Raw genomic sequence first — 72,089 nt, 5'->3', positions numbered from 1 at the left:
CACAATGGTTGAACTAGTTTACCATCCCACCAACAGTGGAAAAGTGTTCCTAATATAGGACCTCCCATTTCTTATTGCAAAGCTTCGTCCTCTTAGCTTATTTTCTGATCAGACTGTGGGTTCCTCAAGAGATGAATCTCTCTGTGACTATCACTGGGTTTAACTATCTTGCTTGGAAATGATTTGTTCATCTGACTGTATGTTCTACTTGCCTGCGGTCTTCTGGGAGGGTGAGAATACCTCTTACCCCTATTGGGCTCCTTATCCCAGGAATCCAGGACATGTCACAGAATGCCAAGTGGAACTCCTCTTCATGTCTCTGTTTGTCTAAGGAGCCAAAGCTGGAGCCAGTAGGTGACATATATATTTTTAAATTTCTAGTCTTATCCTGAAGATCAGTATGGTTGTTGGTAGTCAGTTTGCCCAACTCTTACTAAATCTTAAAGAAACGTGTGTAGCAGCCCTCATAACTCAGGATTTCCTATCACCTACTGGCTCCAGCTTTGGCTCCTTAGACAAACTGAGACATGAAGAAAAGTTCCACTTGGAATTCTGTGACATGGGCTGGATTCCTGGGATAAGGAGCCCAATAGGGGTAAGAGGTATTCTCACCCTCCCAGAAGACCGCAGGCAAGTAGAACATACAGTCAGATGAACAAATCATTTCCATGCAAGATAGTTAAACCCAGTGATAGTCACAGAGACATTCATCTCTTGAGGAACCCACAGTCTGATCAGAAAATAAACTAAGAAGATGAAGCTTTGCAATAAGAAATGGGAGGTCCTATATTAGAGAAAACGACAAGACAGAATGAAAGGGCAGAGGAGAAGCACACAGGACAGCCTCGAACTCCTCACCCATTACATTCATCCCTACTACTTTTAGTATTTGTTGTACATAATGTTCTCTGGTTGCTTTATTTAATTCCATGCCTTTGCAATTAGCTGGCTTTTCTTTATTTTTTTCAGGCAATCACCATTTGATATCTCCCTAGAAATTAGATATAAATATAGTTTTCTAAAATTCTTCATGTTTCTCCATCTGGGGGCTACAGAAATTTACTGGAGGCATGGTTGGCTTAAATAAAACGCTTAACATCAGTATTATATGCATTCAATATAGGCATTTATGTATATATCCATATTTATGTAGCTTTACACAATAAGTATAATTTGCCAGTGTAATTACCAGTTCTAAGGATATCTAACTGCCCATAAGTAATTGTAAAAACTAAATATTCCTACTTCTATATTTACCTAAGTTAAAGAATATAATTAGCAAGTTAAATGTAATTGAAGGTCTGTGACTTTAGTGTCAGATCTGTATGAAACTGAAATGAGTTAAATTCAACAATACTGGATTGCCAAGAAATATATTGTGTCTTGGATATTTCTGTTTCTCTATCTCCCTTCTTACTTGCCTTTCTCCCACCTCTCTCCAGATATGATATAAATATTAAGCAATTGAAATAATTCTCAACGAAAAAATATACATGTGACTTAGAAATGTTTTGTTTTGTTTGTTTGTTTGTTTGTTTTGAGATACAGTCTCCCTCTGTTGCCCAGGCTGGAGTGCAGTGGTGAGATCTTGGCTCACTACAACCTCTACCTCCTGGGTTCAAGTGGTTCTACCTCAGCCTTCCGAGTAGCTGGGATTACAGGTGCCTGCCACCACACCCAGATAATTTTTGTATTTTTAGGAGAGACAGAGTTTCATCATGTTGGACTTAGAATTTGATCAAATATCACTTCACTGCCATTCAGTAGTATCAGGTTTGCAAACCAATAATAAATGAGGTGATTTAAAAAGATAAAAAAGGAGTGAAAGAGAGAGAAATAAAATTCACTGGGCTAATGCCCATCTGAGTGTTTTTACCATAAGCTAATCCTGAATTAACAGGTGTGCTCTTGGATAAACAAATCACTTGGCTCACCTACACACATTTCGCATGTAGTCTGAAACAAAATTATTTTGCAACTCACACATTACTTAAAATTAAAAATATAAAAATGTATAAATTTGCTATTTCCTTTTAAGTGACAAATAGCTCAAAGGGACCAAAAAAAATGGCATGAAAAATAGTATTTTTCATCCTTCCCATTATATACCAGGTTCTATCCTAAAGAGTACATCTTAAAATAGTTTCATTTAACAAACACTTTGACAGTGCCTACTGTGTGTAGGACTCTGTTTTAAGCCATTTTATATATTAACTCATGTAATTATCATAACCGCCCTAAGAGTTGGATAATATTAGTCCCACTTTACCCGTAGGGAAACTGACAAACTACAAAGATGCAATGGAGCTGGGAATTAACCCCCAGGCCTTCTGGTTTCAGCAAGTTACTTTTATTCTGAAAGAAAGCAAAAGAAAGTTTGATTCAGTCACATGTCTTATGTTTGGCAGAGCTGTAATTTGAACTTTGTTATATTTGCTATCAGCATTTGTGATCTCTATTTTACAACAGTAGGTGTAGCAATTCAGATCAAACCAGTTAGCTACAAGCGAAGAGAGCACCTCTACAGTTTGGAGTTAGTAAAAATTGACATGTATCACACTCCAACTATGCATATGCTAGGTCTGAGGAGAAACTACAGCAAAGAAAAAGTTTTCACAATTTTTCCATCAGTGAACCTGATGATTTATACTTGTAGGTATACGGTAAATGTTTCTCGCATGAATAAATGTTTAATCGATTTAAAAATTACCTACCCTCGGAGGGGCGGAGCAAGATGGCTGAATAGGAACAGCTCCAGTCTCCAACTCCCAGCGCGAGCGACACAGAAGACCGGTGATTTCTGCATTTTCAACTGAGGTACTGGGGTCATCTCACTAGGGAGTGCCGGACAATCGGTGCTGGTCAGCTGCTGCAGCCTGACCAGCGAGAGCTGAAGCAGGGCGAGGCATCGCCTCACCTGGGAAGCACAAGGGGGAAGGGAATCCCTTTTCCTAGCCAGGGGAACTGAGACACACAACACCTGGAAAATCGGGAAACTCCCACCCCAATACTGCGCTTTAAGCAAAAGGGCACACCAGGAGAATATATCCCACACCTGGCCGGGAGGGTCCCACGCCCACGGAGCCTCCCTCATTGCTAACACAGCAGTCTGTGGCGATCTAACTGCAAGGCAGCAGCGAGACTGGGGGAGGGGCGCCCGCCATTGCTGAGGCTTAAGTAGGTAAACAAAGCCGCTGGGAAGCTCGAACTGGGTGGAGCTCACAGCAGCTCAAGGAAACCTGCCTGTCTCTGTAGACTCCACCTCTGGGGACAGGGCACAGCTAAAAAACAACCGGGGAAGCAGCAGAGGCCTGTGCAGATGCGAACAACTCTGTCTGACAGCTTTGAAGAGAGCAGTGGATCTCCCAACACGGAGGTTGAGATCTGAGAACGGACAGACTGCCTGCTCAAGTGGGTCCCTGACCCCTGAGTAGCCTAACTGGGAGACATCCCCCACTAGGGACAGTCTGACACCCCACACCTCACAGGGTGGAGTACACCCCTGAGAGGAAGTTTCCAAAGTAAGAATCAGACAGGTATACTCGCTGTTCAGCAATATTCTATCTTCTGCAACCTCTGCTGCTGATACGCAGGCAAACAGGGTCTGGAGTGGACCTCAAGCAATCTCCAACAGACCTATAGCTGAGGGTCCTGACTGTCAGAAGGAAAACTGTCAAACAGGAAGGACACCTATACCAAAACCCCATCAGTACGTCACCATCATCAAAGACCAGAGACAGATAAAACCACAAAGATGGGGAAAAAGCAGGGCAGAAAAGCTGGAAATTCAAAAAATAAGAGCACATCTCCCCCTGCAAAGGAGCGCAGCTCATCACCAGCAACGGATCAAAGCTGGTCAGAGAATGACTTTGACGAGATGAGAGAAGAAGGCTTCAGTCCATCAAACTTATCAGAGCTAAAGGAGGAATTACGTACCCAGCGCAAAGAAACTAAAAATCTTGAAAAAAGAGTGGAAGAATTGACAGCTAGACTAATTAATGCAGAGAAGGTCATAAACGAAATGACAGAGATGAAAACCATGACACGAGAAATACGTGACAAATGCACAAGCTTCAGTAACCGACTTGATCTACTGGAAGAAAGAGTATCAGCGATTGAGGATCAAATGAATGAAATGAAGCGAGAAGAGAAACCAAAAGAAAAAAGAAGAAAAAGAAATGAACAAAGCCTAGAAGAAGTATGGGATTATGTAAAAAGACCAAATCTACGTCTGATTGGGGTGCCTGAAAGTGAGGGGGAAAATGGAACCAAGTTGGAAAACACTCTTCAGGATATCATCCAGGAGAACTTCCCCAACCTAGTAGGGCAGGCCAACATTCAAATTCAGGACATACAGAGAACGCCACAAAGATACTCCTCCAGAAGAGCAACTCCAAGACACATAATTGCCAGAATCACCAAAGTTGAAATGAAGGAAAAAATCTTAAGGGCAGCCAGAGAGAAATGTCGGGTTACCACAAAGGGAAGCCCATCAGACTAACAGCAGATCTCTTGGCAGAAACTCTACAAGCCAGAAGAGAGTGGGGGCCAATATTCAACGTTCTTAAAGAAAAGAATTTTAAACCCAGAATTTCATATCCAGCCAAACTAAGTTTCATCAGTGAAGGAGAAATAAAATCCTTTACAGATAAGCAAATGCTTAGAGATTTTGTCACCACCAGGCCTGCCTTACAAGAGACCCTGAAGGAAGCCCTAAACATGGAAAGGAACGACAGGTACCAGCCATTGCAAAAACATGCCAAAATGTAAAGACCATCGAGGCTAGGAAGAAACTGCATCAACTAACGAGCAAAATAACCAGGTAATATCATAATGGCAGGATCAAGTTCACACATAACAATATTAACCTTAAATGTTAATGGACTAAATGCTCCAATTAAAAGACACAGACTGGCAAACTGGATAAAGAGTCAAGACCCATCAGTCTGCTGTATTCAGGAGACCCATCTCACATGCAGAGACATACATAGGCTCAAAATAAAGGGATGGAGGAAGATCTACCAAGCAAATGGAGAACAAAAAAAAGCAGGAGTTGCAATCCTACTCTCTGATAAAACAGACTTTAAACCATCAAAGATCAAAAGAGACAAAGAAGGCCATTACATAATGGTAAAGGGATCAATTCAACAGGAAGAGCTAACTCTCCTAAATATATATGCACCCAATACAGGAGCACCCACATTCATAAAGCAAGTCCTTAGAGACTTACAAAGAGACTTAGACTCCCATACAATAATAATGGGAGACTTCAACACTCCACTGTCAACATTAGACAGATCAACGAGACAGAAAGTTAACAAGGATATCCAGGAATTGAACTCATCTCTGCACCAAGCGGACCTAATAGACATCTAGAGAACTCTCCACCCCAAATCAACAGAATATACATTCTTCTCAGCACCACATCGCACTTATTCCAAAATTGACCACATAATTGGAAGTAAAGCACTCCTCAGCAAATGTACAAGAACAGAAATTATAACAAACTGTCTCTCAGACCACAGTGCAATCAAACTAGAACTCAGGACTAAGAAACTCAATCAAAACCGCTCAACTACATGGAAACTGAACAACCTGCTCCTGAATGACTACTGGGTACATAACGAAATGAAAGCAGAAATAAAGATGTTCTTTGAAACCAATGAGAACAAAGATACAACATACCAGAATCTCTGGGACACATTTAAAGCAGTGTGTAGAGGGAAATTTATAGCACTAAATGCCCACAAGAGAAAGCTGGAAAGATCTAAAATTGACACTCTAACATCACAATTAAAAGAACTAGAGAGGCAAGAGCAAACACATTCAAAAGCTAGCAGAAGACAAGAAATACCTAAGATCAGAGCAGAACTGAAGGAGATAGAGACACAAAAAACCCTCCAAAAAATCAATGAATCCAGGAGTTGGTTTTTTGAAAAGATCAACAAAATTGACAGACCGCTAGCAAGACTAATAAAGAAGAAAAGAGAGAGGAATCAAATAGATGCAATAAAAAATGATAAAGGGGATATCACCACCAACCCCACAGAAATACAAACTACCATCAGAGAATACTATAAACACCTCTACGCAAATCAACTAGAAAATCTAGAAGAAGTGGATAATTTCCTGGACACTTACACTCTCCCAAGACTAAACCAGGAAGAAGTTGAATCCCTGAATAGACCAATAGCAGGCTCTGAAATTGAGGCAATAATTAATAGCCTATCCACCAAAAAAAGTCCAGGACCAGATGGATTCACAGCTGAATTCTACCAGAGGTACAAGGAGGGGCTGGTACCATTCCTTCTGAAACTATTCCGATCAATAGAAAAAGAGGGAATCCTCCCTAACTCATTTTATGAGGCCAACATCATCCTGATACCAAAGCCTGGCAGAGACACAACAAAAAAAGAGAATTTTAGACCAATATCACTGATGAACATCGATGCAAAAATCCTCAATAAAATACTGGCAAACCAGATTCAGCAGCACATTCAAAAGCTTATCCACCATGATCAAGTGGGCTTCATCCCTGGGATGCAAGGCTGGTTCAACATTCGCAAATCAATAAACGTAATCCAGCATATAAACAGAACCAAAGACAAGAACCACGTGATTATCTCAATAGATGCAGAAAAGGCTTTTGACAAAATTCAACAGCCCTTCATGCTAAAAACGCTCAATAAATTCGGTATTGATGGAACGTACCTCAAAATAATAAGAGCTATTTATGACAAACCCACAGCTAATATCATACTGAATGGGCAAAAACTGGAAAAATTCCCTTTGAAAACTGGCACAAGACAGGGATGCCCTCTCTCACCACTCCTATTCAACATAGTGTTGGAAGTTCTGGCTAGGGCAATCAGGCAAGAGAAAGAAATCAAGGGTATTCAGTAAGGAAAAGAAGAAGTTAAATTGTCCCTGTTTGCAGATGACATAATTGTATATTTAGAAAACCCCATCATCTCAGCCCAAAATCTCCTTAAGCTGATAAGCAACTTCAGCAAAGTCTCAGGATACAAAATTAATGTGCAAAAATCACAAGCATTCTTATACACCAGTAACAGACAAGCAGAGAGCCAAATCAGGAATGAACTTCCATTCACAATTGCTTCAAAGAGAATAAAATACCTAGGAATCCAACTTACAAGGGATGTAAAGGACCTCTTCAAGGAGAACTACAAACCACTGCTCAGTGAAATAAAAGAGGACACAAACAAATGGAAGAACATACCATGCTCATGGATAGGAAGAATCAATATCGTGAAAATGGCCATACTGCCCAAGGTTATTTATAGATTCAATGCCATCCCCATCAAGCTACCAATGAGTTTCTTCACAGAATTGGAAAAAACTGCTTTAAAGTTCATATGGAACCAAAAAAGAGCCCGCATTGCCAAGACAATCCTAAGTCAAAAGGACAAAACTGGAGGCGTCACGCTACCTGACTTCAAACTATACTACAAGGCTACAGTAACCAAAACAGCATGGTACTGGTACCAAAACAGAGATATAGACCAATGGAACAGAACAGAGTCCTCAGAAGTACTACCACACATCTACAGCCATCTGATCTTTGACAAACCTGAGAGAAACAAGAAATGGGGAAAGGATTCCCTATTTAATAAATGGTGCTGGGAAAATTGGCTAGCCATAAGTAGAAAGCTGAAACTGGATCCTTTCCTTACTCCTTATACGAAGATTAATTCAAGATGGATTAGAGACTTAAATGTTAGACCTAATACCATAAAAACCCTAGAAGAAAATCTAGGTAGTACCATTCAGGACATAGGCATGGGCAAGGACTTCATGTCTAAAACACCAAAAGCAACGGCAGCAAAAGCCAAAATTGACAAATGGGATCTAATTAAACTAAAGAGCTTCTGCACAGCAAAAGAAACTACCATCAGAGTGAACAGGCAACCTACAGAATGGGAGAAAATTTTTGCAATCTACTCATCTGACAAAGGACTAATATCCAGAATCTACAAAGAACTCAAACAAATATACAAGAAAAAAACAAACAACCCCATCAAAAAGTGGGCAAAGGATATGAACAGACATTTCTCAGAAGAAGACATTCATACAGCCAACAGACACATGAAAAAATGCTCATCATCACTCGCCATCAGAGAAATGCAAATCAAAACCACAATGAGATACCATCTCACACCAGTTAGAATGGCAATCATTAAAAAATCAGGAAACAACAGGTGTTGGAGAGGATGTGGAGAGATAGGAACACTTTTACACTGTTGGTGGGATTGTAAACTAGTTCAACCATTATGGAAAACAGTATGGCAATTCCTCAAGGATCTAGAACTAGATGTACCATATGACCCAGCCATCCCACTACTGGGTATATACCCAAAGGATTATAAATTATTCTACTATAAAGACACATGCACACGTATGTTTATTGCGGCACTATTTACAATAGCAAAGACTTGAAATCAACCCAAATGTCCATCTGTGACAGACTGGATTAAGAAAATGTGGCACATATACACCATGGAATACTATGCAGCCATAAAAAAGGATGAGTTTGCATCCTTTGTAGGGACATGGATGCAGCTGGAAACCATCATTCTTAGCAAACTATCACAAGAAGAGAAAACCAAACACCGCATGTTCTCACTCATAGGAGGGAACTGAACATTGATATCACTTGGACTCGGGAAGGGGAACATCACACACTGGGGCCTATCATGGGGAATGGGGAGGGGGGAGGGATTGCATTGGGGAGTTATACATGATATAAATGATGAATTGATGGGTGCTGACGAGTTGATGTGTGCAGCACACCAACATGGCACAAGTATACATATGTAACACAGCTGTACGTTATGCACATGTACCCTAGAACTTAAAGTATAATAAAAATAAATAAACAAATAAATAAATAAATTACCTACCCTCAGTGAACTGAATTTGTGGGTGAAGAGCTTAAAAGAAAGATTGAGGATCTAATTTGTTCTAGGCAGGGGCAGAGGCAGATGCAGGAGAAACTTTCAGAGGGAGTAACAATTGATCTGAGATTCAAAGAATTAAAAAAAAAAAAAAAAAAGGCGAAAAAAGACACAAGAAACAGATGGCCATTCCAGCGTATGAAGTAGTGCGCTTCCGTTGTTGAATTATGCTAGATTCACTTGTCTATTCCTTCTTAACAAACATTTCCAAAATTAATGGTTTAAAACAATGGTTGATTACTACTGTCATGGTTCCTGAGGTGACAGGTGAGCTGGGAGGTTTTTCCTGCTCCAGGTGTTTTCAACTTGTTCATATTCAGCAGGTAGACAGGCAGGTCCAGTAGGTATAAACCATGCCTGGAACCTTTACAGGGATGCCCCCTAAATGCTGGACTCAGCTTAGAATGTTGAGCCAGGAGCCTACACCATGATGGTGTTGGTTCAAGGGGGGCACTTGTGAACTTCTTACATGGCAGTGCAAGAAACACTAGGAAAAGAATTCCAAAAGACCTGAGGGGAATCTGCCAGGCTTCTTACAACCTAAACTTGGAATGTCCAACCATTACTTCCTTCACATCCTATTAGTGGAACAAGTCACTTAGGCCAGCCCCAGGGGAGTGGAGTTAGACTGTTTCTCAAAGAACTTCTAGCTGTCTTTAATCTACCACACTCTGGTAGCATGTTGAACTTCAAATCACAATGCAGACATACATCCAAAAAATAGTAACTATGCTAATACTTCTGATGGATGCAGAAGACCTTAATGACCATCCTAACAACACCCATGTGATCTGAAGCCCAGCCTTAAACATAAGGGAAACAAATCCTATGGCTTCACTTTTATGGATCAAGCATTTGCTGTAGAATGTAATTAGCAAACAGTGAAAACAGTCAAAACAAAAAGGTAGATGATATATGTTGTTTTCCAGCAACCTGAAGTTAAGGTACCTCTGGATTTAGCCCTTACCACAGGTGGAAATGCAGAGACAGGAATCCCATCTGTGCAAGAAAGATTACTGGATTGGTGTTCCTCTCTTTTTGGTAAAACCAGCTGAAAGCCCATTAGTGGAAACGTGCAGTTCCCTTTACATGTGAGTGCTCTGAAATTTCCTCTCTCCCTTTATTCCCCATCCCTCCCCACCAATTCAAAATAAACCTCACTAAATTAAAGCCATATTTGTGGATCATAAAAGGAAATTTATCTTAGTAGCCAATAAATAGTAGTAGGTTTTGACTCTTGTACATGTGCAGTGTGCTGTCCTGAGCGGTTCACTTTATTTAGCATTGCTGGGAGATTGGTAATGGATTTCCCCGACAGATACATCTCTGGGTAGATCAGGTCAGCGAAATGAGCTCTTTTGGGGCACAGCCTTGTATGGAATTGTAACAGTATGTGTTCACCGACCCCAAGTTGAAGGAATGTTTCATTCCCCTCCCCTGAAATGGAAACCAATAGTCTCTGTTGTTTTCATTGCTTAAACTGCATATGATTATGAGGGACTTCATTTTAAACTAACTTGAGTGATAGCATAGCTTTTCACAAAAAGAAAAAAAAATAAATCAAATGCTTCATGTTTTGCTGGCAGCATATTGGTTAACTAAAAAAATGTCTTTATGCCTTTATAGAAAAGACAGCAAACTCCTGAATTTAAGGTGAACTAACAGTAGTATTTGTCTCTCTCTCTTTCTTTCTCTCTCTCTCTCATTTTTCTATGCACTTGAATAAGAGTAATACATTCTTTCACTCGCTTAAAAACTCTCTGGCCCAATGCCTTTGAAAAGAATCTCTGAAATCTTAGTTTGAACTGAGTCTGAGTTCATAACCGTCAAAGATGTCTGCCTGAAGTTGTGCTGTCTTCGAATTTTAGTTTCCCTTGGACACAGTATTTGCAACCAAAGCAATCTCTAGAATGGAAGACCAGAAACTGGCCAGCCTGCGTCTGACCTTTCTGGCAGATGTTTTTAAATGGAATGGATTGCCTTTCCCAGCCCGAAATGCGTAATCTTTGGTTAGGGTTGTTTTCCATTGCAAATACTTAGACAGACTGTGGTTTCTGCTGCTGGGCATTGGAAACGGGATATGCACAGAGCTCAGGTCACTGACTAAACCAGCTGGATCAGAAATGACCTTTTTAAATCTTAGGATGAAAGTTTGATACATTAGGGAAGTTAGTTGATCTGGTCAGCACTTTTTCTTCTTTTCTTTTCTTTTCTTTTCTTTTCTTTTCTTTTCTTTTCTTTCCTTTCCTTTTCTTTTCTTTTCTTTTCTTTTCTTTTCTTTTCTTTTCTTTTCTTTTCTTTTCTTTTCTTTTCTTTTCTTTTCTTGTGAAAGCCCAAATTATGATCCAGACAACTCATTGGCATGATGAACAGAAGAAATAGAGATATATCTTAATTCTGATTTGACCAAAAAGTTAATTGGCCAATGCAACTATAAATATGTCTCATCAAGTGATGTAATAAGATGAGGCTACATATGGTTGTTTAATGGCTGGTGATCAGCAGGTAGAAAGAAAGCATAGGAATGCTTCCCCCTGAATGCCTCTATTTGCACAAGGAATTCATGCAAGTGAAAAGATTGGGGAAACACAGTCTCATAGCAGTGTGTGAACCAGTGTTCAGGGAACGAAAGTCTTATGCTTATTTTATGGTAGTGGGGTTCCTGAAGGGTGTATTAGCCATTCTACTAAAAGTTAAAAATGATAACAAAGCTTATGACTGATGACTTACAGGTAGCTTCCTTTCTTTTTTTTTTTTGTTTGAGAGGGAGTTTTGCTCTTGTTGCCCAGGCTGCTGGAGTGCAATGGCATGATCTCAGCTCACCTCAACCTCCGCCTCCCGGGTTCAAGCGATTCTTCTGCCTCAGCCTCCTGAGTAGCAGGGATTACAGGCATGTGCCACCACACTCGACTAATTGTGTGTTTTTTTAGTAGAGATGTGGTTTCTCCGTGTTTTTCAGGCTGGTCTTGAACTCCTGGCCTCAGGTGATCTGCCCACCTCGGCCTCCCAAAGTTCTGGGATTACAGGCATGAGCCACCGTGCCCAGCCACAGATAGCTTCTTAAGAGGAAACACTGGAACGAACTGTGACTCCCCGGATGATGGACCAGGCAATTCATATTGCACTGGACTCCTCCAGAGAGGTGAAGGAAACCAATAATGAATGTGTCTCACAAGCAATAAGGGCCCTTTTGGGGGCAGAAAGTTTACTGCAATGAAAAGAGCAGAGTTTGAGTAGGTCAGCTGCCTGTATTAGATTTCTTTTCCGCGACTTTTGTTTGTCTGGCCTTGGGCAAGTCATTTAACCTGCCTGAGCTCATCTTGTAGGTAATACCTTGAGTTTTATAGTAAGGGTTAGTAAAACTGTATGTAAACCATGTAGCATTATGCCTGGTACATGGTAATGACTTATAAATTGCATTCTCTATGATCCTTCTTGTTTTACATGACAATATCATTTAGTGAATGAGACAGAACCAGGTCTGAATACCAGATTTAACCCCTTTGTAGCTGTATGAATATAAACAAATTTCTTTCCCTTGTTAAATTTCAGTTTCTTCATTTTATAATGGGGAAAACAAAAATTACCTTGTAGGAATGACTTAATCAGTAAATCAAGGCTCCTCTGATATAATAAAGTGCCTAAGAGAGTTTGTGATGTATAATAGTGTCCATTTGTGTCATTTTTGTACACACACTTCCACAGATTGCGGTGTAGATGAATAGGAAAACTTGTCAAGGGTCCTTGTTAAATCTGGGGGGAAGATAGAGCCAGATTTGAGCTCGCCCTTAAGACAGAACTATCACAGCAAAAAATGTGGCAATAAACTCTGAGGAATTTGTTACATTTGAAGGTGGTAGAGCACATCCATGGAGAAGAAGACACAGGGAAATCGGGATGAAATTAAAGTAGTCACAGAAATGACTCCTTACACAAACAGTGGGACTTGTAATTGAAAAAATAAAAATAAAAAGAGATTCAAAGGGGCTGAGAGATGTAACTAGTGCTTGATTTGCCATTAACGGGTAAACTTCAGTGGTTTTCGTTGGGATGATAACCAGTTACAGACTTGAAACTCCAGGCACACTTCTCTTTCTTTAATGTGCTTCAACTAAGTTTGAAGTGATTTACTCTTCCAATTTTATTTGATTTCAGCATTTTCCCATATTTTTCTCTTTTGGAACATTCCAGGTCTTTTTACATATTTCACTTTAAAGCTATAGAGCATGCCAGGAGTTTCAGGGAATGAAAGAACTGATATTTATGCTGCTGTGATACTTAAACGTTTCCCCCTGAACTCACACCCAAAAACTTGTCTGTAGGCCAATTTGCATTTTGGCCACATTTGGAGGAGTTGGCAGCAATAACCATGCTGCAAACTCACATCACATGTGGTACTAATTGGCGCAGTTGGCAGTTTAAGAAGAGAGGCTAGGGATTGAGTGGGCATGGAAACCTAACAATGCCTTCACACAATGGTTCTCAACAGGAGATAGAAATTAGAACTGTGAGGGAAATGACAGGCCTCTGTGGCAGGGCAATAAGATGAATTGCTCAGTGCTTTGCAAAAGCAACCAAAATCCAGAAAAACAAAACAGGGAAAAGGCTTGAAGTAGACACTGTATCTTTTTACCAAACTTCCAGAATAGACCAAGGAAAACTTGTTCAGGTAACATGTACAGTCAAGGAGCATAAATACACAGATGAAGGAACGATCTGGGGTCGAACAGGCACCTTGGACCATTTGGATATTCACCCATTGATTCCGGCCAGTAAACTTCCCCCAAGTCAATTTCTCCATCTGCAAAGCAAGCATGAGTCTTTCACAGTATTTGCATCCTACCAGCTGAAGAGAACAGGGGGCATATATGTAGTTTGTTAAAGTGCTTTGATTTTACAAACTTTAAACACAAACACAGGAATCTCTCATAACATCTTAGCTGTGGGTCTCAGTAGGCATGAGGAAAGCGGCAGTGGTGTTGGGGATAATTATTCTCCTAGACAGCTGTGTTAGAAACAGAATTTGCAAGAAACAGAATGGAGCCTCAGGGAATTGAGGTTAATTGTAAGGATACATGAGGGAGGATGGAAACACAGGAGCTGCCTCGGTAGCCACATCGAAAGGCTCATGGAACCGGACAGTTTTGCTTTTTTTAATTCAAGCTAAAACAGCAGCTTTGTATCCCCATGGCAATTATAATGGTCTGAACATTCAGTGTCTCTCTTTTCTTTCACTGTGCCTGTGTGTGCTCACTTCATATCAGAGCACAATAAAATCAAAGAGAGCTCCCTGATCTGACCCTATCAAGTTCTTTACAGAAGCTTCAGTTTTCCTTTCCCTAAAAATAGGAATGCAATTACAAGAACCTAAAACTACGAATGTGAGGATGGCACCTCTCTCTGTCTCTCTCTGACACACACACACACACACACACACACACACACACTTCTTTAAAGCTCATCTCTGAAATTTGCAGGACCTGAGGCAAGGATATGACTGTAGACCCTTATACTTCACCCCTTCTTTGCCCATCCCAGCTCTGTTCTCAGTATGAAGGGCTTTAACACACTTCTGTGTGAACACAGCCCGTAAGTCCAAGCTCCATTCATTCCCACATACCTGCTTTCCCACATACCCTGACAAATAGCCATTCTTCCGAGACTTCGAGAGGTCAACTGAGGAAGAAGACTATGCAAGAATAGAAGTGGATTCAGGAACACTGGGTCAGGGAATTCTAGTGCCTCAATCAACCTACTGTGGCCTAGAAAAGACGTCTTGTGCTAATGAACATCTTGTCCTATGGGACAGAGCTAAGTAGGACTAGGATGCAGAGTCATCTAAAGTGCACAACCCTGGGAAGGACCTTATATTACTTGGGTTTAAAGCAGGAGTATCTAATCTTTTAGATTCCTGGGCCACACGGGAAGAATAAGAATTGTATTGGGCCACACATGAAGTATGCTAACACTAATGATAGCTGATGAGATTTTTTAAAAATTATAAATGAATTTTTATGTTTTAAGAAAGCTTATGAATCTGTGTTGGGCTGCATTCAAAGCCATCCTGGGCCACATGTGGGCTGTGGGCCACAGGTTCAACAAGTTTGGTCTAAAGCAACTTATTTTAGTTTTCTTCGCTCTTCTCAATTCATATCTGTGTCTTTTGAAACAACTACTTCTAGGACTACACCTACTATCACCATCAGTATTATTACTACTGTATGAAGAACAAATGGAGAATTATATTTAAGGAATCTCCTTTAGAAAACATGAGGCAGATTATCCTTGCAGGCTGCCTTAGTTCAGGTTCCCATAACACATGCCATAGATTGGGTAGCTTAAACAGCAAACCTTTATTTCTTACAGTTCTGAAAGCTGGGAAGATCAAAATCAAGGCTCTAGCAGATCCAGTGTCTAGTGAAGGCTGCTCTGTGGCTTGTAGATGGTCTTCTTTCTGTATTCTCTCGATGGTGAAGAGAAAGGGACAGAAAGTAAGATTTCTGTAACTCTTCTCATAAAGGCACTTCTTCCATCAATAGTGCTACACCTTCATGACCTAATTACCTCCCAAATGCCCCATATCTAACTAACTCATCTAATGCATAAAGAATGCCATTTCTTCCCTTGGCCATCCTAATCACCTCACTGATTCCAGTTCTGAAGTTAGAATAGGTTCCCAATGTGTCAAAAGGGGTCAAATACAAAGTGTGTACTAGGAAGAAAAGGCTAAAACAACAAAAATGGCAATTGTTGTCATTTTTTATCAGCAGAAACCTGGTGAAAATGTGTAGTTAGAGTCAAAGGGAGCTATCCTAGGTAGAAATAATCATAAACAGATTGGGCCAAATTAGCCAATACTGGTACATGTACCAGAGCCTATATGCAATGAGCTGACCCGAGTAGCTCAGAGTGATTATAATTGTTTTGCTTTCTGGTTTGGTTGACTGAAATCCAGACTCAACAATGGCTCACACTAAATGAAGTTGAGATGCAAGAAATTCCTTGGCATATTGTGGAATCTGAAGCTTACGGTGTATATTAGTGAGTTTGAACTGCTGTAACTAAAATACCAAAGACTTGATGGCAAACAATAATAATAAACAATTACTTCTCACAGTTATGGAGGCTGTGAAGTTCAAAATCAAGGTGCCAGTAGATCTGGTGTCTGGTGAGGCTATTCTTCCTGGCTTATAAAAAACTGCATGCGTGTTTACAGCAGAACAATTTGCAATTGCAAAAATACGGAACCCACCCAAATGCCCATCAATCAATGAGTGGATAAAGAAAATGTGGTATACATATATATATATATATATACACCATGGAATACTACTCAGCCATAAAAAGGAATGAAATAATGGCATTCACAGCAAACTGAATGGAATTGGAGACGATTATCTTAGTGAAGTAACTCAGGAATGGAAAACTAAACATAGAATGTTCTCACTCATCTGTGGGAGCTAAGCTATGAGGACACACAGGCATAAGAACAACACATTGGACTTTGGGGACTCAGGGAAAAGGGTGGGGAGTGGTGAGGGTTAAAAACTACATATTGGGTACAGTGTACAGTGCTTAGGTGATGAGCGCACCAAAATTTCAGAAAGCACCACTAAAGAACTTGTTCATGTAACCAGCCACCACCTGTTCCCCAAAAACTATTGAAATTTTTAAAAATTTTTTAAAAAGTTATTAAAATTTGTTGTGAAAAAATCTGCCTCCAGAAAGTTCTCTCCTGTCTCTTCTTACTAAGGGCACAAATCCCATCATGAGGACTCCACCTTTATGACCTGATTTCCTCCCAAAAGCCCCATTTCAAAGTACTATCCCATTGAGGGTTAGGATTTCAACATACGAGCTTTGTGGAGACACAAACCATCAGTCCACAGCATAGGCTAAACCTATTCTAAAGAGCAGAAACAAAAAGTGGTCAAGCGTTGATGGTCCTCAGTACATTCAGCAGCAGCTTGGGATGAATGTTAACAACATCGGGGGAGCTGAAAAGGCACGGAATGAAATATATGCTAACACTGATGTCTGGGCCATTTCCAGGCCTGGTTGTTGGGTGCTCAAACTGGAATTCATTTTTGAGAATCCTCTTTAGAAACTGAGTTCCCAATTTCTAAGCATTTTCACTCAAGTCAGCGCTCAGGTTAAAGTTAGCCCTGAGCCAGGCAATATAGGTGATGCCAGGGCTGTCAACCATGCAGACCTCACTCTTCTTCTTTTTTATTGTTTTTAAAGAGAGACAAGGTCTCACTTTCTCACCCAGGCTGGAGTGCATTTGTTCACTGCAGCCTCAATCTCCTGGGCTCAGGCAATTCTCTTGCCTCAGCCTCCCAAGCAGCTAGGACTACAGGCACAGGTAACCACACCTGGCTAATTTTTAAATTGTTTTGTGGAGTTGGAGCCTCACTATGTTGCTCAGGCTGATCTTGAACTTTTCTGGCCTCAAGAGATCTTCCTGCCTTAGCCTCCCAAAACACTGGGATTACAGGTGTGAGCAACCGTGTCCAGCCTAGTCACTCTTTTTGTCCCTTTTCCTGCATCACACATGAGAGATGACCTTCATTTTTCAGAATTGAAAAGATTCAGTAAGTGGCTTAGGTCACAAAGTTAAAAAGTAGCAACATTGTGATCTGAATACATGTTTTTGACTCTTAAACCTACAAGGAGAGAGTTTCTCTACCAGCAACTTGCTCAGAAACATATTAATGCTAACCCAATACTTGCCTCCACAGCTTTCTCTTAATAAATGATCAAATAAGTAAATAAGTCAGTTAACAAATAAATAAGTAAATAGTGAAAGTGAAGGGAACCTATTTTAATAAATAGTATCTTACTTATGACAGAACAGTGGAACCAAAGAACCAAGGTTCCTAAAGAACCAAGGTTCCCAAAGCCTAAAGGAGTCAAGGCTTCACTTCTCTGAGACTCGTTTTTAATGCTAATTTCAGAGAAGAACAAAAGAAAGTGGAGAACTTGAGGAGGGCATTTTAAGAGATAACGTTTGGCTTTCAACCAAGCATTATTTTAGTGTAATCTATTCAAATGCTTATAGAATAGAAATGACTTCAAATCTAACAATATAAAACATTTAAGAATGTGCATGGTTATAGATAAATAATATTGAATCATTTTACTGTAGAAGAAAAAACAAAAACAAACAAAAATTGTACTAGATTGAACTAGAAGGTCAATGGCTTTTGTTGTTTCTCCAGACTGACATGGTGCTACAAAAGCTCGTTCTTAAATTCTTTTCTTGATACACATTTGTGTGTGTGTATGTGTGTGTGTGTGTATTTAAAGTGCTTCAAAGTATTTCCATAATGTTTTGTGCTCTTCCTCTTCAAGGCATAAAGTAGGAATGAATATTGCACGCCTTTTGATAGGTGGGACCATGTGACATTTTGGCCAGTGAAATGTGAGCGAAGTCACACATGTGATTTCTGTATAGAAACTGCAGGAGCCATGCGCATGAGTAGCCCTGTTCCCCTACTCCCGTGGTGGTGATCCCAGAGACACATTTTAGTTGAGAGCCTCAGTTATCCTGAGTTCTACAATGAACAGAGCCTACCTACTAGGTTGGTGCAAAAGTAATTGCGGTTTGGGACTGTGAATTTTAAATCTGTACAACTAAGCTCAAACACATCTTTATTCATTTGAATAAGAACCATTACAATGAACATATCATGGCAATGAGAAATAAGTTTATTTCCTGCAGCCTAAAAATCGGTGCTTGGGGGTTCGACAAACTCTTGGAAAGCATTTTCTGCAAGCTGTTGGTTGTGGAAGTGTTTTCCCTGCAAAAAGGTGTCAAGATGCTTGAAGAAGTGATAGTTGGTCAGTGAGGAGTCAGGTGAATACGGTGGATGAGGCAAAACCTCCTAGCCCAATTCGCTCAGTTTTTGAAGTGTTGATTGTGCAAGGTGCGGTCAAGAGTTGTTGTGAAGAATTGGGCCCCTTCTGTTGACCAATGCTGGCTGCAGGTCCTGCAGTTTTCAGTGCATCTCATCATTTTGCTGAGCATATTTCTCACATGTAATGGTTTCAACAGGAATCAGAAAGCGGTAGTGGATCAGAGCAGCAGCAGACCCACCAATCGGTGACCATGACCTTTTCTGGTGCAAGTTTGGCTTTGGGAAAAACTTTGGAGCTTCTTCTCAGTCCAACCATTGAGCTGGTCATTGCTGGTTGTTGTATAAAATCCACTTTTCATCACACATCACAATCCAATCAAGAAATTGCTCATTGTTCTTGCATAGAATAAGAGAAGACACTTCAAAATAATTTTTTTTTGATTTTCACTCAGCTCACGAGACACCCACTTACCGAGCTATCTCACCTTTCCAATTTGCTTCAAATGCCAAATGACCGTAGAATGGTAGATGTTGAGTTCTTCGGCAACTTCTCGTGTAGTTGTAGGAGGATCAGCTCTGATGGTTGCTCTCAACGGGTTGTTGTCAACTCCCGATGGCTGACCACTATGATCCTCATCTTCAAGGCTCTCATCTCCTTTGCAAAACTTCTCGAACCACCACTGCACTGTATGTTTGTTAGCAGTTCCTGGGTCAAGTGTATTGATGTTGTGAGTTGTCTTTGCTGCTTTATGATCCATTTTGAATTTGAATAAGAAAATTGCTCATATTTGCTTTTTGTCTAACATCATTTCCATAGCCTAAAATAAATATTAAATAAATATTAAGTAATAAATCATTAGCAAATAACATAAAATGAAAAATTCCCATTAGAATGATGTGTAACATAATCACAATTATTTAAGAATGTATTCCAATATCAGACAGCAAATTCCAACAACGTAAAAACTGCAATTACTTTTGCACCAAACTAGTACTGAGTCATGCTGCACCTCCAAAGTGAATGAGAAGTGATAGAGGAATTAAACTACTAAAATTTTATACTTGTTATGACAACATAGCCTAGCATTTCCTTAATAATACAGAAGACACTATCTGTGTTGACAGAGATAATGTGTTAAAATGAGAAGAAGAAATTGCATAAGGAGGTGAGAAACCCAGATCAAATCCTACCTCTGCCATTTCCAAAGTTCATGCACTTTACTTCCATTTCCTTTTCTCTAGAATACATGGATCAGAAAAGATAATAAAATTGAAGTTTCTGACAAGCTCTTTGAAAAAATTAGACATAGGAATGCATTTTTATACCCATCTTTTATTATAAATTCCTACCGATTATTTAGTAAAGAAAATCTGACAATTAGAGCATGTAGGAGAGTGGTTAAGTCATGGATTTGAATTTTGATAAATTGGCAATGTCTGCTCTATCCCTTATTCTGGGTACATATTAGGAAGTTAACAAATATGTGTTAAAGAAATTAAGTTGCATATATTCTGAATTTTGCTCTTTATCTAAAATATATTTACTTTAGAGCCACTACAAATGTTAAGTAAGATAACTCTTAGCAATATTTCTGGCAAATAGTATAGACTCAAAAATGGAGACTGTCATATTCATTTATTGTTATACAAAGACACAAAGCTTACTTTAATTGTGGGCAATAGGAGTTGTTGAAAGAGGAGAAATATGAAACACAAAGGGAGTTAGAGTTAAAAGACGAAACACACCAATATATGTAAAAGGCAAGGCAAGAAGGAATACTTAGATTCCATAAGGCAAGTAGGGATGCTAGAAAATGCAGAGATTCTGGAAATCATGGGATATGTCGGGAAAGAAGGGATGATACTAAAAACATGCTATGCCAAGCATATCACATAGAATCTTGTGAAACTGTTATTAACTCCCCTATTTTACAGATGAGGAAACCACGTCTCAAAGAACTTAAGAACATTGATCAAAATACCAAGCTTATCATTGGCAGAGTAAAAATTCAGGCCGTGGACTGTGATTTACATCCAGTATTCCTTCAACTGTATTGTGCTGTGTTCTGGAAGCTGTCACCCAACAGTTTTGTTCACTTACCCCTTAGACTAATACTGGTCTTGTTGATTTTTCAGGTAACACTAGGACCCATTTGTATGATGTTTTCTCCTACTGTATACCCAAAGAAATATCATAAGCTTGTGTGACAGAGTCAGAGGTAATTTGTCCTCTGTTGTGACACAAAGCATATCTGGCCATTTGTTTAAATGATCAACAATTGTTGATTTGTTCCACAATTGTTCAAATGATCTTGGACGTTGTTTCCAGTGTGTAAGGAGGACCTCACAACTCCAAGAAATATACGGGGATTATAGTTGCAAGTTAGCAGTTGCAAAGCATTTTACAAAAGAAATTTTAATATTGCCCTTCTATTTGAGGTCCATGTAGGAAATATTTTTCTTTGTGGATTTACATATAGAGCTATGAGACTTTTCATACCCTAGAAACTGATGAAAACAAAGGGTTTCTTTGTTCCTTGGCTATTTTGGTATAATACATTGCTATAGGGAGTCATGGTGCAGATCATTCAGCCTTAACCTAGACCTTGTGGATACAAAGATAAAGACACAGCTGTAAGCCACAAAAGATCTCAAACTACACTTGAACTGATGAAAAAATAAAGAAAACAATAGAGTGTGAAAAGTCCTGTATAGAGAGGTAGGAACCATCAGAGAGATCTTCATCCCAGGTGACTCAGAAAATGTTTTCTGGGAGAAGTAAAGAATAGACGGCATTGGCTAAGTATTAAAGACGACAAAGGAAACATTGAGGGAGAGGATTACAAGAGGAAAGATATACCATGAAAAGTAAAAAACATGTGCCAAGGAAAGGAGGCATAGAACTTCCAAACCAAAGTATCTTATATATTCACTATAGTCTCTTTTCCTTTGTTCTTGTTAAGCCACCAAGACTTTGGGAGAGTCGTTTGTTATTACAACATAATGCATCCTCAAAGTACACTGTTGTACTGAAAGTTGACCTGTCCTTTATAGCTTGGGGTGACTATGTGAGGTTGCTCAGGCCAGTAACCTAAGCAAGAATATACATGGTTGTGAGTAGGGGAGTGGCAATTCTGGGAAACCCATGGCTCTCTTAAAGAAAGAAGACAGATGTGGCAGACATGGTTTTATAAGGCTTCTTCCTCAAGCTTCTTCCGTTTTCCTGCTTTGAACTGAGACATGACTATAAAATGACAAGCATAGGATAAAATAAGACCTATTATGAATGAAGAAAATAATAAATAATAACAATAACAATAGATAATTAAAAGATAGGGAAGCCCTGATAGCATCATTGAAATATCTCTAGTAATCTCCTACCACTTAATTTCTTGTTATGTAGAAAAATACTTATTTTTTGAGTCACTTCAGTTGAGTACTTTGGATTGCATTCTCATCTATACTAATCCTATGTTCAAACCAACTATGTCTATCAAGCTGGAACCGTCATTGTCCCCTAACCACAACTTACTCCTCCATGTAACTTTGCTCCAGTCACTTCCCTAACATGAGATGGCTAACGCTTCTTTTTGACTTACTTAGATGTATATTATGTAAACACAGCCCATGCCCAACCTCCTCATGGGAGACAAGAAGTGGTTAGTTGTCCAGGTTTCAGAAATAAACATTGTGGGTCCAAATCCAGACTCTGTGTATTGCTAGCTGTATAACTATGAGCAGTTCACTTAAACTATATGGATCTTAGTATACTGATGTGTAAATGGGGATAATCAGCTAAATCTCACAGATTTCCTATGTGCACTGATATAATTTGGCTGTGTCCCCACCCAAATCTCAACTAGAATTGTAACTTCCAGAATTCCCACGTGTTGTGGGGGGGACACAGGGGCAGGTAATTGAATCATGGGGGCCAGTCTTTACCATACTGTTCTCATGATAATGAATAAGTCTCATAAGATCTGATGGGTTTATCAAGGGTTTCCACTTCTGCTTCTTCCTCATTTTTTCTCTTGCTGCCACCATGTAAGAAGTGCCTTTTACCTCCCACCATGATTCTGAGGCCTTCCAGCTATGTGGAACTGTAAGTCCAATTAAACCTCTTTTTGCTCCCAGTTTCAGGTCTGTCTTTCTCAGGGGCATGAAAACAAACTAATACATGCACTAAATGAGATATTTTGATGATAGCATCTTTATAAGGCCATGATTTCACATGTAGAAAATGCTCTTATAAATGTAAAGTTGATAATTAATTTATTGCAAAAGAGGCTCTTCATCTTTCTCATCCCTAAAATCCTGCTAGTTTCCTTAGCGGTTAATGCAATGCCACCAAATGCTTAGCTCTTTTCTTTATATCATTTTGTCTTTCAAATGGATTATCTTGTCTTCATCAAAATACTTCAGATTCCCCATGATCCAGAAACGTTTCTTCCTACTTGTAATACAGTACAAGTAGGAAATGGAATTTGCTGTACTGAATTCATAGCACATGTTCATCAATAATATCTTGGGCAGTGTTCTAAGTTATTTTTAGGTTTTGCCTCTTTAATCTTCTCAATCTGATGAACTAAATGTGATTTTTAATACTGGTGATTCCATGGAGTTATGCAGCACTGTGAACCTCATCTTTGGCCCAGGTTCACACAGTTAGCAAGTGAGGGGTTGAGACTCACACTCAGCCCATCTGCAACATCCTGGTCTCTCATCTATAATAATAATGCATGCATAGTCTGCCATATACTAAAGGGTAACCAACCAATACATGATCACTGAATATGATTAATTGCTGGTAGATGAGTCATCCTTTCTCATTTCCACATCAGTGTAAAAAGCAGAGCAATGTTTCTTATAAGGCCATTGGGCTTTCTTCATTTAGTCCCTATCAGAGTGTACCATCTATTTCCTGCATTAGCCGGTGAGTACCAAGTGCATCATATTTATCTTTGAATGCCCAGGAAAAAACAAAATTCCTGGAACACAAAATATCTCAAACGACTGTTAAATAAAATAGTATTGGAGATAAGAGTTTCGTTTTTTAAAAAGACAGCACAAAGATTGGAAGATATCAATTTACTTCCTGAAACAAATTGGTATTTCCAATATTGTAAGCCAGATAGAAAAGTCTAAAATTTATATTTTTGTGTGTTAATAATTTAACATAAATTCAACTTTGTATTTCCTAAGTCATATATTTAATAAAGGATGTTTCACCTATTTTTTAAAATTTAGGTTGCAATAAATCCCCTTTTATTTTCAGGTTGAATGAACTGTAAGGTATCAAACCATCTATTAGACACCTGTCATTGCACTTTGACTTGAAACATAATGCATTAGTTCATTTTTACACTGCTGATAAAGACATACACGAGACGGGGTAATTTATATAGAAAAAGAGGTTTAATGGACTCACAGTTCCACGTGGCTGGAGAGACCTCACAATCATGGTGGAAGGCAAAGGCAAGTCTTACATGGTGGCAGACAAGAGAGAACGAGAGCCAGGTGAAAGGGGTTTTCTCTTATAACACCAACAGATTTCGGGAGACTTTTTCACTACCCTGAGAACAGTATTGGGGGGAACCACCCTTATGATTCAGTTATCTCCCACCAAGTCCCTCCCACAGCACATGAGAATTATGGGAGCTACAATTCAAAATGAGATTTGGATGGGGACACAGACAAACTGTATCACATAAAACAAGAAGCTCCGATTTTCATTATAGAAATATTATTTTAAGGCAATGTCACAATAAAACCAATATTAAAAGCTAAATATGTAAATGTAGCTTCAACAAGGGAGAACTGTACTAAGAGAAAGCCACAGTCAAGAAATAAAGGAAGGATTTTTCCAAACTTGAGTATTTTCCTAGAGCTTTTGCCAAACTTCAGCAATTCCAGTTTAGAAACCCAAACTTGGAAGACCACGGGCAACTTCTTCTTACAAATGAAGAGCCTTTGCTCTCAGAAATGTGTAGACCACCCGCAGGCAGCTGGACCTGCTAAGAACAGGAAACAGTGGGAAACTGGTGCTTTTTCTCTGCTACAAAAATTCAAGCCGAAAATAAATGAATCTAGATGCACAGGAGTGCTTTCCTTTTCAATTGCCCAAGGTGACCTTCATCAGAAATAAAAACAAAAATGTTTTTTCCTCCTAAAGGAGATCATTTCTCCTTGAAATAACATATATGGAAGCACTTAAACACTCAAGTGTTCATTGCATTGCACAGTGTTACTCTTCATAGTGAGTCTGTGGTATTCGTCTGTAATGAGAAATGCCTGAATGAATAAAATTTTTAGAGATTAAAAGCACCTAATCCTGGAAGTCTAATGAGCAAAATATTCCTGTTCCACCCCTTTCGTATGCCTAAATGCTTTCTGCTATCACTTGATACTTAGAAGCAATTGTCCTAAAATCCCAGAACATACCCAGGTTACTTATGTAGAAGGCAGTCCCAAGAAAATGCAATTTTCACACAATGCAGTTGATCACTTACTCCATTCACCAGATGAAAGTATAAACATGCAAACCAAAAATGCAGTTGAGTAGTCAAGAATTTTCAGTTTTAAAATATGTATGCAAATGCCAGTGCTTAATACAGTATTTTTTATAAAAAAAGTTTACAACATGTTTTATCTTATGTCAGATAGTTAGACACCAAATATTTATACCAAAATAAATCAGAAAATTGGTTGCTCACTTATATCTTTTTCCCACCATGAGAAACCCTTTCTTCTGCTTCTTCCTTTTTCTAAATTACCACAGCCCCTGCATCACTATTTGGTAGATTTTATCACATTCACTTAAATTATTATTTGAGATAATAATTTCACAAATAAATATTACAAGAAATTCTCAAAATTATCTCTTAAATAAATCAATATGCATGTAAACACATAGTTGTATTTCTGAATACCAAGGACCAGATGCCACTATCTTGCCTGCCAGAGAAGAATTTTGCAAACTAGAACCAACAAGGGTGTCTCTGAACTGCCAAATGTAACCCCATCTTTCTTTCTTTCTTTTTTAATGTGTAATGTTGTTTTGTTATCATAGATTATTGTCAAAAAGACTGGACTTTTAAGAATAAAATATGGGCTGGGCACTGTGGCTCACGCCTGTAATCCCAGCACTTTGGGAGGCTAAGGCGAGTGGATCATGAGGTCAGCAGATCGAGACCATCCTGGCTAATGCAGTGAAAGCCCATCTCTACTAAAAATGCAAAAAAAAAAAAAAAAAATAGCTGGACATGGTGGTGGGCACCTGTAGCTCCAGCTACTCGGGAGGCTGAGGCAGGAGAATGATGTGAACCTAGGAGGCAGAGCTTGTAGTGAGCCGAGATCACGCCACTGCACTCCAGGCTAGGAGACAGAGTAAGACTCTGTCTCAAAAAAAAAAAAAAAAAAAGAATAAAATGTGGGGTGCAGTGAAAGAGAGAGAAAGAAATAAGAAGCTCTGTTTATGTTAAGCAAACTATAGATGTAATTTTAATTATTAAAGGTTAACATTTATAAAGCTTTTCAAATATATTAAACTCTGATGTATGGTAATAAATAGAAACATTCACATAGGCACAAGCTTAGACAGATTCTAAATCATATGATCATATCCCATATTGTTTTCTAACTAACAATTCCGGCTTCTTATCAGTATCTATAGCTTCAGGTAGTGTATCTACATAGTCCCCAAACATCCAAGTTAAAAGAAATTCAAATCAGTCAACCAACCAGAATGTTAGTTAATTCAACACTAAACATCTGTATGTTTGAAGCTCTCCAAATCATTATTTTTTTTTTGTAGTTTTTATCCAGATGGCAATGCATTTTACACTTGAGAGATAAATGTAATTGCATGGTCTAGTGGGTAAACAAAAGAAAAATAACAACACGGGTTCAGAGGATGAGAGCAGTGATTGAGATTTATATAAATGATATTATGAGCCAAATAAGGGGGCACATATAAAATGCCATCTAGCTCTTCAGATTATCAGGAACACTATGTCAATAATTTTATCAGAATTCTTCATTGGCTCCTCATTTATACATCTAATGCTTTGAATCCATGTTTTTACTCAGCAGCCATGTGTAACTTTCTATACCCTTGTATATATGTTTTCTACGCTGTGTAAGAAATTAGCACAAACTTAGCAGCTTAACACAACACATTTATTATTTTGAAGTTTTTGTAGGTTAGAAGTCTGGATGTATCTTACTTGGGTACTCTACTCAGGATCCCACAGGGTTGAAATCAAGATGTTGGTTCGATTGTGTTCTCATCTGAAAGCTTGATTAGGGAAGGATCTGCTTTCAAACTCAATCATTTTGTGGCAAAATTTATTTCCTTCCTTGTTGTTTTAGAATTCATGATAGGTTGCTTCTTCAAAGCCAACAATAAACAGAATCTCTAACTTAAGGGAAGAGCTTACATTATGAGGTCAGGCCCACCCAGAATAATCTGTCTTTTGACTAACACAAATTCAAATGATTAGAGATGTTAATCACATATAAAAGTATATTCCCTTCACCTTCTTCATTTTCAATAGGTTAGAGGAAAGTTGCAGGTTCCTCCCATCCTCAAGGGGAAGGAATTACATAAGTCATATATGGGGGAGAAACAGAGAACTTGGGATCATTTAAAAATACTGCCTATCACATTTTATCAATTAGGATATTTGCCACCTCATAATCATCACCAGCCACCTCCATATATACAGTAATAACAGTGGTAATAAATCAAAATTTAGATTTTTCAATTTAAAATTTTTAAATTTTCTTTTATCATGGTAAGAACACAACATAAAATCCACCATCTTAACACATTTTTAAGTGTGCAATATGGTACTGTTGACAGAAGAAGGTACAATATTGTACAGCAGATCTTTAAAACTTACTCATCTTGCTTAACTGAAACTTTATGGCCATTGATTAATAAATTCCCCTTTTCCCTTCCCCCCAGCCACTAGCAACTGTCAACCCACTTTTTTATTCTGTGAATTTGACTATTTTTGATACCTCAACAAGTGGAATCATGCAGAACTTGTCTTAGGTGACTGGCTTATATCACTTAGCTTAATGTCTTCAAGGTTTATCCATGTTATCACAGATTGCAGTTTCCCTCCTTTTTCAGACCAAATAGTATTCCATTACAGGTTCAATGTCACTAATCAAATGCAAATCAAAACCACAGTCAGAATCACCTCATATCAACTTTCAAGACAGCTGTTATAAAAAAAAAAAAAATCAGACGGCAAATGTCGGTGAGAATGTGGAGAAACTGGGACACTTGCATACTGCTGATGGGAATATAAAATTGTGCTGTTGCTATGGAAAGCAGTATGGGGTCGGTCTTAGTCCATTTGAGCTGATAAAACAAAATATCATAAACTCGATAACTTCTAAATGGCATAAATTAATTTCTCATCATTATGGAGGCTGGGAAGTCCAACATAAAGGCACTGGCAGATTTAGTGTCTGGTGAGTGCCTGCTTCCTGGTTCATAGAAGCCATTTTTTGCTGTGTTCACACATGTTGAGTATGATGGAAACTGGGTGCAGTGGCTCACGCCTGTAATCCCAGCACTTTGGGAGGCCAAGGTGGGCAGATTACTTGAGGTCAGGAGTTCGAGACCAGTGTGACCAACATGGTGAAACCGCATCTCCACTAAAAACACAAAAAGTAGCTGAGCATGGTGGTGAGCACCTGTAATCCCAGTTACTTGGGGAGGCTGAGGCAGGAGAATCGCTTGAACCCAGAGGGTGCAGGTTGCAATGAGCCGAGATCGTGCCAGTGCTCTCCAGCTTAGGCAAAAGAGTGAAACTCCATTAAAAGAAACAAAGAAAAAATAAATAAAAAAGTTATGACGAAGCTCTCTGGGGCCTCTTTTATCAGGGCATTAATCCCATTCATGAGGACCCCTAATCGCTTCCCAAAGGCCCCACCTATAAATACCATCACATTGGGAATTGGATTTCAGCATACGAATTTGGGGGAGATATAAGCATTCAGTCTATAAAAGAGGTTCTCCCCAACAATGAAAAATAGAACTACCATATATTCCAGCAATCCCATTTCTGAGTATTTCTCCAAAAGAATTAAAATCAGGATCTTAAAGAGATATTAACACTCCCAAGCTTATTACAGTACTATTCAGGAAAGCCAAGAGGTAGAAAATATAGATTTTTTTTTTAATGGGTCCTTTCTTTGAAGGTCTTGCCACAGATTATGCAGCTGAAGATGTACACACCCAGGAGGGTTCTTTGACAATGATGCTGTAGTATACTGTGGCAAACTTCTCACACTCAGTGTACAGGGAAAGCTACTCACTGGGGAGAACTTATTGTCAGATGGAAAACGGGTAGTGAAAGGAGACCCATGCCCATCGCCTTTCCAAGGACTGGATGCAGCTGCTATTATCCATCTTGTTGCTTCCACCAGTGTAGAAACAGTGTGTTTTATTTTCTATTTCCAAGCAAGAAAATATAAGAACAAGGTAAAATATCATGTAGTACCTTCCCCTTATAATCAACAAAAATTCAACTTCACATAACATTTTAATGGGGTTAATCCTCAAGATGCTTTATTTCTAAACATATGTGTGTATGTGTGTGTGCATCTCTTATATTCTAACATCAGGATTTTTATCATGGATTCAAAGGAGAATATTTATATGCTCCAGTTCATCGAGTGTGATGTGTTTCGGAAGTAAAAACGACCAAAATGAATTCAGTTTTTTATCTTAATTTTCTATCACGCTCAATCTACACCTTGGTGTTTTTCTAGCACTTTCTAAGCTGTTCAGATTCACTGTGACGCTAGTTAATTTTGTAGCTTGAGGAATTGGTTTGGCTGCCTGCAGCTGATCAAAACTTACTTGAGGAACTGCAGAAATGAAGGCAAAACCAGGGATACTGCAATTATTTTCAAAAGCTGTAAAGAAGGCAATCAGCTGAATGTGAACTTGCCATGTCTTCTTCCTTACACAACTATAAATGTATATGACAGTTTTTCAGGTATACTGAACCTTTCGTTCATGTTGAGAAAAATAGATTATAATATTCCTCTCTACCTTTTACACAATAAGTCTTTCCCTGGAGACAAGCAGTAGATTGATCTCATACCTCTTTATTCTCTTTTCATTATTATTGTAATGTTATAAACTGCACCCAGCTTCTCTCAGGACCATGTGGAAGCTATACACACTCTCTAAAAAAAATCATGAATACTTGGATTGTTCAGAAACAATATAAGCAAAGACAATCACTTGAAATCATACCTATATGTAAAGCATCAAATAATAATATTCTATTCAGCTTAATGATGCAATGACTCAGAAAATATTTATTGAGATCCTGTAACCACATGCTGATAGTGTTTTGAAAACCAGAATCATAGCAAGGACCAATAAAAAAGTTTATTACTTCCTTTCCTCAGGGAGCTTACATTCTAGTGTATAATATAATGTTAAGTGGTGATAAGGGCAGAGTAGAAGGGTAAAAAGGGAAAGAAAGACTATTGCTTAGGCTTCTCTTATGGAGGTGACCTCATGATACACATTCTCTTGTTTATTCATTGCCTTTACCCCAGTAAACTTTTCCCCCAGTAAACTATCAAGTCCAGTACACTGGACTTTTATTTTTTAGTTTTTCAAATTATGGAAGATATAGATAACACTAAAATTACCATTCTAACCATTTCAAAAATACAGTTCAGTGGCAATAAGTGTGTTCACATCGTTGAATAACCATAGCCACCATCCCTCTCCAGAGCTTTGTTATTGTTCCATACTGAAACTCCATACCCATTGAACAATATCTTCTCATTCCCTATTCTCCTCAGCCTTTGGTAACTATCATTCTATTTTCAGTCTCTATGAATTTGAGTACTTCAGTAATCTCTCATAAGTGGAATCCAATAACATATCTCCTTTTGTGAATGGCTGATTTCACTTACGATGATTTCTTTAAGATTCATCAGTGTTGTAATGTGTCAAATTTCCTTCCTGTTTAAGGCAGAATAATATTTCATTGTATGTATGTATTGCGTTTTGTTTACCATTCATCCATTCATGTCCTGCTGGGTGGATTCCACCTTTTAGAGATTATGAATAATGCAGCCACATAATGAGCATTCTTGTATAAACATCTGCTCTAATTCCTCTTTCCAACTCCTTGGGTAAATATCCAGAAGTGGAATTGTTGGATCACAGGTTAATTCTATGTTCAATCTCTTGAGGACCTGCCATATCATTTTCCAATGTAGTCACCATTTTACATTTCCTCTAAGAGTGTACAAGAGTTCCAATTTCTCCACATCATTATGCATGCTTGTTATTTTCCTTTTTTTTTTTTCTTTCTTTTTTTGAGACAGGGTCTCATTCTCTTTGCACAGTCTGGAGTGCAGAGGTACAATTATGGCTCACTGCAGCCTCAAACTCATGGGCTCAAGCAATCCTCCTGCTTCAGCCTCCTGTGTAGCTGTGGACACAGGCATGCCCCACTGTGCCTGGCTAATTTTTTTTAAAATAGGGTCTTGCTATATTGCCCAGGTTTGTCTCAAAGTCTTGGGCTCAAGTAATCCTCCTGCCTCAGCCATCTAATGTGTCGAGATTACAGGCATGAGCCATTACACTGGCTCTTCCACCTTTTTTTTTTTTATGGTTGACATCTCTATGGGAGTAAAGTGGTTTTTCACTGTAATTTTGATTTGCATTTCCTTAATGATTGACACTAAGTGTTTTGTTCACTGCTGCACACTCAATGCCTAGAAGAAGCCTGAATGACTAAATAAATTAGAAAGTGGTATCACAAATGGCAAAGAGAAATAGTTGAAGAAAGAAAGAATGCGTCCAAGAGTGTCAAATATTGCAACAAGCATCAGTCATACACACGCTGAATCATTTCTGTGTGAATTTAGCAATTTGGATGCTGACAGCAGCCTCTCTAAAGTGGTGCTGGGTGATAAGGGGTTAATGGGTAAATGGAGGATGAGGACAGGGATACAGCAGCAGATGCTGTTCACACAGGCCTTGAATGAAGCCATGAGACCACCCACAGAGATGGAGAAAGAACATTTCATACAGACAAAAGAGAAGATGCAAAGATGGAGAGGCAGAAGCATGAGCACTCATAAGGAGGCTGATACAAGTGAAGAGTAGTAGCACAATAAACAGAGGTCGGGATGAGGCTGGAGTTGGGAGCCTCATGCACCATGTAGGTGCTACAGACATGAAAGGTGTGAGAAAGTTTCACTCTAAGAGACATGAAAGGTGTGAGAAAGTTTTGAGCATTAGAGCGAAATGATCTGATTTATGTTTGTGGAGTCCAGATTCTAAACAAATACGAGTGGAAACAGGGAGATCTACTGGGAGTCAATTGCAACAGGCAATAGAGAGGCAGCTGCAGAGACAGTGAATATGATCAGGTTTGGCACAAATTTAAGGGTAGAGCCAAGAGCATTACTGGTGGACTGGAGTTAATAATAATGTCTTTGTTTAATGATATATGAAAAACCATGTGAGGAGAAGATTCAGGGTGGGAGAGTTCTCAGGGATTCTGTCTTGGATGTTTTAGGTTTGAGGTCTGCTAGCCTCTGAGCAGAAGTGGCAGGTGGACAGAAGGGTCTGTAGTTCACAGAGGTCAGAGGTGGAGCGAGAAAAACATGAGTCATCTGCAGAGAGATGGTCTTTGTGATGGTTAATACAGTATGGAATCTGGAGGGCAGGATGGGATCTCTAAGGATGAGAGAGAAGGGAGAAGGGCCCAGCATGGAGCTCAGGAAACTCCAACATTTAGAGATTGGAGGAAAAAAAAATGAAACAAAGATGGAAAAACTTTGAAAAATGGCTGTTGAGGGAGAAGGAAAAACAAGACATAGAGTAGAAGAGGAAAAAAAGGAGGAGAGAAGAGACTCCAGAGTAGCCCTCACCACAATCAGAATGCAGCCTTGTATCCCCCAGCAAATGGACATTTTAAGCTATAACTATGAGCAGGGATAATTACAAATGTGTACCTTCCTCAGATCAACTCTGAACTAAGTTGAAACCACGTCACTTTTATAATAAACCAATGGAACCACTTCCACAACACTCTGTCATCCTCTTTAATTTCAGCATGTGAAATTAATTCTCCAAACTCCATATGTCAAAATTATTAAACAAAGAATGTATTCCAGAGTTATAGGCAAAGTAGTTAACAACCAGTCTCATATTCTTCCAAAATACATAACTGTAGAACCACTGCAATTAGCCCTAGTACCTTCCAGCCAAGGAGACAGCTTTTAATTAACTGATTGTTTTTGCTTTTAATTAAATGGCCAGGCAACCTGAAAAATTATTATATTTATTTTTTCAGCACAACCTTATTTCTGAATTTCAGATCTATATCCCCAGATTCTGTTGGGTTGTCTCATCTAGACGACTGCTGGTCTGGCAGGACTTCGAGTCAACACTACTCAGGCAGAGTAAACTACCTTCCCCAACAACTTTGCCCCTCCTTCCTGTTCTCTCTCTCCCTGAGGTATTTTGAGATATTTTGCATATTTCATGTATGTCAGTGTATTTTATGATGTTGCTAAATCCTTTTCTCACCTGTATCCATCCATGACTGGACTCTGGAAAAAGTGGGGCAAGATGAATGTCACCCCAGAAATGAAGGGGATATAAGGAAATGTCCTCCTCAATTTTCATAGAACACAGAAAACCCCCTTGCCTCCTGAGAGTGTGAGAAGAGAGAAAATGGTGAGAGAAGAGTGCAAGGAAGCCTCTGTGTCGTGATACTCAGAGGTATGAAGACAAAGAGTTAAATATGAAGACGTTTCCTGGGGAAAGTCTGGGGTATGTTGTCAGCCTCCCAAAAGAGCTCCACGTTTGGTTGGAGCCTAGATCCAAGACAGCATGGGAGCAATTGTAAAGCATATATGGGAGAAGATGGCTGGATAGAGAGCTGAGACTTCACTGCTAGTTGTCCATAGTCAAGATAGGACGCGGAGTAATGGGAGTTACTTCCTCCCTTGCTGATAGAACCAAGAGATGCTGAGAGGTCAACTGGGCTAACAAGAGCCTGCATCAGAAAGGGGAGACAATCAGGAATAGAAATATTAATAACCATGGACAATGGTAGATAGCAGGGTGAGACAGAAGCTGTCACACCTCACTGGATTCAGCCCATCATCTCTGGCAATACCACTGACATTGAGAGACCTCTAATCATCTCTAATTCACCATACAACACCCCCCACCCCGCCCACTCCTCCTCAAATAGCAAAATGGTATCTTTTCAGAAGCAGATAGAGAGAAGAAAAATATATGAAATAATGAGCATTTGCCTGAAAAAGGTTGAGCTTGTTGACGTAGACTTCTTTTTTCCCCCTTGTAGCCTCATTACCATTAATTGGCAATTTAAAGTCCCAGCCATCCCTTACTACTTAGTGGAGTGAAGACTTATGAGGAAAGTTAGAGCAATTATAGAATTGATATGTAGTTATATCAATTATAGAATAAATAACTGTATTTTCTTGCATAGCTGAGTGGTAGTGAGTAAATTTTTCCTGCTACACCATCAAAAAGAAACTTAACTCTTCAAACTAAAATGTTTTACTACATCACTCATGGCCCGAACTTTTCCTAATTTCCAATCTGTCACAAATAATTTCCAATTAGACATCTGGCTCTTAAATCTGCCCCTTCCCTCTATTTTTCTAGGCCACTGAAGTATTCTTTGCACTGGTCTTCTGATTTCTTCCCACTCTGAACAGTCTTCTAATATTGATTGAAGTACTATGATTTTCATTACATTAGTTACTTGATTTAAAATTTATCTTCGTCCTTTATTACATGAACAGAAATTTTTACCTGTGGATACTGAGGCAGTGGTTCTCAAAGTGTCATCCCTGTATTGGTACTAGCAGCATCAACATTCCCTTGAAACTTCTTAGAAATGAGAAAAAAAATTGTAAGAAATGGGGTCTGGTCTCGAACTCCTGGCCTCAAGTAATCCTCCTGCCTCAGTCTCCTGAGTAGCTGAGATTACAAGTATGGGCCACCATGTCTGGCTCCCAAAATGAAAATTTCAGGTTCCTACCATAAACCTGCTGAGAATGGGAAACTCTGGGGATAAATCCCAGCCATTTGTCTTCTAATGAATCTTCCAGGTGATACTGATGAAAGCTCACTTTCGAAAACTACTTTCCTGGAAGAACCATAGAAGAAACTCAGAGGTCACAATGGCTGATAAATGAGTCCTAGATGGAATTTCTGAGGAAGAAATGAGCAGGAAATGAAAGACTGTAAGCTTGTTAGCTCTGTTTCAGATAAGGACTGTCCATTCCTATTGTTTTGTACAAACTTCCACCTAATATATCACTTGTGACATCTGTGAGGTTTAGCTTCCACATAATACACCATTTGTAAAAGATGTCAGATTATTTCCTCCTTCCTTCCTTCCTTCCATCCTTCCTTCCTTCCTTCCTTCCTTCCTTCCCTTTTCCTTTCTTTTGCCTATGGATGTTCAGTTGTCCCATTGCCATTTGTTGAAAGGTCTACCTTTCCCTCACTGAATTGTGATATAGTTTGGAGGTTTGTCCCCTCGAAGTTTTACATTGCAATGTGATTCCCAGTGTTGGAGTTGAGGCCTGGTAGGTGTTTGGGTCATAGGGGTGGATTCCTCATGAGTGCCTTGGAGCTGTCCTTGTGATAATGAATGAGTTCTTTCTCTATGAGCCCATGCAAGATCTGGTTGTTTGGAAGAGCATGGCACCTCCTCCCTTGCTCTCTCTTGCTCCCTCTCTCACCATGTGATATGCTTGCACTCCTTTCAACTTCCACTATGATTGGAAACTTCCTGAGGCTTCACCAGGAACACACGCTCGTGCCATGCTTGTGCAGCCTGCAGAACCATAAGCCAAATCAACTTCTTTTCTTTATAAATGACCTCACCTTAGGTATTCCTTTATAGCAATGCAAAAAGACAAATACAAAATGGTTTTGTATATATGTCAAAAATTAGTTGGCTTTTCACATATGGGTCTATTTCTGGGTTCCTTATTCAGTCTGTTGGTCTAAGTGTGTCTCCCTACTAAGGGCACACTGTCTTGATTACTGTAGTTATATAGCAGGATGTAAATTTGGGTAGAGTGATTCCTTCCACTTTATTCTTCTTTATCAGTATTGTTTTAGGTGGTCTAGGACTTGTGCCTTTCCAAATAAATTTTAGAATAACTTTGACAATGTCTACAAAAAACCTTGCTAGAGTTTTGTTAGGAAATTCACTAAAGCCATATAAACAATTTGGAAAGCAATGAGCATCTTCATTACGTTGAGTTTTTTGATCCATAAATATAGTATGTTTATCCATTTAACATAGTTCTTCTTTTAGGTCTTTTATCAGTATTTTGTAGTTTTGAGTGTATAGATCTCATAAATGTTTTGTTAAGTTTATGCTTACGTATGTTATTTCTTTGGAGTTGTTGTAAGTGTTTTTAATTTTGGTTTTTAAATTTTAAATTTCTCAATTTTGTTTTTAAGTTTGTTTTTTTAAATTTGGTTTTTAATTTTGGTCTTTAATGTTCATTTTTAGCAGGTAGAAATGTGATATTTATTTATTTATTTGATCTGGTATCCTGCAACCTTGCTGCACTCACTTATTAATTCTTGGAGGTTGTTTTTGTAGATTCCTTGGCCTAATATATTATCAGAAAGAATAATTTTGCATTCCTCAGCACAAAACACTCAAGTCCTATAAAAACACAACTTCCATTTACCTTTCCAGACTCATTCCCAATCTTTGTTCTCAGTGGAAATCCTTTCCCAGTGTTTTGTGAAATTGTGGTTGAGGACCTCCTGCACCGTCACTTGAGGTGGCTTAAAAATGGAGGCTCCCAGAGTCAGTCGAAAGTCTATAAGGGCAGCCTGAAAACCTGCACTTTTAACATGATACCCTGGATGATTCTTATACATCCTGAGGTTTGAGACAACTTAGGTCTCAGCTTAAACCAAAAAGACATTCTCATTTTCCCTGAACTTACCACTCACTTCTCAGTTATCAAATCTGCTCCTTGCGTCCTTTGTTTTATGTTTACCGCAGACCTCCTTATTTAAGATCATTACTTCCAAGCTGGAAATTCATTACTTCCAAACTTATATAGTAACACCTCTCTACCCTTTGCATATAGTCTGCAATTTTATTCAAACTGAAATTCTTCGTGTCTGCATCAAACTACTCCGTTTTGTTTGTTTGTTTGTTGTTGTTGTTTTTTGAGACGGAGTCTCGCTCTGTCGCCCAGGCTGGAGTGCAGTGGCCGGATCTCAGCTCACTGCAAGCTCCGCCTCCCGGGTTTACGCCATTCTCCTGCCTCAGCCTCCCGAGTAGCTGGGACTACAGGCGCCCGCCACCTCGCCCGGCTAGCTTTTTGTATTTTTTAGTAGAGACGGGGTTTCACCGTGTTAGCCAGGATGGTCTCGATCTCCTTACCTCGTGATCCGCCCATCTCGGCCTCCCAAAGTGGTGGGATTACAGGCTTGAGCCATCGCACCCGGCACAAACTACTCCATTTTTAAAAAATTTCTTCATCTATGAGAAAAATTACTCAGCCCTTAATAAAAATTATGATATTTGACCTGAGGTGAGCCCTGAACATGGCACAGACAGCCTGTTGCATGCACTTGGTCAAGTGCTTTTCCACATTCACAAGTAGTTGCTACAAATATGCATTCATTTATTCTAAGTCTCCTCCCCATCACCACATCACAATACATGACCTAGTTTCCAAATTTATGGAACTAAAAAGTTATCTCACTCCTTCATTTAAAAGTTTGCTTTTATTCATAGTTCAAAGTACTTCATCCATAGTTCAATGGTTCAAAGACTATCCTATTAACATCACCTTTATTTCCTAATATCTATAACTCATCTTGATTAGAAACAACTTCGACCCCCTACTCCTTTCTCAAGGAGGCTTCTTTACTGCCTTCCACTGGATCATTCCCCTAAGAATACACAAGTACTATAATACAAAAATAAAATATTCAATAACCCTTTATTGTATGTATTGTATAATGTGTTGTATCCTCTTTGGCTATTGCCCTATCACATTTTCTTTTATCATTCCTCAGCTTATCAAAACAGAGCTCAATACATGGTATCTCCCCTTTTTCACTTCTTAAATTGCTGAAAATTTGCTGTGTCCCCTTGAAAACGACATGAAGAAGTCATCAAGCATTCCTAATCTTTAAATCTAATGGGGAATATTCCATTGTTATCTTACTGGCCAGTGATACTGTTGACCACTTTCTCCTTTCTCAACTTTCACTACACTACACTCCCCTGAAACCTCCTTCTTAGTGTTTAGGAGGTTTTTTGTTGTTTTTTTTCAATTGTTTGTTTTTTGTGTTTTGTTTTTGAGACGGGGTTTCACTCCACAACCCAGGCTGGAGTACAGTGGCATAAACTTGGCTCACTGTAATCTCCGCCTCCCAAGCTCAAGTAATCCTCCCACTTCAGGCTTCCAAGTAGCTGCAGCCACAGGCATGTGTTACCACACCCAGGTATTTTTTTTTTTCTTTCGCATCTTCTTGTAGAGACAGGGTTTCCCCATGTTGCCCAGGTGGGTGTCGAGCTCCTAAGCTCAAGTAGTATGCCCACCTTGGCTTCCCAAAGTGCTGGGATTACCGGCATGAGCCACTGAGCCTGACCCCTTCTTAGTGTTTTTGTTTGTTTGTTTTTAACTGGATCATACACTTCTTTTTGCTTCTTGTGTATTAAGAGTTTTCTGTGTTTGTAGAGTTTTACAGATCTTTTTCTCTCCATAATCTCCCTCTGGAGTCTCCATTTTATGCCACCTTTTCAATTACCTCTATTGCTTCCCCGTTTTGAAACAACACTTTCCTACTCTCTGGAGCCCTCACTGCTGTCTCTTAAGCTCCTCATCTTTTCTTCCAAATTCCAAGTTGACAACTCAGCATGAAAGTTCTGAGTGTACCTCAAACTCATTCTCTCCTAAAAAATAAAAAAATAAAAATCTCATTATTCTGTTTCTACCAGCCTTTCCTCCCGTTTTCCCTGATTTGGTAAATGAAATGCCCTCTTCTCTAGTTGCCGTAGCCAAAACCAGAGAGAGATTTCAACCTTCTTTCTCTCTCATTCCTGCAGTCAATAAGCCACTAAATTCCAACATTTCTACTGGCTGTTCCTCTCTATCCTCAAATCTGCCTACTCCTCTCCAAGTTTGAGGTCGCTGTCACAGTTCATTAGTTAATCATGCCTCACTGGAACCACAGAAGTAATGATCTACTTTCACTTCCTTTCCCAAGCCTAGTATACTCCAAGCCATCAAGACACTCTCCACACCACAGCCTGGGCAGTGTTTCAGAGATGCAAATCACTGGTCATCTTAGTGTTTTTCCAGATGTTTCCTATCCCTTATAGTCTTAGTAGGGCATAAAATGCTCTTGTATGACCTGACTTCTACTGTGTTAACTCTACAAGTACTCTGCACCTAACACTACTGAATTGTTTGCACCCATTCCACAGTCTAATTCTCATATATTTGAGTATCTTCTAAGAGTCTTTTCTCATTTTTGCCCCACTAATACATTTCTCTTCATCCTTTAAGACTTAATTTTATTAACCTGCCATTAATGAAGCCTTCCTTTGCTCTCACAGATGGACTTAGGTACTTTTTCTTCTCTTTTTACATAACATTTCATATATTCTTTTATGAACACTTTTATCAGGTTGTTTTGTGACTATTTTGTTTAGCTGTTGGTCCACCAAATTCAATATGAACTGCACTAACACAAAGACCCTGTTATATTCTCTTTCTAAAACTTTTTATAAAATAGCATGAAATGTTTGTGAGTGAAGTATTGAGTGTTAGACGAGAGACAGGCATATAAATTATTAAAATACAGTACCAAGAATGACACACACTTTATTGAGATATTGATGAAGACTGAATGTATGGAAGAGGAAAAGATTATGACCACACACATTCAATTTTGGCCTAAAAGTACATATATTACAATAGCAGGAGAGGGTGAGATGCCATTATAGGGAGCAGTGTTCATTTGAAGTCCTGCTATCTGTTGTCCAATAAGATAATCCAAAAAAACCTAGGGATATAGATCTAGAGTTCAGAAATAAGATTGGGCTGCAGAAATAGACATAATGATTCTTCAAGTAATTCTTCAGGTTGCCTGGCCATTTAACTAAAAGCAAAACAAACAGCTAATTAAAATCTAACTAAGAACATGGAAGTAAAAATCACAACACATACTGTTTCAGCTGCATAGTCTGATGTGAAAAGTCTGTGTGGTAAATGAAAAAACTGAGTGTTTTGGGAAATAAAAATGTAAAGGAGATGTTAGATTTTATTTTGAAATGTTTCTGATACTCTATTAAGGAATTAAAACTGCAGGTATTCGAGAGTCATTTAAGTATTTTTGACAGGTGTGGGTTTTAAGAAATTTTCTTAAAATATAAAACAATGCTGTATTCCTAGTTACTCAGGAGGTTAAGGCAAGAGGATTGCTTGAGCCTGGGAAGCAGTGGTTGCAGTGAGCTGAGATCACAGCACTGCATTCCAGCCTGGGCAACAGAGTGAGACCCTGTCTCAAAAATAAATAAAAATAAAAATAAAACAATGGATTGTAGGAGGTGGACAGGATGGGAAGTCCCTTAAATAACTCAGGATAGGCCGGGCAAGGTGGCTCACGCCTATAATCCCAGCACTTTGGGAGTCCAAGGCGGGTGGATCACCTGAGGTCAGGAGTTTGAGATCAGCCTGACCAACATGAAGAAACCCATGAAGAAACCCCGTCTCTACTAAAACTATAAAATTAGCCAGGCATGGTGGCACGTGCTTGTAATCCCAGCTACTCGGGAGGCTAAGGCAGGAGAATCGCTTGAACCCAGGTGGTAGAGGGTAGCCTGAGCTGAGATCACGCCATTGGACTCTAGTCTGGGCAACAAGAACAAAACTCTGTCTCAATAATAATAATAATAATAATAATAATAATTCAGAATAAAGGATAAAGGGTTAGGGCAGTGAATACCAATAACAAGCATCTGGAATCTGACTTCTGACTTTGGTGGCACCATTATATCCTCTGAGGCCCCAAAGGGCATAAAAAACTTTATCTGCAAGTATGTTCAAAAAGAAAGACTATATTTTACTACATATTATGTAGGCTACATCGTGTCCTGAAAATTGCTTTTTCACAAATTGTTCTTTCGATTTATGCTAGGTACTTAACTCACCCATCTCTCCTACAGTTCTTATTAGAAGTCTGTGCAGTTGTTTACATATCTGCCCCACCCTGCAAGTATCAGAGCAACTTACAGGATGTAGTTGGATTAAAAAATCTTTCCACTAAGAGAGAACAGAGCAGTGAGTTGGAGCTCTATGGAGGTGGCAGTGGGTACCAGGTGGCGGCTGCAGCAGTGACTCCTCTGAGCTGAGTTTCAGGCCGTCCCCGACTCCTTCCTTCCCCTTCCCTCCCCCCTTTTTTTTTTGTTTTCCGTTCCCCTTTCCCCTCCCTTCCCTATCCCGGACGACCGGATCCTGAGGAGGCAGCTGCGGTGGCAGCTGCTGAGTTCTCGGTGAAGTGCTTCTTCGGGCGGAGGAGGAAGTAGGGGTGCACCTCAGCACTATCCCAAGACTGCTGGCAACAGCGAGTTCCTGGGGAAAACCCCAGGGCAAAACGCTCAGAAATGGATTCCTGCACGAAGCACTAGACGAGATGACAACTCCGCAGCAAACAACTCCGCAAACGAAAAAGAACGACATGATGCAATCTTCAGGAAAGTAAGAGGCATACTAAATAAGCTTACTCCTGAAAAGTTTGACAAGCTATGCCTTGAGCTCCTCAATGTGGGTGTAGAGTCTAAACTCATCCTTAAAGGGGTCATACTGCTGATTGTGGACAAAGCCCTAGAAGAGCCAAAGTATAGCTCACTGTATGCTCAGCTATGTCTGCGATTGGCAGAAGATGCACCAAACTTTGATGGCCCAGCAGCAGAGGGTCAACCAGGACAGAAGCAAAGCACCACATTCAGACGCCTCCTAATTTCCAAATTACAAGATGAATTTGAAAACCGAACTAGAAATGTTGATGTCTATGATAAGCGTGAAAATCCCCTCCTCCCCGAGGAGGAGGAACAGAGAGCCATTGCTAAGATCAAGATGTTGGGAAACATCAAATTCATTGGAGAGCTTGGCAAGCTTGATCTTATTCACGAATCTATCCTTCATAAGTGCATCAAAACACTTTTGGAAAAGAAGAAGAGAGTTCAACTCAAAGTGTCAGATAATGAGGACAGTGGGACCTAGATTAGACCATGAACGAGCCAAGTCCTTAATGGATCAGTACTTTGCCCGAATGTGCTCCTTGATGTTAAGTAAGGAATTGCCAGCGAGGATTCGTTTCCTGCTGCAGGATACCGTAGAGTTGCGAGAACACCACTGGGTTCTTCGCAAGGCTTTTCTTGACAATGGACCAAAGACGATCAATCAAATTCGTCAAGATGCAGTAAAAGATCTAGGGGTGTTTATTCCTGTTCCTATGGCTCAAGGGATGAGAAGTGACTTCTTCCTGGAGGGACCGTTCATGCCACCCAGGATGAAAATAGATAGGGACCCACTTGGAGGACTTGCCGATATGTTTGGACAAATGCCAGGTAGCGGAATTGGTACTGGTTCAGGAGTTATCCAGGATAGATTTTCACCCACCATGGGATGTCATCGTTCAAATCAACTGTTCAATGGCCATGGGGGACACATCATGCCTCCCACACAGTCGCAGTTTGGAGAGATGGGAGGCAAGTTTATGAAAAGCCAGGGGCTAAGCCAGCTCTACCATAACCAGAGTCAGGGACTCTTATCCCAGCTGCAAGGACAGTCGAAGGATATGCCACCTCGGTTTTCTAGGAAAGGACAGCTTAATGCAGATGAGATTAGCCTGAGGCCTGCTCAGTCTTTCCTAATGAATAAAAATCAAGTGCCAAAGCTTCAGCCCCAGATAACTATGATTCCTCCTAGTGCACAACCACCACGCACTCAAACACCACCTCTGGGACAGACACCTCAGCTTGGTCTCAAAACTAACCCACCACTTATCCAGGAAAAGCCTGCCAAGACCAGCAAAAAGCCACCACCATCAAAGGAAGAACTACTTAAACTAACTGAAACTGTTGTGACTGAATATCTAAATAGTGGAAATGCAAATGAGGCTGTCAATGGTGTAAGAGAAATGAGGGCTCCTAAACACTTTCTTCCTGAGATGTTAAGCAAAGTAATCATCCTGTCACTAGATAGAAGCAATGAAGATAAAGAAAAAGCAAGTTCTTTGATCAGTTTACTCAAACAGGAAGGGATAGCCACAAGTGACAACTTCATGCAGGCTTTCCTGAATGTATTGGACCAGTGTCCCAAACTGGAGGTTGACATCCCCTCGGTGAAATCATATTTAGCACAGTTTGCAGCTCGTGCCATCATTTCAGAGCTGGTGAGCATTTCAGAACTAGCTCAACCACTAGAAAGTGGCACCCATTTTCCTCTCTTCCTACTTTGTCTTCAGCAATTAGCTAAATTACAAGATCAAGAATGGTTAACAGAACTTTTTCAACAAAGCAAGGTCAATATGCAGAAAATGCTCCCAGAAATTGATCAGAATAAGGACCGCATGTTGGAGATTTTGGAAGGAAAGGGACTGAGTTTCTTATTCCCACTCCTCAAACTGGAGAAGGAACTGTTGAAGCAAATAAAGTTGGATCCATCCCCTCAAACCATATATAAATGGATTAAAGATAACATCTCTCCCAAACTTCATGTAGATAAAGGATTTGTGAACATCTTAATGACTAGCTTCTTACAGTACATTTCTAGTGAAGTAAACCCCCCCAGCGATGAAACAGATTCATCTTCTGCTCCTTCCAAAGAACAGTTAGAGCAGGAAAAACAACTACTTCTTTCTTTCAAGCCAGTAATGCAGAAATTTCTTCATGATCACGTTGATCTACAAGTCAGCGCCCTGTATGCTCTTCAGGTGCACTGCTATAACAGCAACTTCCCAAAAGGCATGTTACTTCGCTTTTTTGTGCACTTCTATGATATGGAAATTATTGAAGAAGAAGCTTTCTTGGCTTGGAAAGAAGATATAACCCAAGAGTTTCCAGGAAAAGGCAAGGCTTTGTTCCAGGTGAATCAGTGGCTAACCTGGCTAGAAACTGCTGAAGAAGAAGAATCAGAGGAAGAAGCTGACTAAAGAACCAGCCAAAGCCTTAACTTGTGCAAAACATACTGTTGCTATGATGTAACTGCATTTGACCTAACCACTGCGAAAATTCATTCCGCTGTAATGTTTTCACAATATTTAAAGCAGAAGCACGTCAGTTAGGATTTTCTTCTGCATAAGGTTTTTTTGTAGTGTAATGTCTTAATCATAGTCTACCATCAAATATTTTAGGAGTATCTTTAATGTTTAGATAGTATATTAGCAGCATGCAATAATTACATCATAAGTTCTCAAGCAGAGGCAGTCTATTGCAAGGACCTTCTTTGCTGCCAGTTATCATAGGCTGTTTTAAGTTAGAAAACTGAATAGCAACACTGAATACTGTAGAAATGCACTTTGCTCAGTAATACTTGAGTTGTTGCAATATTTGATTATCCATTTGGTTGTTACAGAAAAATTCTTAACTGTAATTGATGGTTGTTGCCGTAATAGTATATTGCCTGTATTTCTACCTCTAGTAATGGGCTTTATGTGCTAGATTTTAATATCCTTGAGCCTGGGCAAGTGCACAAGTCTTTTTAAAAGAAACATGGTTTACTTGCACAAAACTGATCAGTTTTGAGAGATCGTTAATGCCCTTGAAGTGGTTTTTGTGGGTGTGAAACAAATGGTGAGAATTTGAATTGGTCCCTCCTATTATAGTATTGAAATTAAGTCTACTTAATTTATCAAGTCATGTTCATGCCCTGATTTTATATACTTGTATCTATCAACAAACATTGTGATACTTGAAAAAAAAAAAAAAGAGAGAGAGAGAACAAATACAGCAGGGCTCACTCTGCCACCAGTAATGAGCCCACTCCTCTATACAGCTCATACCAGAAGTCTTTGCTAAGTTACACAACCAGAGGGGCAGTGAAAGATGGGACTAAGTTCAAAGACACCACTAGGATCTACACCAACAAAACTCACTGTAGAGAAGAAAAATGCAAATAAACTGGTCCTGTGCTATAATTTCAGATACCATTCAACAAATTCTTACACAGAGTCACGAGATGGGAAGTAACTGGCAAGATGAGATGAAGGTCAACCTTTAAGCCAAGGCCAGATTCCCTTAAATTCTACTGTAGCGTAGCAACTCAGCTGATACAGACCTTTGCAGTCTGCTTCTAAATCTAAGTTTTCCTTGTTTTACCCCAACTTTTTTGACTCCTTTTACATTGTGTGTGTCTCTATTTCTGATCCCATAAAACTTTTTTCTTTTTTGACCCTATCTTGAATATTGAGAAGTACTACAATAGAATTTCAAAAATACCAACAAAAATTATGAATCATATTATTTGCATTAGACAAGCTTTCCCCAAGACAGATGTAGAGATTGCTTTTAAGTTGTTTTGTTCTACCTTTGTGTGTTAAATATCATTTTGTCCCTCCAGATTCACACTTCTCCTTTCTTCACTCTGCTGGACTCTGGAAGGCCAATGCTTTTACGTTACATAGATGGACCCCTTCTCTCTGTCTTTGTAAGTTGGTTTTGGCCAATGGAAGGTATAGACAGGAGATAAGAGAGTGAGAAGAAGGTGAGGTCGACTTCCTCCCTGCCAGGTGACTGCCATCTAACTGAATCCTTTATGGAGCTCTTGAGCTTACAGTTACCTCTTTCCAGAATCCTTGAATTTTAGTCTTTTTCCCTCTAGGCCTCTTTCCAGCCCCTCATTAATTTTCCTAAATTCTTCCCAAACCTGCTTAAATAGTCCCTTTAGTAAGCTTTTTCAAATTACTGGTTTAAATGTGCCATCTGTTTCCTACCAGGACCTTGATTGATATGTCTCATATCTGTTTACTGGAAATCAACTTTTTAAAGAGTGATGAAAAGATGGGAAGGAAAAGAGCATGGAAACCTTGTATTCTTTGGCCTTGTCTTAGTAAAATGAAACCCTGCTTTCCATTCTTCTTTCCCATCCACAAGTCAAGGCTGATAGAGCAAGTCCCCAACAGACGCCCAAGGCTCATAGGTAGAGCCGGCAGATCGTGGTGTGCCTCATAGAACTTCTAACTCTACGTAGTCCAAAATCATCTCCATCTTGGTGGCTTGGTAGAGTTTGTTGTGTCCTCAATTTATAGTCTGAAAAATGAAGCAAACTTAGCTCCTAGACTCTTGTGCAGATTGGGTCCTGGTGGCCCCCATGTGCTTGTGGGGCAGTTCCAACTACATTTCTCTGTACTCTGGTCCTAATTTTTATAATATTATAGTTATTATGTGTTATATTGGGGAAATATCTTGACCCCAACTTACTCAATATTTTTAGCTACAGATGGATGTGGTGGCTCCCACCTGTAATTTTAGCACTTTGGGAGCCTGAGGTGGGAGGATTGTTTGAGGCCAGGAGTTTAAGACCAGCCTGGGCAACAAAGGGAGAACCTGTCTCTACAGTTTTTTTTCTTTTTGGACTTCGCCAGGTGTGGTCATACGCCTATAGTTTCAGCTTCTCGGGAGGCTAAGATGGGAGGATTGCTTGAGCCCAGGAGTTCAAGACTGCAGTGAGCTGTGATCACACCACTGCACTCCAGCCCAGGTGATAGAGCAAGAACCTGTCTCTGAAAAGAGAAAAAAACAAAAACAAAATATTTTTAGCTACTACCCTTTTTTGTCATCTAGTTTATTGATATGAATATATGTCACAGATGTCAATGTTTTTGACTAATACATACAACTCCACCTTCTAATTTTCATATGACTATATATATTCATAAACAATATTTTCACATCATGTTGAAATTTAGCTATGATCATTTCAAAGAGCTGTAGATATGAAAGAGGTAGCTTAACAGACTTTAACAATTTCTTCAAAACTCTCCCTTCTCCACAAACTGTTCTGTAATTCTGATCGTAAGTACATACACTAACAGTTGTTTAAATGAGAGACCAAAATCCAATCCTAACCTTGTGAGTAATTTATTTTGTCTAAAAAAAGACACAAATATAAGTTGGCATAAGGTTTTATATTATTTAGGAATAATTTATTACATCATATATTATGATGCTAAAGTTATGTTGGTATTTCTCTCCTCAAGAATAGTTTTGAAAACATTCCTAGCCATGATCATCCATCATATAAATATGTAAAGTTTGTGTAGATGTCAGGAAAATCAGTGAAAACCAATAATTATTTGCATCTGCATCAAATAACACGGTTATTAGTGAGAAATCATAATGATGATTATTATTTTCAGAATGTTTATCAAAACTTCTCTGCTTTTGTCCCCAGAAAAGAGAAAAGAACATCTTCTAGTTTATGTTTATAGAAATATGAGTACCTTTTTAAGATCTCCCGGAACTATACCAAAGTTGATTATCTTATGTTTTAATAATGATATGAAGTCACTTAAATCTGCTTTAAATGGAATCAAAAACAACTAGCAAAAGATAATTCAACAAAATTGAGATACTATTAGTGAAAGAAATGTAAAAATGTTTTGAGATCTGCAGATTGGATTATGCCAACTGTTATTATTGCACTCATATACTGAGTTTTAATGCCTCTAGGAAACAGCCTCTGCAGTATTTTATGTTCTATGTCAGCTTAATTTTACTTATTGCACAATTAAATCTCTCTTAAACAATTCAAGGAAAATCTTTATTCTTTCAATGAACTTTAAAAGTATAATAAATTGGCAGCTCTACTTAGAAATTCTTTTCTAATAAAACATTATAAGTGGTTAGATCATTAAACCTGGTTTGAAAAGCCTACATATTGGGAAGAAAACCTACCATAGCTTATACAATGGAAGCATCTGCTAAACCTTCTGACACAGACTCGCAGAGAGAGGAATATATATATATGTGTGTGTGTGTGTGTGTATATATATGTATGTGTATATATATATGTGTGTGTGTGTGTGTGTGTGTATATATGTGTATATATATACTTTGTTTTTTAGATGGAGTTTTACTCTTGTTGCCCAGGCTGGAATGCAATGGTATGATCTTGGCTCACTGCAACCTCTACCTCCTGGGTTCAAGCAATTCTCCTTCCTCTGCCTCCTGAGTAGCTGGGATAACAGGGGCCCACCACCACGCCTGGCTAAATTTTTTTGTATTTTTAGTAGAGATGGGGTTTCATCATGTTGACCAGGCTGGTCTTGAACTTCTGACCTCAGGTGATCCATCCTCTTTGGCCTCCCAAAGTACTGGATTACAGGTGTGAGCCACCACACCCTACCAAGAGGAATATAATTTTAAAACAGAAACCAAATGGCCAAGACTGAATGCATGGTTCTTAAGGGACAGTGCTATTTTCTATCTGCAAAGGTCACCTGGCCTTTGAGCATGCAGCAAGCAATGAAAATGCCTCAGAGCTAAACCCAGCAGGACTGTTCTTTTAACAAGGACTCATCCTAATATGAAGTCATGTCTTTTCTTAGGGAAGTAGACAATTCTATCACTACTAATATTTGAACCATAAATAAATGGAAAAATTCACCATTAGATTTATTAGAGAATTGGACAGTAATACAATGAATGGAATTGCACATTGGTGAAATAATCAAATAGATATGTCAACATATTACTCAGGATAGTAACTTAGAGTCAAGAAAGACTTTCTGCAGTGCTTCAGAAGCAAGTTATATACACAAAGTGTAGTCCTGAGATAGAAAAGCCGTGAAGTGGCAGATATCCTGTAGGAATGTTCATTTCTTTTTACACATACTTCAGATTTACTTTGCTTGTAGCTCGAACTCCATCTTTTTTAAACTGTTGCAGACCATTGCTTGGTGAGATCTGTATGTTCCAGTTTCTTAGTTAATCAATCCTTCCTGATAAGCACTCTCTGAGTACTTTTAAGTTTGCAGAATGTTATACAAGCTTTCAATATTTTTGTATTTTTGATGAACATTGAGATAAGCCTAAAAAATTTGTCATGGTTCCCCAAAACTAAGTTCAACTGTGCATATTCAGGTAAAAAGAAAATGCTTACTTCTACCCAGGGTCAAATCGTAGCTTTAGTCCAGAGAAAACGTTGTAGAGGAAAGAGCCTTGGAATTACATAGACTTGGGTTTCAAACTGACATCTTCCACATTTTTTGAAGATGAACAGATTATTGAAGTCACTGAGTATCAGTGCTGCATCTATAACTTCTGGATTTATTCTTCCCACCTGTCAGAATCTGTTTCTGGCTTCTGACCAGAAACATTGCTTCCCAGCCTGTCAGAATGGCCTCCCTGCAGGCTGCAACAGTTACCAGCAGCAAATCTGTGTGGGTCTACAGCAACCTCAGTTCTTGCCTCCTTAGAAGAAAGAATTTGACCAAGGGGCATAAGGCATAGTGAGAGACCAAGGCAAGTTTAGAGCAAGAGTGAAAACTTATTAAAAAGCTTTAGAGCAGGAATACAGAGAAGTAAAGTGTACTTGGAAAAGGGCCAGGTGAGCAACTTGAAAGATCAAGTGCCCAGTTTGATCTTTGACTTGGGGTTTTATAAATTGGCATTCTTCTGGGGTCTGTGTCTCTTCTCCCCTGATGCTGCTATAAAGACACATGCACACGTATGTTTATTGCGGTACTATTCAAAATAGCAAAGACTTGGAACCAACCCAAATGTCCATCAATGACAGACTGGATTAAGCAAATATGGCACATATACACCATGGAATACTATGCAGCCATAAAAAAGGATGAGTTCATGTCCTTTAAAGGGACACGGATGAAGCTGGAAACCATCATTCTTAGCAAACTATCGCTAGGACAGAAAACCAAACACCACATATTCTCACTCATAGGTGGGAATTGAACAATGAGAATGCTTGGACACAAGGTGGAGTGGGTTGTCTTCATGTAGCAAGAGATTATTCTCTTGGAAGGGCAACATGCACGGTGTGTTTACTGGAGTTGTACTCAGGCTCACTTGAGGCATTCTTTCCTTACCAGTTGTATGTTCCTAGAAGGTCATACACCCATTAATCTCCACCATTTTGGCTCTTAGTGCACATGCTTTAGCCCATTCACCCAATTTCTGAGATCTTATTGGGGAACTGCTGATCATCAGTTTTACATATTTCTATGTATTGGGAGATTACCTTTCCCTGGTGCTGGCTGCAGCCAATTATTTTAGAGAGACAGTTAACAACTGCCTGATCATCACCTGAGGGTTAACTAATATTCCTGGTGGCGGCGGGGCAGGTCGGGGGGGCCTCTCCTGCCCTGCTCGTGTCCGCCTGACTACCTACTGTAACACAACCCTTTATGAGAAATAAAGTTCTCTTTTCCAAATGTATGAACTTCATCATTCTTCAGTTGACATCATTCTTCAGTTGACAATATATAAAGAGGTTTATTATACGGATTCAGCTCACATGATTATGGAGACAGAACGGTCCCAAGACCTGCAAGGTGATTCAGTAAGCTGGAGACCCAGGAGGGCCCACGGGAGTTCCACTCTGACTCTAAAACTCTGAGATTCACGAGAGCTCATGAAGTAATGTCTGTCCACAGGCTGGCAGACTCAAGACCCAGAAAGCACTGATATTTCGGTTGGGGTCCTAAGGCAGGAAACAAGCCAGAGACCCAGTTTGAAGCAGTTAGGCAGGAGGAATTCTCTCTTAATCAGGGGAGGGCCAGCCTTTTTAATCTATTCAATAGTTTGGCTATGGCCTATCTGCATTATAAAGGGCCACCTTATCAACCTATTAAAATATCCAAAACAGTCATACAGACACACCCAGAATGTTTGAACAAATATCTATGGACCCTATGTGTCCCAATCAACTTGATGCATAAAATAAACCATCACATTCTAATCTAGTTTTGAAGAAAATATTCCTTTAAAACTTTATATAACCAACATAGCATTAATCCATCCAAGTCTTATAGGTAACTCTGAACAGGAATTTATTGATGGCCCACCATACATTAGACTCTGTGTATTGAATCTGGTTGGCAGATAAAGACATAAAACAAGTGTAATATATACCTTACATGACATAATAGGGATTTTGGACTTTGTCTTATAAAACCTAAGAAGGTAAAGGTAACTTTTAAGTAGAAAAGTAATTTGATCAGACATGTTTCAAAATAATAGTTTTGACAGTAATCTTCGGGATGAAGGAGTTAATATTTATATTTGGGCTCTTCTAATCTCCCGGACAGGGCTCAGTACTCGTATTTCTTATCACTTTTATTTATTCTCATTCTGTAAGTAGTAGCATCCAAATGTTTTGGTGTTTACGCAACTAGGAGGGATTTTTTTTTTTTTTTTTTTTTTTTGACAGAATCTCACTAGTCGCCCAGGCTGGAATGCAGTGGCGTGATCTCGGCTCACTGCAAGCTCCGCCTCCCGGGTTCACGCCATTCTCCTGCCTCAGTCTCCTGAGTAGCTGGGACTACAGGTGCCCGCCACCACGCCCAGCTAATATTTTGTGTTTTTAGTAGAGACAGGGTTTTACTGTGTTAGCCAGGATGGTCTTGATCTCCTGATTTCGTGATCCACCCGCCTCGGCCTCCCAAAGTGCTGGGATTACAGGTCTGAGCCACCATACCCAACCTAGGAGGGATATTAAGAAGGTTTAACAATTAGTATGACAGAAGAATGAGCAATTAGAATAATTCCTGTAGTATTCTAACAGAGTCCTGGAAACCTCCATATTACTAAATATTACTCCCTTAATAGCATGATCATGAAATTGAAGCAAATTTACAAGAAAATGAAGTGCAAACACTCTCAATTACACCAGACAGGCCCTACTGTACAGATTACAATTACGAACTCTATAAAAATGTACTCAAACCAATAGCTGATATATAAAATACTTAGGAACAAAGACTCCCAAGGGTTTTGGACAAAAATAATCAAAGATCAAAAGGAAGTCTGCTCTTAAAAGTTCCAGCCACCCTCATGCAAATTCTATGAATTTTCTGCCTTTATAAGGGAGCACTCTAGAGTCATATATACTTTGGTTAGCATAAAGCTAGAGCATATTGGCCTGAGGTGTCAGAGAATAGAGAACCAGGCTGAGAGAGCAGCTGGAAATAAGGAGCGAACCCCTAGAAGCAAGAAAATCATAGAAAAGCTAGGCTCTTTAATCTGAAAATAATCTATGCCTAAATCTTTGACTAACAATCAAATTAAGCAAACACAGAGAAGACCACCAAGGGACAGGACAAAAAGGTTTCAACTGGAAGCCACTGACAGCACAGAAATAGGAGATGCTGTACACAGTAAGGAAAAACACATTTGCGCTATGAATCCAGGCAGGTTAATTGCCTAGTAGAACAAACTAAACAATAATTCTCAACACAGCAGAATTCAGAACATATTACAATATCTAGTTTTCAAACAAAAATTACCAGACATTAAAAAACAAAACAGGAAAACATAACTTTTAGGAAATAGAAAAGTTAAAATAATTTGAATTCCAGAGAGCCTAGATGTGGACTTCAGGAGATAATAATTTCAAAGAGGTTATTTAAGATATGAAGAAAAAATTAAAGGAAAATACAGTGCCAATATATTAACAAATAGGGAATCTCAACAGGCAAATGCCAAATATCAAAAACGGAAATTCGCTAACTAAAAAGTGAAATGGTGAAATTAAAAATGTATTAGATGAGCTCAAACACAGATTAGAAATGACAGAGAAAAATCTTAGAAAATGTTAAGGTAAACAAAGAGAAATAACCCAATTCAAAGAGTAGAAAGGGGAAGAAAACATTTTTTAAAAAAGATGAGAAGACTTCAAGATTCATAGGACAATATCAGACAGCCTGATCTATGGAAATTAAAAGGCTTAACAAACATGTTACTTGAGTTCCAGAAAGAGAGGAGAGAAACAGTAAGAAAAACTACTTGAAAATGTAAAGACAAAAAGCTGCCAAATCGGCCAGATGCAGTGGCTCACACCTGTAATCCTAGCACTTTGGGAGGCTGACGTGGGCAGATCACCTGAGGCTAGGAGTTCGAGACCAGACTGGCCAATATGCTGAAACCCCGTCTCTACTAAAAATCCAAAAATTAGCCAGGCGTTCTGGCGCATGCCTGTAATCCCAGCTATTTGGGAGGCTGAGGCAGGAAAATTGCTTGAAGCCGGGAAGCGGAGGTTGCCGTGAGCCAAGATTGCACCACTGCACTTCAGCCCGGTCGATAAGAGTGAAACTCTATCTCATTAAAAAAAAAAAAAAGTTGCCAAATCTTGTGGGATACTTAGTTAAAACTTGATTCAAGAATCTCAAAAATCTTCAAGCGCCATAAACAAAAAGAAAACTACTCCTAGGCATAGGATATTAAAACAGCTGAAAGACAAAGCTAAAAGGCAATCTTGAAAGTCTTGAAAGCAGTCAGATGTAAACATCACGTCACCTACAGGGTAACAATGGTTACAATAAATGCCTGATTTATTATCTTTATCATTAGAAACCAGGAAGGCAAGAGGAAACCAGAAAAACATATTCAGGTGCTGAAAGAAAAAAAATAAAAATAAAAACGTATAACAAAAAAATTCTATATCCAGCAAAACTATCCATTAAAAATCAAGACAAAATAATAACATTTCACATAAATCAGGCATAACAAAGGAGGTATTAAGGTTAAAGGCAAATGGCACTCAAATGTAATTCAGATCTCAAGGAAAAATGAAGAGGATCAAATTGGTATACCAACGACTATGTATGTACGCATTTATATATATGCATCTATGAGTAAATATATATTTGTTTTCTTCTGTATTAATTAATTTAAAAAGCATATGACCACTTAAAGTAAAAATCATAACCCCTAAATTGTTAAGTTTATTATATATAGATATAAACATGATATATGATAGATAGATACATAGAGAGAGAGATAGACAGATAATCTTACGTATATAAAAATAGCACTAAGGAGGATGGCTGGGGAGTAAATTAAAATAAACTGTTGCAATGTTTCTCTGTTTTACTTGGAACTGTTGATGCTCTACTACAAGCATTGTCTGAGGCTCCATACAACATCTATATTTGCAGCAAATACACATGCATTAATGGCAAGGTGGTGTAGAAACAAGAGCAGGCCCCATGAGAATCTGAGCCACCTGCTCATGCTGTTTGTGTTCCTCTTCCAGATTTCCCTAGGCTTGGTTTACTATAGCATTTCCATTTTTTTCTTGGTTTTGGTGGTTAGTGACACAATTAGGTTAGTCACATAACCTCTAGATATTCTATGATGAGTTGTCAATGTCTACATGGGCCTAATAGCAAGTCAAACATTGCTTTCAAAATGGGAAATATTTGTTGGCAATGAAGAGCACTGCCCTTCTCCAAAACCATAGGCATCTACACTGTTGTTTCTCCTGTGAGCATTTGCCAGAGGCTCTATATAGCATCTCTATCTGCACAGACATTTCCTTTATCAGGGATTCTGCTGAGTTACAAGCACCAAGTGGCAGAGAGGCTTATATCAATGTCTGCATTTGTTACAGAGCCATGTTCTGAACTCCTTTCAAAACTGGTAGTCTTGAAGGTTAGGCAACATATGGGTCAAACCAACACAAATTTGTTTCTTTCTTTGTGGCGTAAGATACAGATACACTTGTTTCTGTAAGTGAGGTAATGTACTGACATGTCCTAGACTCCTAGTCCTTAGAAAATGTATCAGTGAAACAACAGGCCTCTGAAATTTCTCAGTTTACTGTTTACCCTCTTGCAATCACGAAATTTAATAAGTCACCTAGAGTGCTTGCTAATTCTTGCCAACCAAGTCCAATGACCTTCATATCATGAATATAGTGAACCACATCTGTGTGCTATGAATATTATCAAATTTCCTCCAGATTATATAATGAGAAGTAGAAAAACTCACGTAATCCAAAGGCAAGAGAATGGAGGTACACTGCTATTCTTGCCAGGTGAGAACAATTTCTGGTTATCGTTGATACTAGGGATGTAGAGAAAAGCATTTTCTAGGTAAATATTAGTAACTATATACTAGGTGCAAAAGTCCTAATTTTTTTTTCAGTAAAGATACCACATTTGAATTTTACAGCTGTGAATTAAAGCATGATCTGGTTTTTTCTAAAATAATCTAAATCATTTTCTGTGAACCAAGTTTTGTGCTGACTAAAATGTGTAAGTTAAATAGGAATGTAGTAATCAAGAAGACTTTTGCTTCTATCAAGACTGGTGAAAATAATAATTTGCCATTCTTCTGGAGATGCCATATATCTTTTGGTTTATGATCTTGGGGTGGGGTATTTTTAGAGGCTTCTTACCTTTAAAGGCCATAGTTTAGGTAACATTTGGGCAGGTATTTTCAATCACTTAGTATATCTATTCTTATTATATAGTCAGGACCTGGAAAACAAACAAAACAAAACAGTGGGTGGCTTCTCAGTCCCATGGAGAGACTATGAGAAAGAACTTTGTTGAGATGGGTAGATAGATGGAACAACATATTTATATTATAGAGATGTAACTTAATATCAGGAAAAGCATAAATTCAAAAGACAAAAAGATACAGGAAAAGGATACATAGATATTTTGGTGGTTGGTTTTCCAGTAGATTATGTCTTTCTTGGTCAGCACTACTTTGAAAAAAAGCCCAGCTTTCCTAGATGAACAATGACTTAAAAAAAAAAAAAAAAAAAGACTGCTTCGTACCACTGGGAACATATATGACAATATTTCAGGATCAAAGAAATTCCTATCTTTACTCTGAAACATTTCACTCCAAATCAGTCTGTAGAAATCTGTGATTCTGTTCCTATTATGATAATATTCGGCTCAACAGACCTTTCTCATGTTAAAATAATAGGCTGCTTGGGAAGAGAATGATTACCCACTCCTTGTAGAAAAAATAATAATCATACTTTTCTTGAGAGAATACTTTTACTGAGTAGGAGGAAAAAAGCAGAAGCAAAGAAGGAATATATTTCTAATATTGGGGGACCAATAAGTAAGGAAAGAATGAAGACATAAATGATAAAATTCACAATCTATGGCAAATTGTAAAAAGCACTGGCCAAAACTATTTTGAAACTCCACCCATCAAAACATGAAGCCCATTCAAACCCTTGGGTCTGGGCCTAGTCATTGACTTACTTTAAAATAGGAGCAAATGTGTTAGAAGCAAAGGCTTGTAAATTTGCAGCTTGCTCTAGTTTCTGGGAACCTTCCTACCTCCATGAGAATGAACCTGGGCTAGACCGCTAAATTCTGAAAGATACATGGCCCTGCCTCAGAAAATACCAAGCCAACTGCCAGACAGGTGAACAAGACCTAGACCAACTACTGCCAGCAACCAGGCATGTTTATCAGGCAGTTCTAAGTCATCCAACTTCAGGTAGCTTGGCCCAGACCAGAAGAAACACCTAGTCAATCCAAAACCCCATGAAAAGGCTGGCCTAGCCTTCCAGCCTACACCTTTCTCCCATGCTGGATGCTTCCTGCCCTTGAACACCAGACTCCAAGTTCCTCAGTTTGGCTCTCTTTGATCCTCTGCTTGCAAACGGCCTATTGTGGAGTCATGTGATCGTGACAGCACCCAGTCTTAGCCAGAGGAGTCTTATGCCTGTCAAAAAGAAAACATTGGGGAAAGTGACTCACGGTCATCATGGCGGACGGGAGGCAAGACTACATTGTAACTCTGACTCGGATGGACAGAGCAATGAGTGCAGGCTCACATGGTGAATTTCTGCTCCGGAACGACTGCAGCAATAAATCAGGAAACCTGAGAGGACCCACAGACCCCCTGAAGGAAGCAGACTGCTCCTGCGGGACCCGCGAGACACTTCAAATACTGTGCTGATATCCACGGCTGAGAGATCCACAGGTGGTTCACATCACAGGGCTCTGCGCAGACAAGGCCCAGTACCAGCCAGGAGTCTGGGAGACTTGCTGGGTGGCCAGATCCAGAAGAGAGATAACAACCACTACAGCTCAGCTCTCAGGAAACTACATCCAAAACCCCATGAAAAACAATGAATGTTTTAAATTTTAGGTCTTGGAGTGATTTGCTATACACCAAAAGCTAATTGATAAATGAAAGTCACATTTTTATTAGCAATTTGTAAAATGTTTCTCCTTGATAAAAAGAAGTAGTCATTTGTCATGCTTAAATATTAGGAGGGACAAAAATACTTGGAGGATGAGAAGATTTACTGAAGAAGCCACACCTCTGACTCCTACCCTTATTTTACTAGAGGTTTCTCACTCTTCCCAAGGGATTCCAATTTGGTATTAGATCTGTTGTTGGCAGAGTCAATCATACTTGTTATGAATGAAAAGTCTCCTTGCCAGAGATACATCAGGGTCATTTGTCGACTTTTACTACAGGACCTTCATTCTTGTTTAAATGTCAAATGTTTTAGGTTGAGGTCATATTTTAAACTGTTTTCTGTCACTTTTGCTTTTCACAAGAAGGAATTTCAGGTTCATTCTCAAGAAGAGATTTTTATGGAGAAAACATGAGACAGATGAATGCATGAAGGTAGGGAGTGGCAGTCATACTGATGAGAAATAAGAAATGGTGTTGGGGAAGGGAGAGAACTCTAAAATAAAATCCAAGCCTTAATTTTGCTAACAGTCGACTCTGATCATATGTTCATGTCACAACATACTGTTAACATCTTCTATAATTGAGTCATTTATAAAACTTTTATGATATCCAATATTTATCTATCTGTATCTCCAGTCTAAGACAAAACCACCTCAGAATAATTTTTCCAGGACCTGAATATAATGATCCTAGATTTGAATTCTATGTACTAAACACTAAATGCAAAATGTTCAAGTATGCACTCAGCTGACAGAAAAAAAAATGGACTTCTCATAGCTAACTGAGGTGCATGAAGATAGAAGCAGGCAGCCATGGCTGGGTGAGGGAGTGGTCACATACCCTGTGTTCTCATAAAGATGTTGCAAAAGTATCACAGGACCTCCCTTTCTACAATCAACCAAATCAGTTTCTGGTGTCAGTGGGTGGTAAATCCCTGCCCGCAATGGCCCTTTGAAAGAAACATCTGACGGAGACTTCTGGTTATAGGCTTGGAAACCAATCAGTGAGAACTCACCTGCCCCGGCCAACAGGGCCCAGCTGCATTCATCAGAACTAAGCAAGTCTGAATCCTTCATTTGCAAAAACAGACGTGATTGGGAAACTGGGCAAAAACTTTTGCTATAAAACCCAAACTCTTTGTTCTCTGTAATTCACCTTCGTTTTACACTAGACACTGCATCTACTCAGTTTGCAAACTGTTTCACAGGAATAAAGTCTTTAATCCTAATTCCTTTTCAGAGAATTTTTATTCACAAAATAAGCATTATATATATTTTATAATACTTGTGTATATATTTTATACATACATAAAATATATATTATACCTATATTTTATACTTCAGTGCATGCTGTGGGATTACAGCTTTCTCCCCTCCTTTGCTCTCCTCCACACTTTTTTTTTTTTTTTTTTTTGGGAGACAGTTTTACTGTTGTTGCACAGGCTGGAGTGCAACGGCACGATCTCAGCTCACTACAACCTCCGCCCTCCCGGGTTCAAGTGATTCTCCTGCCTCAGCCTCCCAAGTAGCTGGGATTACAGGTGCCTGCCACCATGCCCAGCTAATTTTCTGTATTTTTAGTAGAGACAAGGTTTTACTATGTTAGCCAGGCTGGTCTCAAACTCCTGACCTTAGGTGATCCACCCACCTTGGCCTCCCAAAGTACTGGGATTACAGGCATGAGCCCACACTTTCATAATTATTAAAATCATGCTTTCAGCAGTAAAAAAATAAAAATAAAAATAAAAATGCGATATTAATGTGTTGCACCTTTAACTGATAACATAGGAATAAAAGACAATTATCATCTTTGAATGGTGTTATTTCATTATAGCGGTGAGTTCCATATGAGAATGACAGAGCCCTTTTCAAGGTTATATGAAAAATAGCTACTCAAACAATGCATCATTTACAAAACACATTTAAGCTTGCCCTGTGTCTTGTCACAATTCAGGAAAACGAAGTACTTTTTGAAATTTAAAAGCAACACTCCTGAAGCAGGTAAAACAAGGTGATTTAGGTTTTTCCAGGGACACAGCACCTTGTATCCCAAAGAGCTTTATGACATAATAATTTGCATTTCCATAGTACTTTTCTTGTGAGATATTTTAAAGCCTATTGCATTAACATGAATTCGACTATGATGCATTCCCTTGAAGTAGGGATTTATTCTTCATATCCCTGTTTTACAGGCAAGCACAATAGGTGCCTTGCTGAAGGATACACTGCAACCCATAAGTCAGTTGGGAAATTGATCCTAGAAATTCTAATTTTCTATCCCTTGTTCCGGTACCTTGACAAAACTATTTTCCAAATAGAGAAACATATTACTCTGCAGCTAAATAGCAAATTAAAGACATGCTGTCTCATGTAATCTTATAAATATGCTTTAAAAGCCACCAGTACCCCCTGAATGGCTTACCATCTGCTTCTCTTTTTTTTTTTTTTTTTTTTTTTTTTTTTGAGACGGAGTCTTGCTCTGTCGCCCAGGTTGGAGTGCAGTGGCCGGATCTCAGCTCACTGCAAGCTCCGCCTCCCGGGTTCACGCCATTCTCCTGCCTCAGCCTCCCAAGTAGCTGGGACTACAGGCGCCGCCACCTCGCCCGGCTAGTTTTTGTATTTTTTAGTAGAGACAGGGTTTCACCGTGTTCACCAGGATGGTCTCAAACTCCTGACCTCGTGATCCGCCCGTCTCGGCCTCCCAAAGTGCTGGGATTACAGGCTTGAGCCACCGCGCCCGGCCTCCATCTGCTTCTCATGGTGGCAAAAAGGAAGTGGGGCTGAGTGTGGAAGAGAGGCTGAATTTCATTCAGAAGGCAGATGTAGACTTGTGTACAGTCTGCAACACCTGAAGTAGAGTTTTCAGACTATCTTTGCAATGGGGAAACTAATATCACATGAATTCCAGGTGAAGAGAACCATAAATGGCAAAAAGAGAAAAAAGTGTCAATATTCCTAAGCAACATATGGTCAACAGATTTGTTATCAAGTGCTTACAACCTGTGATAGCCGACATCCAAGATGGCCCCCAATAAGATTTGCTTCCTGCCATCTATGCACCTGTGGTAGCTAGTCTATTCCATATAGAATTAGGACTAAATCATAAAAGGTATAGCAGCTTCCGCCTTGGTCTCTTGAATTATTCTCTGGGAAGTCAGCCAACATGCCACAGAAACACTCAAGGAGCTCTCTGGACAGGTTGCATGAAGAGGAACTGAAACTTCCTGCTAACATCCAGCACCAAGTTCCAGCTTTCCAGCGATGTGAGTGAGAATTATCTTGAAAGTGGATGCTGCAGCTTTAGCCAAGACTTCAGATAACTGCAACTCCAGTCAACTACACCCTCACAAGATACGCCAAGCCAGAACTTCACAACCAAGCGGTTCCCAAAATCCCGAGCCACAGAAACTGTGACAAAAATTGATTATTATTGACTTAGCCACTAAGTTTTGGAGGGATTTGTTATATTGCAGGAGGAAATTAAAATATAATCAAACAATTGTTAGGTCTAAGGAAAGTACGTAAGCAGTTAAATTAGTCAGATCAATTCAATTCAACAACTACTTAATTGATATCTGCTTTCCATTAGGCATCATTGAAGAGACACTATTAGTAAGTAATAACCACACCCAAGAACAACAGTAGCTTTATTGCCTTAAAAAGGAAATTAAAGCAAATACTCTTTCAACAATTATGCAACCTTCAAAGGTGAAAAGATCTACATTATGAAATCGTAAACAATCTCTTACTTAACATTTCGCAATGACATTCTACAGCATTTTTGTGTTACAACTAAGTAGTATGCCATATCTGGCCTCTAACTCAACCTCGCTTGCTACCTTTCCAAACACTCAGGCCTTTGGTCTTTTGAGAATGCCAAGCTCTTGATGGCCTGGAGTTTTAGCAGATATTTTCCTTCAGCCTTGTCTATGTCCACCCCCACCCCTAACCTTGATCATGTCCTTGACATGATTAACTACTCAGTTGTCAGCTTAAATGTCACTTTAAGAGTGTTTCTGGACTGAGCATGGTGGCTCATGTGTGTATTCACAGCACTCTGGGATGCCAAGGCAGGAGGATCACTTAAGCCCAGGAGTACAAGACCAGCCTGGGAAATGTAGCATGACCTTCTCTGTATTTTTCTAAGTGTTTTGGGGGTACTTTTTATAAACCTCTTCCCTTCTCACTGCATCACCACACATACACATTTTTATCATCACAGGACCTCTATTTGTGTCCCTCAAATAATTAATACAGTTTATAAAACAGGATCAGTGACTGTTTTCATCACCCACTGATTTTACACATACGTTGGTTAGCACCATGCCTTCATATATTAGGCACTTAATAAACATTTGTTAAATTAATACTTTAAGAATTTAAAGTGTAAATAAACAACTACAACAATGAAGGCCATGTTATATCACTTCAGGAAAGACTTCCTAAGAAAAGTGGCATTTAAGTGAGCCTTGTTGATTAAGCATCGGAAGGCTAATATTTGTGGTAGAAAATTCTTCCAAGGAAATCACCATACATGTGAGTCAGGGTAGAGAAAATGTAGGATTTTTCGGTCTATTGTGCTTGGTTTCTGTAGCCAGTCTTCATCCTTCTCAGGACGAACACTAGAAGGTATGTAACTATATATCCCAGCATTGCCTGGTCGAACTTGTATAGATGAGAGACGATACCACCACAGCTCAATACCAGCATTATGTGTTGAATCATTGCTATGATTAAAAATGAAATGAAGCAGTAATATTCTATTAGTGGTGATTCTGAGGTGAAGGTGTAGGGGTTGTGTGGAAGGTTTAATAGCATCATCTGCAGTATTTTTGTTCGCATGCTCCCTTTCCCATTCTGATATGTTGTCAATATTTGAGACAATTATACAAAGGCTGCAAAATTGAACACTGATGAGAACCTCTGGATACAGGCTGCTCTAAGCAGAACACCCAAGATTGGGATATAAATATGAAATAATGTCCAATTAAAGAACAGCCTACAATAGAAATATATATTATAAAAAATTGAACTCTCAGCTGCTTTAGGAAGACAGATATAATCACAGAAACTAAGAGTTTAAGTTACGAGAGTTTTTCACTTTGACTTCAATCCAAAATATGGCGTTTTTTGCAAAATATCAGAGAAAGCTCTAGCAGCTCTCCGTGCTTGCAAAGTGTCAAGCTTAATTAAATACACACACACACACACACACACACACACACCTACACACACATACACATAATGAAACTACCAACCAAAAAGTACTAGAGAATGACACACATAGTTGGCAGCTTAAGAGGAGAATCTGATCAGTGAAGTTGTCCATATATCGTGTGGCTAAACCTACCATTTGAAATGCAAAAGATAATTTGGAGGATCTTCAGCCTGGGTTAAGAAACTGTAAACCAATCATTATCCAAGTAGAACTACTACTTTCTCCACAAATTCATACTCTGTGTTAAGCCCTGAGGTTACAAAGATGAATAGAACATAGACTTTGCTTTCAAGTTTCTCCCTGGCTGGGAGATAAAACAATCTAGACTTAGCAACAACTCAGATTATTATGGTTTTTCTTTTCTCGTATGAAATGAAGAAGCATTATCAACACCAAATTTTCCTGATTTAACACATACTATTGGCTGTACCATCCTTGGAAGAGAGTGCTGCCTTATTTTCTCATCACCTGGAACCTAGACAGATCTTTGTAACTGCCTTGGTCGAAAGACTGTGGCAAAAATCACCCTGATTGATTTCTGAGACAAGGTCATAAGAGGCAACAGCCATACCACCTGGCTCTCTCTTTCTCAGGATATACCTATGTGTTACACTTTATTTTACCTTTTTTTAGCAAACTTCCACAGAACTAATTTATAATAATGTTAATATCTTCCTTTTAACTTGTCAATATCCAACTTGAGTTTTTAATGTGCCAGTATCCTACTACCATACTGTCACTAATTTTCCTAACAAATTTTAAGTGACAACTCAAAGAAGGCCAAAACCTTAATTTTTTATTTTTTCATCCCTGGATTTTGTAACGAAATGCAAAACATATTATATGTGTTTATGTCCTTGTGGTCTTTCTAGTCTCTTTGGATTTTTGTTGCTGTTCTTATTTTCATTGCTCTCTGGAGGACACTCTCCTGTCTCTTCAGTGTCCTCAGATCAGACTTGCTAAAAATGTCCTCACCTCTTGGCCTTTATTTACCCTTCTTCTAGCCTAGGAGTATCTTATCAATTTCTCAGTCTACAATCCAAACTTGAAGATCAAAGTCCTTCTCCAATCTGAAATTTCTCAGAATGCTTCATGGCGATCTCTTTCCTCTGAATTTATAGACTCTATTCTCTCTATGATGTTATAAAATAAAAATCATACAATGTCCTTTTCTAGCTCTTTTATAAACTTATATTGTTATGCAACATTTGTTAACGTTCGCTGTAACTTGATGTTGCTTCTCCTTACTGAGTTGCAATCTCTTAGAGTTTAGTGATCAGAAAATTCAACTTGCTGTGTACTTAATAAAGATTAATTATTATTCATATCACAGATTGTGTTTTCCAAAGACTACAACAAGAGTATGTATCTTATCCCACGTGCACTTCCTGCAACATGTCCATGCTCTTCCCAGCAGAAATGGTGTCTATGTTTCCTCTCCTTGACCTTGGATAAATCTTTATAAATTTTTCCACCAACAGACTGTGGTTGAAACAATACTGACTGATCCTAGACTTGGTTACAAGAGCAACACATTTCCAACTTGCTTTTCTCTCTCTTTCTCAGGCCATGTGTCTTTGAAGCAATAAGTTATAGTGAAGCCACCATGCTGAGGAACCTCAAGAATAGACCATACAGAAAAAGACAAAGATGCCCAAGGATCTGTAGCTCTTATAGGCCCCCAGTTGTTTGAGTCTTCCTGGCCTAGTTAAAATACAGGGTAGCACAGAAGTCATAGAGGTGATTCGAAGTCAGCCATGGTTTGACTAGGGTTGGAATCTATTCAAAACAATGAAGAGACCCTAAGCAAGCACTGCCCAGCTGAGCCCATTCAAATCCCCAAATTGCAGAGGATGATAACAATAAGCAATTGCTATCATTTTATACTATTGTATTTGAGGTGAATTTTATATTGATAGATGACTAAGTTTGACAAATTTTTACTTTAATGTGTGACTATAAGGTTTCACACCAATGCAATTCACATAACAGTTTCAACACTTTTCAAACTATATAGGTGTTTTGTTTTTTTATTAAACTTGTCTTAATATTCTTTAGTTTTTTTAACCTAAATTGTCCTAACGTATTCATTACTATCAAGAGTCCTCACTCATTTATGTTCCCCTCCACGAGACTATAAGCTTGATAAGGACAGGATTTTGCCAGTTTTATTTATGGCTGCATTCCCAGTAGACAGAATAACATCTATTGTGCCCTTGGCTTAGAAGTCAGTCATAGGACAACAGGATATAATTCTAGTTTCTGTTGGAAGTAAGCGGAAAATTTAAGCATTGTATTATGGATGATTGACACGTACAAAGATTCCTCTGGCTTTTATTCTTGGTGATTGAACTGTGGAAGAATAAATGAGGATACCTTCATTTTGTATAAATGCCCACATTCTTAAATCCATGTAGCAGACACAGTACACTAATTTATCTTTAGCTTTTCACCCTTGGGTCATATTGCAAGTTCCTTTAATTTTTCTTCCCATTATAAATCTGAGGTATTATTAAGTACTTCTGATTAACAATATACCCTTTCATTACATGGTGGTTCTGAGTGTCACCTGTTCTCAAGCTCTGGGAGGCTCCTTTCTCTTATTTCAATCTTTTTTCACCTATTCTAGGTTTTACAGGCCACTTAATTTTTTTTTTTCCCTGACCTCACTTGGGCTTTCAAAGGCTATTGAATTAATATCATCCAAATTTAATGCGCTGTTTGCTCCTTTTTGATCATTAACGAAGAAGTAAAACAAGACCATCTACCTAGCCTTTTGTCATCTTCCTTGATTTGCCACCCTGAGTCAGCCATCATACCAGTTAATAGAGCTCATTTGAAGTCCAATTTGGAAAGATGCCCTTTAAAAATAACTAATTTCTGCCTTGTTATTCCCAATGCATGTATTCTGTGTGCACCAGTGGAAAGCCAAAAGCTCAGAATGGTTTTCTGAGAACTAAGACAGAAACTCAGAAAGATATAAAATAGAATAAAATATTGCTGCATCTGCCACCTAATGGCATTATTTTCTATGAAATAAAAAAAAAATGATCTGACTGGAGTCAGGCAATTCTCTTTTTGACACATGGCTTCTTGAAGAAAAAAAAAACAAAGATAAAAAATAATCTTGCTAGGCAGCTTTGATATGGATAAAGTCAATTTATTGGAAAGATTGAGGTAGTATGGATTTAACTCTTTGTATCCTTGTTTGTATTCTTGGCTTCAGTTCCATAGGAAAGGTGTTGTATGCATACCCTTCACAGATGGAGATCTAGTTTTATAGTTCTTTTGTTAAACTTACCCATCCAGCACAAATCAGAGCTTCCTTGTTTCATTTTGAATGAATTTCTTGCTGCAAATAATATTGCAACCCATTTAGAACATAGAGATACTTTTAATGTAGTGGCTCTCACCCTCAAGACATTTTGGATTATATAAAGAACATGACCAGATTCTGAAAGCGAAATGGCATTTAACAAGGGATTAACAACATTCTCTTCATCATATAATTATATTCAAAGCTTTGCTTTGCTAGTCTTCAGTACAATCATGATTGACAACCATCTACCACCAGAGGCTCCGAATAATCCTGATATGTCCTTCAGCAATTTGTCATTAACCCAAACAGGCAGAATATAGCGTGTTCACAGTCCCACACACCAAAGAGTTAACAATATTTTCCTTATTACTCACTTCATTTTATAATTTTAAGTCTTCAAAATGTAAGAGATAAGAATACGTATATCAAATTTTAGTAAGATAGAACATTTTGTTAAACTAAGTAAGAACAGTGAGTTTGAGAGTCAAGTACCTCACTGACACTTAATAAAGTATTTGACATCTCATTTCCTCATCCTCCCATCTCTATAATCTAGGCCAATTTCCATTCAAATGAGTCTTAAATCAATAATCAGAAACTGACCCAGAGAGAATAAATAAAGCCATTAGAGTGAATGAGTCAAATCAAAAACCTGCCCTCTCAGTTGTATCAGACCTCCTTTCCTCTGAGCCTAGCCCTCCCAAGGCATATCTATTGTGAGTTGTAGTTCTGTTACACCCCTCCTTATGAAGAGCATACATTCTCATTAATCCCAATGCTTGGCAAAAGGGAGATGTCATTATTTTCCCAAACTACTCACTCCCACATAGTCCCATGTCCAGAGCCATACTGGCAAAGCAATTACCCAGATTTTCTTGTATATGTTCCCCTGGCTAATCTGTCTCCTGGCCTCATACATCCCCCACATACAGGCATGCAGAGATCCCAGTGCCTAATGCATAGTTCTGCCCCATGTAGGCTCAATACCGGAGCCCAGACCTGACTGCCTGCCCTAAGTGAAACCTTCCACAGCCCATGCCTACCACTTACAGTCTTATCTCTTCAAAAAGGAATACTGAGATCCCCAAGATGAGACACTCATCTTACCCCTTCACATTATTTTCAACATTTAAATTCATTTATTGATAGATACCAATTGAACACTGTTATGGGCTGAGTTGTGTCTCTTCAAAATTTGTATGTTGAAATTGTAAACGCTTCATCTCAGAAATTGACTATATTTGGAGACAGTGTCTTTAAAGAGGTAAGTAAATTAAAATGAGGTATACTAGAGTATATCTTAATATACTATGATTGGTATCATTATAAGAAGAGGGAATTAGAATATAGGCATACACAGAAAAAAGACCATGTGAAGACAGAGAGAAAGTGGCCTTCCACAAGTCAAAAATGGAGGCCTCAGAGGAAACCAAACCTACTGAAACCTTGATCTCAGACTCCTAGCCTCCAAAACAGTGAGAAAATAAATGTCTGTGGTTTAAGACACTTCGACTGTGACACTTACAGCAGATCTAGAAAACTAAGACAAGTATATATTATATGTAAGCCACTTTGAAAGTCACTAGGATATATCATGGAACAAAATAGATACAGTCTCTTTCTGCATGGAACTCAAGATCACCAGGTAGAAGAAACATTTAAACATTACTGGGTGTTAGGTCTCCTTTGTGTACTCTGCTATAACATCATATATGTGTTTCTAAAGTATTTTACATGTGCAGAATCGTGCACTAAAAATAACAGGACTCATGGAGGAAATGGGGTTGGATGCAGACCTCTCAAAACAAGTGAGACTTTGTCATGGGAGCACTTACAAAAATAACAACTAAGTTGCACAATTAAATCTCCACTAGCATTTACACCCAATATCACAGCCAGTCTCTCTTTTGCAGCCTAAAGCCTTACAGTCATGCTTCCTGCTTTAAGATGTAAGGCATTGAAGAGGCTTGCCTCTTATAGTGACTAGCTTGAACATATTTGAAAATCTAATCCAGGACATACATCTCTTCCAATTTTTTGTTAAGATGATGATAATCTTTCCAATTGCCTCTTCTGCATTCCCAGATGAATTAACAGATGAATAATTTCCCAGATTAGTAGTGTAGATCGTTCAATGTTTCCTGAAGCCACTATATCAGTCACTACTTACGCTAAAGATTGCCAAATTTTTGTCTTTTTTTTCCCTTAAGGCTTTAACATTTGCGTAGACTTTCTCTTTAACCTAATCACTTTGAAACATTAATCTTCTGGAGAAAAATCCACATAAACTAACCGGTTTTCCAGTCTCCAAGTGACATTGACATCATTCTCCTATTTGCAAATTGATTATGAGCTAATTAGCATCAAGCACTCCTTGAGGCAGAACACACTGTCTGCTATACCCATACAAAGAAGGGTTAGAAGGTTGTATGGCCTATAACAGAGGACCCATATTTTACACTCATGGAAGGACTCAAATATAAATTTAAACATTTATAGCCACAAGAGATATGTGAATAGGGCTGAAAGAATATATTTATTCAATTTAAACTTGTATCTACATATTAAACTATAATACCTATAGTATCCTATGACTATTTTAGAAATTCTCTTAATATTTATAAGCAACAAAATCATATTTCACTGTATTTTCTTTTTGTTTTTTATTGAGACAGAGTCTCCCTCTGTCGCCCAGGCTGAAGTGCAGTGGCCGGATCTCAGCTCACTGCAAGTTCCGCCTCCCAGGTTTACGCCATTCTCCTGCCTCAGCCTCCTGAGTAGCTGGGACTACAGGCAACCGCCACCTCGCCCGGCTAGTTTTTTGTATTTTTTTTTTAGTAGAGACGGGATTTCACCGTGTTAGCCAGGATGGTCTCGATCTCCTGACCTCGTGATCCGCCCGTCTTGGCCTCCCAACGTGCTGGGATTACAGGCTTGAGCCACCGCGCCCAGCCATTTCACTGTATTTTTATGGTTAATATAAAAACATTTAAAATAAGTCATTTCTTTCTGTAGCCCCTGATTTGTAATTTTTTAAACTTTGGTTATACTTTCAGCCTCAGAAACGTAAAGGGACTTAAACCTGTCAACCTCCAAGAAGCCTGGCCTTGGAATTTCTGTAATTGCTTTCATCAGATTGTGGTGAACTACTTCGTTTAAACGTAAGATACCCATCAATGGTCAATGACTTTTGGGAGTGTGGGATTATGCCTGATTCATTTTTGTATTCCCAGCAATTAGTCTTTGTAGCAATATAGAACATCAGTATAAGTTTGAAATATAAATGAACAATTGACCTGATTGATGAATGAATATGGGAAAGAAAGGAAGGAAAAGAGAATTGCCTAAAACTTCAACTATGATGCAGAAGAGATAAATATAACCCAGAAAAAAAGCCTCTCCCTCTCCCAGTTGTAGCCAATGTACAGTTCTTTAAGGAGTACAACTCCTGCTACATATTGGCACTCCATGTTTGAATGAATGAATGAATGAATGAATGATTAAGTGTATGAAAATCTGGCAGGCATAATTATAAATCCCAGCTCTCTACTTTTTATATGCACAACAAATATCTTATAAATCACAGTTTATAGCAATAACAACAAAAATGAAGATAATGAATTTTGAGATGACATACGTATGACCAAGGGTCAAATGAAAGCATAGCTTAAAGAGTCATCTAGTTCAGAAAAATGGATCATCTCCGAAGACTAAAGAAATTTAAGAAGTTATAAGATTGAAAAGGGCTTAAAATAATGACTAAATTTAAATACATGAAAAAGATGCTTCAGAACATTATTAATAAAAACAAGACAAAAATACAAAAGCAGGAGCCATGAAATCGTCTCCAGCTTCATCATCTAGTCCACACAGGGATAATTATTACAATCTGACTCACTGCCCCAGCTGGCCTGAAAATATATTCACACTGTCAGCAAAATTAAAAATGGACCTAAAATGTTTTAGACATGCAATGCTGAGAAAGACTTCAGTCTTCAGATACATTTTTTACTAAAAGGAATCTGGATCCCTCAAGTTTATGAAAATGTGTACAGTTTGCACTGGTATTGTGTTGTCTTCCATTGTATTCTATTATATTAAGTAAGATCTGAATGTATTGCCTATCTATCCACTGCTACCTCAAAACTGAGTAAGAAAGAACCTCTTCAGGCCGCATACATAAACAGCCAAGCACTTGGGAAGGATGTTATTTGTGTACAATTTATTCTATAGCAGAAATTCATACATTTTACTGAATTAATTATATCTAGGCCTAACATCTCAAGTCAAAAGCAGGTTGCCCCTTTTTTCAACTTAGCTTTCAGGATTTGCACTGGACGAGGAGAAGGGCAGATGCAACCAACTGCCTTTAAACAATCCTTTGCTCTAGTGTTAAATAGTCCAGCTAGTAAACATCAACAATTATCAATATGCTATAGTGCATTTTATAGCAAAATCATTTTCTTCTTCAAAGAAGAGCAATTTCATTTAAGGTGTGTTGCCAACAGTCAGTAGCAAAATATAAGCAGATATTAGTGAACTAAAACAGCCCATGATCCTCTAATTCCTGTTTTATCCATGTTTTCAATGCTGTAGCTGTCTTACTCTCTCTCCCTCTCTCTTTTTTATGTGTGTAAATCCTTCAACATTACATGCATGACTTTGAACAGAGGGACCCTCTAGTGGTTAAGTTTTCCGCAAAATCTACAATTGCTTTCATAAAATGAAAAGTACTATTTGCCTATGAAGTTGGATGAAGACAGGGCTGCTGTTCCATTTCCTGCCTATTAGCAGAGGAAGTTGAAGTGCATTCTTCTATTCTCCAACCATTTCATGGTGTCCTTGCCTTATTTTTCACAATACAACATTGAGATGCTCTTTAATTTGCTGTGCCTATCCCGGGCTGATGTGACCAAATGCAGCTTTGGGGAAATAGATACACACTCATCACGCAACCCCTTTCTACAAAGTATTTCCTTTCTACTCCACGCTGCCCCCCCGAACAGCTAGTGTCTGACTGAAAAAATAAAGTGAGAGATTTACTCATCAGACCTGAGAAAATCTCATGATGTGAATCCTTACCCTTGAGAGAATTTGCTGAGTAGCATTAGCCAAGCTATTTTCTGACAACTTGTAGCTAAAGATTAAATGATAGCAAAGTGTTTCAGAACCATCCAGACAGCTGACTCATGGGTAAGCACCTTTCTTATGTAAAATATAAGTTTCACTGTAGCTTCTGGTTCTGGTTTGAAAATCTGATTTTTCAAGTGCAGCTCAACAAACAGGTGAGAGCTCTGAGGCATACTGAGGTGATCTCATTACCCAGGGGTCTGTTTGGAGCTAGAAGCATAGACAGAACAAGTTTTAGATTTTAATTACTTTGTTAATTCCATGCTTTACTCAGAGTAGCCCTTTAAAAAAAATGCTTGAAAATTATTTGAGCAGCATTATTATAAAAAAATCATGGCCTGACTCCACGTAAGATACATGGGAATTTGGATTGGAGGAAGAAAGGTATGCATCAGTTAAGCCTCTTTTTTTTTTTTTTTTTTTTTTTTCTTTTTGAAAATAAAAAAAAATCTAACTGAAACTAGCTTAAGCAAAAGAAGGAACATACTGGTACAATGCATTCAAAAGGGCAGAATAGCTTCAGGCATGGTTGACTTAATGTACTCGGATCTAGGTTTCTCTCCATCTCTTAGTTTCTCTCTCAGAACAGAAAGATGAGTACTGTTGGGGCAAATCTTGACACCTCCCAGCCTCAAATATGACAGGTTAGCATTTCTGTCTTTCAAAGGCTTTCAGAAGTCTCATAGCGTCTCATTGGTTCTGACAGCGTTGTCTATCCACCAGCGAAGGAGGAATATAAGACGCTGATTGGCCAAATCTGAATCACCTTTCACCCCTGGCTTTGGTGTGGAACCAGGGGCCACTGGTGTCACATGACTGGAGGATGAGACCAAAATATAAATTGGAACCAATATTATAAGGTGAAGCAGATGCAGTGAAAGAAGATGAAGCAGAAACCAACTGTTTTGTGATAGCTCAGCCCATACTCCAGACCAATTATGCCAAAATCCTTGGGGTTGGGGTTGCATACAGGCATCAATATTTTCTTCTTTTTATTCTTATTTTTAACTTTTAGTTTACGTTCAGAGATACAAGTGCAGGTTTGTTAAACTGGTAAACTTGTGTCATGGGGATTTGTTGTACAGATTATTTCATCACCCAGTTATTAAGCTTGGTATCCATTCATTATTTTTCTTGACCCTCTCCCTCCTGCCATCCTCCACCCTCCAACAGGTTCCAGTGGGTGTTATTCCCCTCAATGTGTCCATGTGCTCTCCTCATTTATCTCCCACGTGTAAGTGAGAACATGTGGTATTTTGTTTTCTGTTCCTGCATTAGTTTGCTAAGGATAATGGCCTCCAGCTCCACCCATGTCCCTGCAAAGGACATA

The 72,089-nt window shown here is 38.8% G+C and overlaps 1 pseudogene across 1 annotated transcript; it reads left to right on the top strand.

Annotated features, from left to right (window-relative positions):
- The first annotated feature begins 12,075 nt into the window (after positions 1-12,075).
- LOC104674007 lies at positions 12,076-44,877 on the top strand (annotated as a pseudogene). The gene is made up of 2 exons (XR_749590.2): positions 12,076-12,117; positions 41,306-44,877. The product of XR_749590.2 is annotated as a eukaryotic translation initiation factor 4 gamma 2 pseudogene (transcript).
- The last annotated feature ends 27,212 nt before the right edge of the window (positions 44,878-72,089 follow it).

This window comes from Rhinopithecus roxellana, chromosome 5 (assembly GCF_007565055.1).
Source record: "Rhinopithecus roxellana isolate Shanxi Qingling chromosome 5, ASM756505v1, whole genome shotgun sequence".
NCBI lineage: Eukaryota > Metazoa > Chordata > Mammalia > Primates > Cercopithecidae > Rhinopithecus > Rhinopithecus roxellana.
Note: the sequence above shows the minus strand (reverse complement) of the source record. Positions and strands in the feature narration are given on the sequence as shown.